This window comes from Pinus tabuliformis, chromosome 1_2 (genome assembly GCF_031772625.1).
Source record: "Pinus tabuliformis cultivar Carrire ecotype Pingquan chromosome 1_2, CPIR1, whole genome shotgun sequence".
NCBI lineage: Eukaryota > Viridiplantae > Streptophyta > Pinopsida > Pinales > Pinaceae > Pinus > Pinus tabuliformis.
The window spans coordinates 481,842,822-481,914,910 of record NC_142298.1 but is presented as its reverse complement, the minus strand read 5'-3'; positions in this window follow the sequence as shown (position 1 = coordinate 481,914,910).

The window sequence follows — 72,089 nt, the reverse complement described above, 5'->3', positions numbered from 1 at the left end:
GTTTCAATGGAGAAGGGCACTCCCTTTGGTTGTGGTTTAATTTTCAGCATTTGATTGATGGATTGAGCAATGATAGTAAATAGGATTTCTTGGGCCGGGTGACTATGGCTCTTTCATTTGGCAAATAGATGTTTTTGCATAGTCTAATGATTTTAGGGAACTGGTAGGTCTGTGGGAATATGTATTTAGGCAAGTTTGACTCCCACAGATGGATATCATCAGCGTGGTCAGTGTATTTGTCATGGATCTAGTAGTGGAGCTCCAAAAGTTTGGAATTTGTCATTGTAGCAAAAATGTTATAGTCTTTATCGGCCAAGGGTAGGTGTTCAACATCTGCTACTAGGGGTTGAAGAGGGTTTACAATTAGAATGCTCTGAGAAGCCATTAATTGGGTTCAATTTATCAATTTTTGAGTTCAATTGACGGAGAAGAGTACTAGAATTACCTGGAAAACAACAAATTTCAGTTGCAGAGGGGTCCAGGCAGCAGCAGGGGCTCTATTTCGAGTTGGTGATAACTTTTGGTATTTTCTCAAAAGTTCAACAGCAATGGTGAAATAACAAATTCTCGGGGTTTTTGTTATTTCACCTTCTTTGGGAATTGGTGGGTTTTTTTCATAGTGTGACAGTTAATTACATAGCATGGTGGTTTATCACATAGTTCTTCGAGTTAGTTTGGCAGTTTATCACCTCGCTGAAAGGTGGCACGGTGGTTTGGGGCTGGGGGATGCGATGCAATGTGGTGGTGCCATGTGGCAAGGGAGGGGATGGGTGAAACCATCCATTTCACAAACTTTCATTTGTTTTAAAGGTCGGACGTTGGGGGGTGCAAAAATTCTTATTGGGCATTAGATATGAAAAATAGAAATTAGACGAATGGAAGAGTTCGGGGGTTATGATAGGTGGGACCCTGGGATATTTTATGCGGAGGCGTATGATAGGTTTAATAATATATGTTAGGGTCGGGGAGTTATGAAGTGGGGGTTATATTTAATTAAAAGAAATATTTTAATTAAAATTTATCAAGCGGAGTAAGTAAAGGGGAAAGGGATTTTCAAAGGAACAAGGGTGTTTAGGAGGGGAAAAATATTAGGGAATGAAAAGTAATAAAGGGGTAATGAAGGGAATATGTCAATAAGGGTTAAGTTACGAAAAAAATAAATTATGGAATGAGTGTGAAGGGAAAAAATAAATGGGGGGGGAATTAATAAAATAGACATGTAATGGGTTTAGTGAATGAGGGGAAATTAGTGAATGAGCTTTAATATTTAGGACTAAGATTATATAGAACTTTAGGGTAAATACCCAAAGTAATATATAACTTTCGTGAATGTCCTCCTTCTTTGATAATTCCTCCTGCTCATGAAACATAGGATTAATCATGTTGAAGGTGCATTTGAGTTAGCAACCTTATGCATTCCAAAACCTATTTTACCTACCCTTTATTTTCCCTAGCATTTTTTATCTCCATTATTGGGTACATTTGAGCTTGCTGACCCTTTCTATTTTCTTTTGATAAGCAAACTAACTTATTTCTAACCTTGTATCTTCCAATGGCTCAGATTAAACTTATGAGCTCATTTTATTCTCTACCTAGTTAATGATCTGCCAAGATTAAATGGTTTGGTCAGATCTTTATTCACTAACTATTATGACATAAAATTTAAAGCATTAGTAATCAAGATTAAACTGTGTGATCATCATGACTTGTGGCATTTTGGACAAGTTGCACACAATTTTATTTGCAAAAAGTAAACTAATAGTAGTGGCATTTGAACGTGCAACACTTTCAGAATTTATTTTTGTTTCCTTTTATGGGGTTCATATTTCATAACTTTTTGATCTTCTTTCTTTTGGTCCTTTGATTATTTTTTTAGGGCATACCCTCTTTTCATTTTTTAATATTGAAAACATTTACAAAAAGCAAAAGTATGTACAATATTACAAGACTTAACATAGTTAATTCAAAATTATGATCCCTATTATTATAGGAACCTAACAATGGCTCCACTTGGGGATGGCATCTCCATGTGAGATGTCAAGAACTTTCTGATCAGTGGCCTTGGAACTTTGATTGTGCTTTACTTGGAACTTCTTTCTATGATCTCCTTTATTCAAACATATGATGTTATACCTTTTAAAGCTTAACATTTCCTTTTCAGGCTTCAACTTTAGAAGATAATCATCCACTCCAATCTAAACTTTGCTATGGTATTTAGAATGAATAGAGCTGATGAACTACTGATAACTATGGTGGAAAATAGTGCTTCAACATTCGACCATTCACTGGTCCACTTTGTAAGTCTATCCCATCTAATTCTTTTAAGAAAAATGAATTGTTGCCTCTATAACCATAAATAACATATGGGCCTTTCCAGAGAAAGTCAAATTTCCCATGTTTCCCTTTGTCCTCCCTTTTGGAATCCCATTTTAGTACTTGATCACCTGTGTAGAAATCCTTTGCTTTAGTTTTCTTATCAAATATCTTCTTGATTTTTTCTTGAATTACTTGGGATTTTGATATAAACTTCTTCCCTGGTTTGTTGCAAATGAATTGTTTGGTTTATCCTCCTTTGTATGTCATTTGGTTCTACTTGCAGCTCTTGAATTATTTTCATCATTGGTACTCCTAATGAATATGGAAACCAACATCCATCCCATATACCAATTTATAAGGAGACGTACCAATAGATTTCTTAATAGTAATATTGTCTGCACATAGGGCATTTACCAACTTTCTATTCCAGGTTTTCTTGTTATCTTCTAACAGCTTCTTGATGATGTTGACTAGGATTTTGTTTGAAGATTCTTCTAGTCCATTACCTTGAGGGTAATAGGCAGTGGAATGTCTCAGGCTGATATGGTATCGGTTACCAAAATCTACCATTTTCTTAGATTTGAAGGTAGTGGCATTATCAGCGATAAGCTTTTGTCATCACCTAAATCTAGAAAGGATGTCGTTCTCAAGCAATGAAATAATGACAGAATCTATGGCTTGTTTAGAAGGGATGGCTTCTATCAACTTGGTGAAGTAGTCAGTGGCTGTCAAAATCCATTTATGCTGGGTAGAGGAGGGTGGGTGAATTTCCCCAATGAAGTCTAAACCCCATTGTTGAAAAGGCATTTATGTTGAGATAGGTTTGAGGGGTAATGGTAAGAGTTTATTCTTGCCTTCAAATATTTGGCATTTGTGACAGGAGGTCACATATTTTCTGACATCTGCAAAAAGGGTGGGCCAGTAAAAACCTGCCCTTAAAATCTTATCAGCAATTGTTTTCCAGTATAGGTGTCCCCCACAATCCCCTGCATGAAATTCCTGCATGACTTTGTCAGCTTCATCTTTTAATAAACAATTTAACAAGATTCAACCATTATCTTTCCAAAATAAAACATTGTCTAAGATACAATATTTCATTGCTTTCATTTTTAGGAATCTACTTTTAGTTCTAGATAAACTAGGAGGAGCTTTTAGGTTGAGTAAAACGAAAACAATGTCTGCATACTAGGGTGAATCTATGAAAACTTCACTGGTTTGTGGATTAATCATCTCTTCCTGATCATCTAAGTCTCGACAGTTTGATTCAATGATGAGTTTGGCTAAACCTTGGCCTTTAATCAATTTTGTAGGCTTGATTTCAATGTCATATTCTAGTATGGTGGCAATCCATTTGCCTCTTTTTCCATCAGGCCTATTCTAAGTTAGAATGTCCTTTACAACTAAGTTTGGAACATATGTTATTATGTGAGAGTATAGAATATATACTCTGAAATCCTTTATGGCTTTCAGTAAAGCAAGGACTTGTTTTTCCATTATATTGTACTTTAGTGTAGCATTTCTCGAAGATTGACTTAATAAAGTGATGGGTTTCTCATAACCCTCATCATTCTTCTGCAACAAGACTGCTACAATGGTGTGCTCCAAAGAAAATGAAAAAATTATGAAGTCTTTGTTAAAATTAGGACTTATGAGGACAGGTGTTTTAGTAAGGGATTCTTTGATTTCTTCAAAAGACTGCTTAGCCTCTACTATCCACTTAAGTGTTGAATCCTTTTTTAACATGTTATTCAAATATCTAATTAGTTCTGCTAAGTTAGAAATGAATCTTCTAAGAAAATTTATTTTACCTAAGAATGATTGCAATTCTTTAATGTTCCTAGGATGATTGATGTTTAGGATTGCTTCTATTCTAGCTGGATCAATTCTAATGCCCTCTTTTGAAATTATGTTTCCTAAGATTTTTCCTTCTTCTAATCCAAAAAGTGATTTTTTAGGATTTAAGGATATGCCAAACTTTCTGCATTTTATGAATTGTCTTCTCAGATGATCTAGATGTTCATTATCTAACTTGGAAAACATTGTGATATCATCTAGGTAGATGATTGAAAAGTCATGGATTTCCTTTGCAAAGTCTATGTCCATGGCTCTTTGGAATGTTGCTCTAACATTCATTAATCCAAAGGGCATTTTCAAATACAAGAAAGTTCCGCAGGGAGTGGTGAACACAATCTTTGCTTGAACTTCAGGTTGGAATAGGATTTGATTGTATCCAGAGAACCCATCAAGTAATGAAATTCTTGATGACCCTACTACCCTCTGGAGAATGTGATCCATTTTAGGGATGGGATAGTTATCCTTTAGTGATACTTTGTTCAAGTTTCTGAAATCAACACAGTGTCTGATTTCTCCTATTTTCTTTATAGTGGGGACTAAATTAGAGACCCAATAAGAATATCTGATAGTTGCTATGATCTGAGCATTATACATCCTTTTTACTTCTTTCTTTATTAATGAAATAAGAATAGGGTTAATTCTCCTTAGATTTTGTTTAAAGGGTTTATGATCTTATTTAATTGGTATCTTATTGTAGATAATGCTGGTATCATAAGACTTGAGGTCTTCATAACTCCAGGCAAAGAAATCTTGGAATTATTTAAACAAGCTAATGTACTTCAACTTTTCAGCTGGGGGTAGTGTCTTGGATATCTTGATAAGCTTAGGATTTTCTTTTGTTCCTATGTTGCATCATTCTATATCTGACCTTAGAGGCTCCATTTTAGGTTTTCTAACAACATCATTGGAGCCAAAGAGGTCTTCCAATGGGGCTAATCCCTTAGGCAAAAAGTTGTCTTTGAGGTTCAAAACTTCTGATTCATCACTCATTAATTCCTCAATTTCAACTGTCTCCAATTGTTCTATTTCTAGTTTGGTGAATTTAGTTGGTTCTAGCTTATTTACATTATTTACATCTATTTCATTGTTTATTGTATAATCTGATGTACAGTTAGTCTCTATATTACCATTTCGAAATTCTCCGTTAGAAATCATAAATCATGAATTTAATTGTCGTGTGAAATTTTTTTCCAATAATTTAAATTATCATGTATGGTTGGTCTATGTCTTACCTCAGCTGTGTACTGATGATTTGGATGGAAGGGTAACCTACATGTGCTAGCAAAAGTGGCTAAGCTATGAGCTTGCATGTTTTGCTTTCTTGGAATGACAGCAAAGTCAGTTTCAAGGAAACAATTTATGAAGTCTAGGATGGTTTCTCTGTAATAGCTAAGTCTAGGGTGATTAGTAATGTACTCACCCTTGACTTGTTTTATAATGAGTTTTGAGTCTCCCATGATAGAAACTCTTTTATCTCCCAGTTTTATTACAATTTGAAGGCCTAACACTAATGCTTCGCATTTTGCCATGTTGTTAGTGCATTTGAAATTTATTCTGAAAGCATGTCCTTCTAAATGATCATTTTCTAAAATTTAGATCCATACACAAGCTCCTGCTCCTAATCTATTTACAGAGCCATCAAAATATAAATGCCACACAGATTCAAGTGTTATGTTTTCACTATCAATTTCTTTGTATTTTCCTTCTACATCTGTGATTTTATCCTTGCCATTGTTTGAATTATATAAGATAAATGAGTCCAGATCAGAATGCATGGAATAAATAGGGTAATTTTTTGGTCTTTCTAAACTACTTACCATATATTTCATCAAGGTCTCGCTATAAAGCTTTCTTTACTTACCAAAAACAGAAATGGTAGCATATGACATGTCTAATTGCAATAACCCTTGTAACTTTGCTCCACATGAGCAAGATAACAACATACCATACTTGGGTGGGATATCAGCAACTACTATATCCATAACAATACTCTTTGTTGGGCACTGGACTAGAGTTACACACAGATATTTTATCAGGCCAATACATTTGATTTGACTAGAATTAAAGGAAAATAGGTCCTTGTAGGGTCTACTGATGTCTAAGTTTAACCTTTCCATGACTGCTTTAAGCATTAATTTATGAGATGCTCCTGAATCTAACATAGCATTATGTAAGATTTTATCATGAATGTTTAAGATAATATAGAATGGAGGGATACCCCCTTGTTGATGTTTTCCCTTTACTTCTGGACCAAATAATAACTTAGGTTGATCATCATTAAGGTTTACAACATCTTCGCATGCACCTATATTTAGTGTTTCAGTGATTTGTGCTTTGTATGTTTCATTTTTTACCAGCTCTATTAAAGGAACTAGTATTTTCAATTTGGCTAACTCAATTTTGATATTGAATGGTATTTTAGTTTTGCCTAATTGAATGATTTCATTCTTAGCAATTGTGGTTTGTGTATTCTTGTCCTCTCTGTCAGCACTAGGTAATTCAGTTTGTATGCTAACTGTTTTGTTTTCAATTTTCTTGTTTGGAACAGTTTGAGTTGCATTTGAAGTTTGAGGTGTAGCTAAAGTTTGAGTTTCAGTTGATGTTATGTCCACAATCTTTGGGCTGGAAGCCTCCTGAGCTCCTCTAGGTAGAATTTGTAGGATCTTGGTCATAGGAGCTTCCACTATTTTCTTAGTTTGGGTTTGGGTTGATTTCTTAGGAGGAACTTCTATGTTCTTTTTGCTTCTAACACTATATTGTTTATGAACTTCATAGATAGTAGATTCATAGCCTTTTTTGTAGTCAAAAGACTCTCCAGACTCTAATTATAATTGTTGTAACATGTACAATTCTTGTTCTTCCTGAGTAGGAAATATGGAATCCTCATTGTTTACTCCCATCAAGTTTATCTAGGTGTCCTGGTCTTCTTCATGTTGTTGTGAACTTTCATCATAATTTTCCTGGAAAGGTGGTCTAACCTATTGATCGGGTACAACTTCTCTTGATTTTCTATTATTTGGATTTCTCCTAAAGTTAGGGTTCCTAATTTAGGGTCCTTGTTGATTTTCCCACTAAGGCTTTCTTTCCATATTCTCTAATATATCCACTAGCCTTTCTACACTTTTAGCTAAACTATCTATCTTAACATCTGAAGTGGATGGTTCTTCTTTAATGGTAACTCTCCTCTCATTCCTCATCCTGGCTCTTTTAGCCAATAAGTTAGCTTCTACACTAACTGCATCACTTTGCATTTGTTCTAAAGTTGCATGGTTTCTTTCTCTTAATTGATAAGATGTGTCAACATCAAAACCATTTGGAAATTTAATCAGGGCAAGGTCTGGTGGGGGTTTGATATTCACTGGAATTGCATTGTAAATGTTGTTAAACCTAGTACAGTAATCCTGGACAGATTCACTAGGAGATCTCCTTATGTTCTCATATTCAGATAATATCTAGAGAGGGTTTTTCTTTCTTTCCCACTTATTTATGAACAATTGGTGTAAAGTAGCTAGATCAGCAATATGGTTAGGAGGTAAAGATTTAAACCACTTTTTAACATCTATTGCTAGTGTTTGTGAAAATAATCTCATTTGTACATCAACCTCATCAACTTCATGTAACTCAAAATAATCTTTCATTTTATTTACATGTTGTTGAGAAGTATACTAACTAGTACCATCAAACTACAAACATTTACTTTGGTAATCCTATGGCATAGCATGTAAAGGAGCTTGTAAGGCCAAAGGTGCATATCTGTTTGCCATGGCTACAATTTTAGCTTGACTGGGAGGTAAAGTAGTGTTGCTTGAATATGAACTTGAGAAATTAGGTTGGAGAGGAATTTTAGGTATGAATTGTGGTGGATATTATAGGTGAGGTGGTACTAAATGAGGTTGTATTTAAAATTTCTAAAAATACTGTAGAGTGTTTAGGCGTAGCAGCAGTTAGGGCAGCTAATTCAACTGACTATTGAAAATAGGCTTCGTCTATATGCCTGATCAAAGTGGAGGTTAACTCATCAAGTTTGTCAAAAGTATCCAGAACATGTTGATCTAAATCAAGATGTATAGTATCCTTCTTTGATTCAATAAATTGAATAAAATTGGGATATACTACAGTATCATAGACTGAATTTCAGATTTTGTACGAAAGAAAGAATGCTCAAATGATAAGTCAAATTTAATATCCTCTAAGCTTGATAACTCTTTAGGAAGTGAATTTGATTTGTTTAACTGATTAACCCTTCCTTGACTTTCTAGATTTTTAGGTTTTCTTAAAATTCTGTCAGGATCATCAACAATTGTAGCAGGTTGTGGATCAGGATGAGCCCTGGTATAATATGTTCTTTTAGAAGCCATAATTTTGACTTATAATGTTGATTTCAAACAACCCTTTAAAACCTTAATGTGAAAAATGAGGAAAATTGTTTCCCTTTAAGATTGATTTTAACTAGGGATTGAGTTCCCCAGTATGGTTGCCACTATGTTATCACTCCAAAATTTCCAAGGGTTGTTCAATGTGTTAAAAAGAAATATCATAGGTAACTACAAACCTACTTTGGAGCTTAGGATCTAGCCTTCCTAAACTCAGAGAGGGCTCTCTGTATGATTTCACTTTGTTTACTTAAATGATTTTAGGCTAGTTATGTATTCTTGTTTTGGTTGGTTTTGGTTGAGTTGGTGGAATTATTGACTTACTGAAATAGGTGCTTTTCCATTTTCCATTGGGCTATGGAGTCAATATGGCTTTGAAAATAGAACAACAACAAACCATAAAGAAAATGTTACAAGGCAAGATAGGTGAGCATTATCAGCTCTCAAGGTTGGATGGTGAATTTTTTTTTTAATCTGGATCAAGGAGCAATTAAGAAATCCTGAAACCAGATACTGAAGAAGGGTGAAGAAGATCAATCAGGATCAAAGGGAAATTAAGAATTCTCTAAACTAGATATCAAAAGAAAACATAGAAATGTACCACAATAAAAGCATAGTGTAATATTTAAGAAAATTCTGCAGTGAAATTCTAATTATAACATTTATATTTTAGAACACATATGAGTTTATGGAATACTTTAGAAAAAGAACATGAACAAATGAAATTTGTACTTCACTAAGATAGCTCAACACATGAATCTTGTAAATAAGTCCCTTTATAACTTATTATGTCTGCCAACTGGAATTTGGTACAATAACCCTTAGGTAATAGATCAGTCAGCGACAGAAATATTCAGAAATCCACCCTTAATACTTCAAATGGAAGAAGTATTTATAAAATACTTTTACAAAAATATCGTGTCAACTGACTAGGATTTATTTTAGGAAAATAAATATCTTTATATAAAAATATAGAGACACCTATTTAACTGATTGAAATTTGTCCCTTTTTATTTGCTTGCTGTTACTAGATCTGATTCTCTTTCACAATGTCTGCTCTTTCACATTGTCTGCTCCTTTCACCTGCTTCTCATTCACCTTTCACCTGCTTTTCATTCACTTGATTCTTTTTTTTTATCCTTTCTAGTAAGTCACACCATTTTTCCCATGTTTCTTCATCTGGGAGTTTGATTTTCATCATCCTCCGATAAATCTCATTTTCTTCTATATATTTGGCAAATGTAGGCTTGTTCACAAACAAGTGATTTACCTCATGCTGGAGGTAAAATAACTTTTCCAAAGTCTGGAGGAGCACATTTCCTGTGGGCACCCATTTCATTAATGAACTGTTGGAAGTTTCTCTAGCTACTTCTCTCATGTTCTTATCATAGTCTTCATGTTTCATCAATTTATCATTGATTACCAAAGGATTAGGTAGACCCTTCTATCTCAATACTTAAAACTGTTAAAAAACATGTTTACTGCAAGTTTCATGTTTTGACATTTATCCTCAAGCCGTATCATCAGATTTCTCTTGGAAATAACTTTCTTCACTTCGAGAATGGTCTCTGTTCTATCAATTATCCCAAGCTCCTCTAATTCATACTTGTTTTTAGAATTTAGAAATTTGATTATTTTAGAGGCTTCCTCTGGTTTCTCCCCAATATCTTCTTTTAACTTTTGAATTGTCTCACTGGCTTCCTTCACTAAATCATTCTGTTCAAATATTACCTGTATAGAGGACCAAATATCTAATGATATTGGCCCATAAATGTTTCTTTGCTTGGGCCAAAGGCTCCTTTAGTGACAATTCTTTTTCTAGCTGGTGGATCTTGTCATTCAATCTATTAGCTTTTTGTTTCTCAACTTGATGCATTACTTCTGCTAATTTCTTTTCATCTTCCAAGCTCTTCACTTGCTCCTTAAGCTTATTAATATGTGTTGTTTGAATGGACATATCTTCCATAGCTTGAATCAATTTGTTGGCCTCATCAGTGGGATGGGTTGTTGATTTTGCTGATGTTGTTACTGTTGTAGATGATGTAGCTGCTGGAACTGATGTTGATGTTGTTGCTATTGTAGCTCCTATGGGAATAGTAGTAATGGGAACTACTTCTCTACTAGCCTATTTCTCCTGTACCAGTTTATCCATTTCTGTCTCCATTTCTCTTAGTTGAGTTGTCAACTGGATGATTAAGTTCATCATCTCATCCTTTTGATTAAGTGTCTCCAAAACCTCCTTGGTTTGTGGATGTTCACTAGTTGGTAGCTTTAGCTGTTTCTTGAGTGCAGCTATGTCTACATTTTTCTTTTTAATGATTTCTTCTGCTACCTTGATATCAGTTGGATTATAGCCAATTTCAATTAATAAATCTTCTAGTGACTTAATCCTATTGTCCTTTGCTTGTGATGAGGCCCTTTCCATATTTAATTGTGACTGTACATTTTCAAGAGAATTCTTCAATTTCTGGACACTTAGAGCTTTCTGTGTCATGGTTGAATATATCATTTCTCCTGCATGTTTATGAAATTCAATCTGATCAATTGGGTGCACATCCTCAACATGAATTTCAAAGGTTGTTTTCTTGTAATCTTTTGAAGTTTTTTGGGTCTTTACCTGTGGTTGTAACAAGGTCATCTTCATCTTCCTAGTTTTTAGGTCAAATGATGAAAGTAACCTACTCTGATCACTGGGAGTTTGATTCCAGTATTGTGTACATATTGTAGCTTTTAATGCCTCATTTCTTATTTCAATTTCTTTGTACCTTTCCATGATATTTTTCTCTTTGTCCACTGTTTTTCTAGAAGATGAAGCCTCTGCATTATTCTGACTTTGCATGATCTGCGCACTAGAAGATGAGGGCAGAGGTGTTTCTTCTACAAGTGTTGAGGGTGCATCACCCCTGATGATAGTCTCTGTTTTTGTTTCAACTGTCTTTTCATGCTCTATTAGTGGGTTTAGCTTGGTTTTATTTCTACTTACAAGCTTAAATTTAGTATCAGAGGTGGTTTCAGCTGAGTAGGATCCTTCTTCTCTAACCCTTTTTGAACTTTTTTCCTGTGGGTCTGGAGTATGTAGGATGGAACTAGTATCAACTTGCTTGTCCATTTCCTGAAGAGTGTTTTCCTACCACTTTGAGTAGTTGGAATACTTTTCAATTTTTGGTTTTGACTCATGGACAAAGGGGGTCAATTTGAATTTGACTCTTAATTTACTTATGACACCTAAAGGATTATAATTCCATTTGAAACTGTTGTTGAACTTAAACTCTTGTAAACATCTATCTTCTTCCTTTCCAGCATTTCTATTGTTACATATAAAAGGCCCTATACGGTTTTTAATCTTGAACTGGGTCTTCTTTTTGGCTAAAAGGAAATGGATTTCATCAAAATTCAAGATTTTTCTGATGTATGCCAAGGCAAATAGCCTCATTGGGAGGTATTTTGGAAGATTGTATGGAACTAGTTGGCTTCCATACACTCTGATCTCTGTATGATTTTGGTATAAATCTCAGTCTCCTATATTACTTTGATCTGATAAGTGTAATACCTTCTTTATCTCTTCATTGATTTTGGGCTAAATGCTACTGCTTAGCATATTAACAACTGGATAAATAAATAATTCAATGAAGTCTTTGTAACTAAATTTTGTGGAATCTTTTCTGATCAAGGATGTCCAAAAGACAACAGATTGGGGATTACCCTCTATGTCCAGTTTTTGGAGGTTGACTGCAAACCTTTCTGATTGAAAATATAAAAAAATGTGGAACAACACTGAGGAGTATTTGAAAGCTCCTTCTTCTGGCAGCTTGACTAGCTCATCATGCATTGTGTCTGCAAGGAATTAGGAAAATTTGAAGGTTATAGCTGGAGGCTGGTCTAGGCTAAATATAGAGAGGAAACCCAGGATGGATTCATCTACATGTTCATTAATAAAGTATCCTAATATACAAGATAACATGGTCACAATTTTCTTGGTTTTTTCTGGGAACATGGCAATAGAGTATGGTGGGTTCTTTTTAGGAATTTGAGCTATTTCAGGGAGGAAGGTTTGGAAGATTTGAGACCTCTTAGGAAAGACTAGATTTAGGTAAAGCTCAGTAAGGGTTTCAATGGAGAAGGGCACTCCCTTTGGTTGTGGTTGAATTTGCAGCGTTTGATTGATGGATTGAGTAGTGACAGTAAATAGGATTTCTTAGGCTAGGGTGACTATGGCTCTTTCATTTGGAAAATAGTTGTTTTGGCATAGTCTGATGATTTTAGGGAACTGGTAGGTCTATGGGAATATGTATTTAGGCAAGTTTGACTCCCACAGATGGATATCATTAGCCTGGTCAGTGTATTTTTCATGGCTCCAGCAGTGGAGCTCCAAAAGGTTGGAATTTGTCATTGTATCAATAATTTTATAGTGTTTATCGGCCAAGGGTAGGTGTTCAACATCTGCTACTAGGGGTTGAAGAGGGTTTACAATTAGAACACTCTGAGAAGCCATTAATTGGGTTTAATTTATCAATTTCTGAGTGCAATTAACGGAGTAGAGTACTAGAATTACCTGGAAAACGATGAATTTCAGTTGCAGAGGGGTCCAAGAAATAGCAGGGGCTCGGTTTCGGGTTCGTGATAGCTTTTGTTCTTTTCTCGCAAGTTCAACAACAATGGTGAAATAACAAATTCTCGTGGTTTTTGTTATTTCACCTTCTTTGGGAATTGCCGGGTTTTTTTCATAGCATGGTGGTTTATCGCACAATGCTTGGAGGCAGTTTGGAAGTTTATCACATTGCTAAAAGGTGGTATGGTGGTTTGGTGCTGGGGGATGCGATTAAATGTTGCGGCACTACGTGGCTGGGGAGGGGATGGGTGAAACCACCCATTTCGCAACCTCTCCTTTGTTTTAAAGGTCAAATGTTGGGGGGTGCAAAAATTATTTTTGGGCGTTAGACCTGACAAATAGCGATCGGATGGATGGAAGAGTTAGGGGGTTATGATAGGTGGGACCCGGGGATATTTTATACGGAGGGGTATGATAGGTTTAATAATATATGTTAGGGTTGGGGAGTTATGAAGTGGGGGTTAAATTTAATTAAAAGAAGTCTTTTAATTAAACTTTATCAAGTGGAGTAAGTAAAGGGGAAAGGGATTTTCAAAGGAACAAGGGTTTTTAGGAGGGGAAAAATATTAGGGAATGAAAAGTAATGAAGGGATAATGAAGGGAATATGTAAACAAGGGGTAAGTTATGAAACAAATAACTTAGGTAATGAGTGTGAAGGGAAAAAATGAATGGGGGGGAATTAATAAAATAGACATGTAAGGAGTTTAGTGATTGAGGGGAAATTAGTGAATGAGCTTTAATATTCAGGACTAAGATTATATATAACTTTAGGGTAAATACCCAAAGTAATATATAAATTTCATGAATGTCCTCTTTCTTTGATAATTACTCCTGCTCATGAAACATAGGATTAAGCATGTTGAAGGTGCACTTGAGTTAGCAACCTTATGCATTTCAAAACCTATTTTACCTACCGTTTATATACCCTAGCATTTTTTATCTCCTTTATTGGGTACATTTGAGTTTATTGACCCTTTTTATTTTCTTTTGATAATCAAACTAACTTATTTCTAACCTTATATCTTCCGATGGCTCAAATTAAACTTATGAGCTCATTTTATTCTCTACCTAACTAATGATCTGCCAAGATTAAATGGTTTGGTCAGATCTTTATTCACTAACTATTATGACATAAAATTTAAGGCATAAGTAATCAATATTGAACTTTGTGATCATCATGAATTGTGGCATTTTGGACAAGCTTCACACAATTCTATTTGCAAAAAGTAAACTAAGAGTAGTGGCATTTGAACGTGCAACACTTTCAGAGTTTATTTTTGTTTCTTTTTGTGGGTTTCATATTTCATATCTTTTTCATCTTGTTTCTTTTGGTCCTTTGATTATATTTTTAGGACATACCCTCTTTTCATTTTTTAATATGGAAAGCATTTACAAAAAGCAAAGGTATGTACAATATTACAAGACTTAACATAATCAATTCAAAATTATGATCCCTATTATTATAGGAACCTAACATCTTATACCATTGATATTAACTCTCTTGACTCATGACAATCATTCTTATGACATGAAAAACCCTAGAATCATTAAGAACATGCTTAACCTAGTTGAACAATCAAAATAAGCATGAAACCCATGCTAGAAAATAATAATTTTTCTTTCTTTTTTTGTTTTTTTACATAAGATATACATAATGACATGAGTACAATGACAATTATGAAGTCTAAAACTAGTCACATTTTCCAACACTCCCTCTTAACTAGGCAGGTATTCATAATTGTACAACTGGTACAAGGATTTTCTCAAACTGAAGAATTATCATAAGAAGAATGAGATTAATAAGCCATCTTTAAGCATCACCATCATAACTAGCATTTTCAACATAGTAAGGCCTTAACTAACATGCTCTAGTTATATTAGAGCATAATTCTGAGAGGCATTATGTGAGACACCACACTACCTCTTAAGGTACATACCCCATCCAAATGTTCACTAGGTATGTCCTTTTAGGACTATTCTTATCTTGGATTCCCTATCCTTAAAGAATATTGGCCCTCTTCAACCACTCTTATCTTGGATACCTTTCTAATCCTCAAAGAGTGTCTATTTACAATACTACTTCCTATCTTGGATTCTTTATCGTCAAGGAGTATAAATATTATATGCTTATACAATCCTCCATTTTCCCTCATTGTGACTTCACTAAGACCTACAACTGTTATTCCTAGTCTAGTGCATGACACACAGAGAATATGATGTCTAACATCACCCTCTATCAACCAGAGAGGAGATCATCATTCCCTGCTTATCATGGAATTGATCCTTGTTCTTTCTCAAATATTTCATGGAGATTTCTTACTCCCTCTCAGAGGTAGAGGAGATTCCTCTTAAGGTACATACCCCATCCAAATGTTCACTAGGTATGTCCTTTTAGGACTATTCTTATCTTGGATTCCCTATCCTTAAAGAATATTGGCCCTCTTCAACCACTCTTATCTTGGATACCTTTCTAATCCTCAAAGAGTGTCTATCTACAATACTACTTCCTATCTTGGATTCTTTATCGTCAAGGAGTATAAATATTATATGCTTATACAATCCTCCATTTTCCCTCATTGTGACTTCACTAAGACCTACAACTGTTATTCCTAGTCTAGTGCATGACACACAGAGAATATGATGTCTAACATCACCCTCTATCAACCAGAGAGGAGATCATCATTCCCTGCTTATCATGGAATTGATCCTTGTTCTTTCTCAAATATTTCATGGATATTTCTTACTCCCTCTCAGAGGTAGAGGAGATTCCTTACTTCCTTTTAATTTGGAAGTCATAACCACAAGCTCTTTAGCTTGTATTCAAAAGTAAATCACTGCTAGTTCTTCATGGAGATATGTAGCTAATAGTTGCATGGATCCTCCTTTCTTTTGCATCTCATTATATTGATCTTCTACCCTAGTGGATGTTATGGAGACATCCTCTTCCTTTAATCTTGTGATAGGGTTCAGGCCATCAAATTTTCATATCACTTTCCTCTAGTCATCATTAATAAAGGCTTCATATTAATCATAGCTCCCTCTAAACATGAAAGTGATCTTCATTGTTGTTGAAACATGGACATCATGTTATCTTCTTATACTACTACCCTAAAATCCCAATATGATTTAGAAATATTGACCATATAATCCTTCAAGGATCACCAAATCTATCCACTCAATCCATGAAGTCATTGTATTGAGTCCAAAGAAAACAATTGTAGATGTACCTGTCTCAACTACCATTATGCACTTATGCAACATTCTTCTAGGTAGCAAAACTATGTACCAACCAGATAACCAATATCAAAATATTAATATCATAATTATCTCATCATGATTGCCTTTCTTCAAAGTATTAGAATTTTCTTACGTGTATCCTTTGAGATCAACATCATTTCACATGGTTTATCTCCATATTGTACAAGGATCCTTTTCCATGCATTCGCTTTAATCAAGGTGCGCATGGAACAAATTAATCAACAAGTTGTAATGTCTTCCTTGGATTTATCATTATCAACTCTATTTCTTTCTTCAGGAGTCATACTTGATGTTGATTTATGCCATGCTATTTAGCTAGAGAGTCTTGATCTTTAGCTATTCCAAAGCATGTCAAGCTTCTTATTCTAAGCATTGAATAATGACATGTAAGACTTACTGAGCACATTCTTATAACCAACTCTTTCTGCAAGATTCTTATAGATATGAACTCTACTTTCCAGAGAAGAGTTACTTTAAAAAATGTGTACCTTTGCTTCCATGTAATAATATATCCATCCTTTCTTTGAATTACCTTACTTCCATTCTTATCAAAGATAAACTTTCCTTTCTTAAGAGTAGAAAGACTTCAATTCTACCTTTCAAATTATCATTTGACCATTTGGATGCCTCAATCCTTTAATCCTAATGTTTCCATATTAGCTAGAATACATACTTAGTCATCTCAAATGCTTCTTCCAAGAACCTTCCTAAATGATGTTTCTTATAGGAGGATCTTGGTGATCCCTCTTTGCAAGATGACTACCTCTAACATTATGTTAGCAAATGCTTGGATGAACTATGGTGTGTAATATGGTCCCACTTTTCTCATTATTTTAAGCTAGATGACTCCTTCCAAAGAAACCTGTTCATGTGTAATCTAATTCTTCTACTATCATATGCTTCTTTCTATGATTCCACGCTTTATAAAAACCAAGACTCTTCTAGAGAATGCAACGATGCATGCTACTATATTTTCTACTTTTTAAGAAAAGAAAGACAAATTGCAAATGAACCTGATAGAGATGGAGCTTCCTCTAATAGTAAAGATCCTTAGGATCTTCTCCTTTTGGCTTCTTCTCAGGTTCTCCCTTTTCTTCAGCTATGTGAGCTTCACTCCTTTCCTTCCTTTTTTGTTTTTCTTTTTTGGACAATCCCTCTTATAATGTTCATATTAATTTCATCCAAAGCATTTTATCTTGGACATATCTTGTTTACCTTTGGATTTTCCAAACTTCCCTTTCTTCTTCTTCTTATATTTTACAGAAAAATATTGAGACTTCTCATTTGATTCACTGTCATCCTTTTCCTTCAATATTGTTTCTTAAAAGATACATTGAGCCCATAGTTCATCAAAAGGAGTAGTATCCTTTATTGAGTAGACATTAGTTGCAAAACTTCTCCATTTAGGTGGAAAAACATTCAGTACACAAGTGGTCATCTCTAAATCAGAGATAACTTCCCCAAGCCCTTGTAGTTGGTCCCTTAATTGTCATATCTTTATAAGATATTGGTCATATATTCATTCTTCGATATCCATGTTCTATATAGTTGATTCCTCAAGGATATTTTCTGACCTAATGTACTTACAGAGTAAAATTTCACAAATTTATCATACATAGCCTTAGATGTACTCAAATAAAAAACAAATGGAATGGGATGATCCTTTATATATTCAATAATAATCCTTTGTGCCCACAACTCTCCATTCTTGTATTTTGCTAACTCTTGAGTCTTCTCTTTGTGTAGTACAATAACTTCACCAAGAACATATTACATGACTTCATTTTCTGTAAGCACCAAATCAATCCTCTTCTTCCATGCTAGGAAGTTTGCTAATCCAATGAGCTTATTTCTTTCCTTATAGAATGTAGCCATTGTATTTGTATATTGAGACATGAAGGACAATATGGCACTTACTTGTCAGCCAAGTGTCCTTCTTGATTATGCATTGAACTATCTTGATGCTTTCAAGAATATTCAAATATATTTCAAAGATGTATTTGAACAAAGAGACTTCAATAGAGATAGTATCCTTAATTTCTTCAATGAGAGCTTGATCTTTCTTAAGATGATGAGGTCTTTGTTACCACTCAAACTAGTAGGGGTCCTAGGAGGGGATCCTATAGAAAAACTACTAGTTTAAGGGAAACAAAGGAGTGATAGCCCATTGTAACCTCAACTAAGGCTCCCTACTCTTTACGAACTTTCAATGATGGTATGAGACCTGGTATAAGAGGAATCACAAGGAAGGATGAATCTATGAAAGGATAAGAAGAAATTCCCAAGGCCTATTCTTAAGAGAGACTCAATTATATATGGTTTCTTGCTTGAAATGTAAGGTGATGTGCTCTCTAGGAAGGGCTAAGAGGATTATTGAGGCTATGGTTTGGGAATATATCTTGTCAAGAGGTGCCCTAGACCCGATAATCCTTATGGATAATTGGCCTTTATGTGATATTTGTGAAATTAGAGCTGTAAAGTTATGGGACCACAAAATACTAAGTGGACCCAAAATTAGCTCAAGGGTATGGAGTTGATCAACCAAGGAGGGGCTTGACCTGATTATGGAAGAGAAAAGGACCAAAGGACAAAATTTATTTGAGGATTGAATACAATGATCAAAATGAGGACACTAGCTAAGGGAAACTTAGGGCAAGAAATGATCCTAGAGCTAGGGCTTGTTATATCCCAGGCTGTTATTGCCAGAATTGCTTCAAATTTGGAGTGCCTTTAGAGAAAACCCTAGCGCAGATATGAACCACAAATTGAGATATTTTGATGGCTATAATGGGATTTATGTGATGCCCTAGGTGACCTATTAAGGCTAGGCCTAGAAAGAGAAAGAGGAGGAGACAAAGATAAGCATTTAGGTGACCACCAATGGATGGATTAGTGTCTTGCCTTTGGGAGACATGGAGTCAAGTTGAATTTGTGATATGGAGAAACTATACCCAATCAAGGAGACCTCTAGACAAATTTGCATGGCAATTACGGCATGAGATTAGTTGTCAGAAGATTTTATACTTCGATACGAAATAATTGATGACTTATCAAGGTATTTTCAACAAATATAACCTCTAGGAACATTCACCCATTTATACATGAAACATGCAATGATGCAACACTTCATAAGATCAAAATTTCCATAATTTCGCATAGAATAAAAGTCAATTTTAGACCTAGATAGCGAAAATCCAAGCAACATTCATGTGACAAAGTAAATAACAAGAATAAACACGAAAAAATATCACTTACATGTACAAATGAGTATATCAAATCATCAAATTATGCTAATAATGAAGCTCCAATACCAAGATGATAGAATCCATACATCAAAATTCATCCATGAAACCAAACTCGTCTTCCAAAAGGGAATGCGAAATTCTAACAAGAGTTATTAACCTAATACAAGTGGTGATGATGAAAATAAATCACATCACTTCTATTTATACAATCACTAATGAGTTTGATTTTCCAAATTTGGTGCAATTGAGCCCCAAATAATAAAACAATGTGCAATAATAACATCCCTTAGTGACACGCCCACCAAGTTAGCTCAATAACAAAAAATAAGACTTTCAAGAGGACAAAACGAGCAATAAAATGAGTTGTTAGGCCTTTGAGGAGACCTAATGAAGTTTAGAATGTGACATGGTGAGAAAATGGACTCGAAACATAGTGGACAAGGGGTTAGCTCCTTGTTTTCCATGCAAATCCATGTGGTGCTCCCAAGTGGGTGGGGGGCCACAAGGACATCTTCATGGGTCTCTAGGATGATGACATAATCCCTCCCTTTGTTTCTTTTAGTGAGACACATCCTCATCTGGACCCTGGAACACATGCCAAGTGTATAGTGCAAGTGTGGATTCGACTGGGTATGGGGAACTAGATGAATCATCCTCATCCAAAAGGCGGAACACGAGAAATAAATGAGTAGTCTTGGGTATCCATGAAGTAATATCTGCAATGGCGGCGACCCATGGCTCTCAATGTTCACCATACAAGTGTCAATGTGTCCCTCTAGAGAGCTAAGACCCCGTATATGGAAACCACGCCCCAAATGGAGACCCACTTGCAATCCTGCATAAGATCCAATTCATCCCCTTTCCCTCCAATAAATCATTAGAAGAGTCAAGTAAAATATCTTACAAATCATGGAATCAGTGGGGCACTTCATGGTGGCATGCCCTTACATAGTGGGCTTTGGCATGTACAACTATCTCTAAGCTCAAAAAGGGGGTTAACAAAGGAACCTATTAGGTGGTTTCAACCTTTAAAGGGGGTCACATGTCCATGGTACATCCATCAAGTGGTAGGAGGCAAGTGATATAATGATGGAGAAAAATGGGGATCAAGGGAAGGATCCAGGCCACATGTCATGGGAAAAGAGGGTAGCTATAATGAGGGAAGTCCACACTTGGGTATATGAGTGTAGGAGAGAGAAAATAATGGTACATGAGTTACCCATACCTTTGTTTTTCCACCCTTATTCATATGAATTTTTTCATTTAATTGATTTTCCTTCATAACTACTCGAGGCTCCATGGGATGAGAGCATGATATGTAGGATGTAGCAGTAGGTACCCCTTTTTGAGGTGGGGCATTTCATTTACCACCAGGGGTTGGTAAAATCATGGGTTCCTTTATGTGGAGGGGGCTCATCTAGGACCCATAGGAACCAAGGTGATGGCCATAAATAAGGGGTAGAGCTCATGTTTGGTTTTTTCCCATGTGCTAAATTTGTATGTCCCGGTCATATTTTACATTTTATGGTAATGTTGTAGTGGCTACAACACCCTCCAAACTTGTGGCCTAAATTCAAATATTGGAGCCTACTGTGGATCCTATGATTGATTGTTCCTTAGTCACTTATTAGTAAGCTCATGATTTCAAGCACCCTTCCTAAATATTAAGAGTCATTCACACTTTCATTTTTATATAGCGTGTGTCATCTTTGGGCATGGGGATTATTGATTGTCACGCAAAGGGAAGATTATTTTTCTTCAATGGAAAATCTTTGTGAAAATGAGTTTTTCTCATCATATTGGCATGTTTCACACTCATTTCCAGAGCTTCACTTACTATTACATAAGTTCTACCATTATCCTCACAAAGTCTATCATCGAAGCTGCACTTTTCGTAAGCTACAAAAAAGGTTGTTGAATTAAGAGAAGTTTGTTTTCATACGTTTTGGATGGTCTATGTTGTATCACTAAGTGTTCAAGTGTGTGATCATAGTCAAGTTAAATCACTGTTCACATTGGTTCCATTGATCCCACACTTAGCCAAATTCTGGAGTTTTCCTAGAAAACTAGCCTCGTCCAGCTTTACTGAACAACACACTTCGAATTCTACAACCATCAAGATTTTCCCTTGCCTACTGGAACTACACAATACATAGAAAGCCTAGCCTCCCTCGGCATAAAAAACTACGCAGTGGCTTCCTCTAGTGTCCTTCCCTCATCCGGAACCCACCTTCTCCAGAAAATAAACAGTTTTGTCCCTAAAGCATCTCAGCTACCCAGTCCACCTTTCCTCCTGAAACTGCACAGATTTGTCCTCCAAGGGCCTTATCCTATCATAATCAGTGCCTTCTTAAACTACACAATTTTTTCTCTCAGTGGCCACTGCGCAATTCCTTCCCTCAATGAGGACTATCCAGAAATTTCCCTCAGTCTGGCCTGAGTTGTGTATTGTGCAGTATCAGTGATCAAGCTTGACCTTTGATTGCTTGAACTACAAAATTGTGTTGTCATTGGGTCTTCTTCTCTGGCCCGTCACTCAATCCAAACCCAATTTATGAAGGCAAGCGCAACATCTTAGACTAGGGGTTTATCATACTGATGTCATCTTGTCATTACAGATGCATGAATTCTACCAAGCTATGATAAGATGATGAAGAAGGAGATCGAGAAGGATGACATGCTAGATGACTCTCAAGGAGATAAGGAGAAAAGATAGTTATCAGATAAGAGGACCAAGGAACCCAAGGTATGATAGAATATTGGGACCGCACGAAGACTCCATTTGATGCATAACCCTTTGAGGGTAGGTATGGAAAACAAAGCACATATTGTTGAAATATACTTCTTAGTGTAGCATGAAGGATTGTTTATCATTGTTGTATCATTATGTCTTCAATTACATGTATGGTTGCAAGCATTAAAATTCATTCTATGTGTTTCCTTTATGTGTCTTGCTCCCTTTTGCTTGTTCAACAAACTGTCATCTTTTGGCATGTTTAACTATTATGTCATGTTTGTGAACCTTTCCTGGCGGTTTTGAAGGTTGATCTTTGTGTATACGAGTTATCCTAGCCATGTAAACACTTATCGCACTCATACATAATGTCTTGAGCACTCTTGTACAAGTGTCATCACGGTCATCCTAATTCCATCTGAAGTGTCGCACTTGTTGCTTTTTGTTTTAGGACAGTCTCACAGAGGGTAACTCTTTGCCTTGTATTCTAGCGGTCTATGTTTTCATGTCATAAAAGTATGCTATGTGTGTGATCACAATTTCAAGTTCCTCACAAGTTCAATTTCCTCCCACACTTAGTCATTTCTCTGAAAATCCTTCGGACCGAGAAACTCACTTTCACTGGACCCTGACTGAAATGCACACTACACAGTCTCAGCCCCTAGTGATGCAACCTTTCTCCCTGCAACTGCATAGTGCACAACCACTCCCCCCCATGGAAGTATCATTACGCAATTCCAAGTTGAGTAGCCTCCCTTCACCCCCATAATTGTGCAGTAACTCCTCCCATCTTGACCTAAACTATGCATTTGACAGTTTCAGTCCTTAATATTTTCCCTTGCATATTGGAATCCCATAGTGTGTAAAGGTCCCACCCTCCCTTGGCCTCCAGAAATGCGCAAAGGTGTCCCCTAGTGTCCTCGCTCAACCAGAGCTCACTATCCTCGAGAACTATGCAGTTTCGGCATCCAGACCTCTTTCCTGCCCAATCCTCCTTGCCTTTGAAAATTGCACAAAACTGATCTCCCTTGGCCTCACCTTGCACTAGACACTACTAACTTGAACTGCACAATCCTCTCTCCCAGTGGCCACTGTGCAATTTTTCTTCTTAGTGAGGACTATGCTCAAAAGTTCCTTAGTCAATTCTGAGTTGCACTCTGTACAGTCTCAGTGATCAAGCTCTCTCCCTACCAATTGGGATTGCACAATGCACAACCACTGAACCTTGTCTCCTAGCCTATGACTTGTCCTAAGCTCACTCTATGGATGATAATGCACCATCTTTGAGTAGGGAGCTTTCGGATTTATGTCTTCCCGTCATGAGTGAATTGTAGGAACATGTACACTCTCGAGTCATGGCGAGATGATAAAGAAAGAGAAGAAGGAGGCAAGCATGCTTGAAGACTCACTTGCAGCTAGACAGACAAAGGAACCTATCAAGAACAAGAAAAAGGAAAACATGTATGCAACCACCTCTCAAGACTGAAGATCATTGAATGCCCTGCATCATCAAGCTATGCAGAGGAGAAGAGAGAGCACACCCTAGAACACATATATCACTCAGTAGTAAAAGTGGCTTGACATTGCCACCTCAACAAGCTAGTCCATGTCAACAGTGTCATTTCAAGTCATGTCATGAGTTTTCAAAGGCCACATCACTATTATGAGCCATGTCTACTGTAAATCGAATGCAATGTAAAGTTGAAGTCCAATGGACACACATGAATATGAAGAGTCATGTTAGTTGAAAAATCATAGGAATTTGAACAATCATGAGGGTAGTCAAAGAGTCACAAGGGTCAATCATCACCCCTTGGTTTTATATACCCCCTCATTATATGAGAATGAATTTTCACCTTGGCCCCTCCCACAGAGCATAGAGAGTTTTAGTCTGTTCTTTGAGGAGCAAGGAGTGGCTCTAATGTCCCACAAATGGGGCTAGTGATGTATGATGTAAATATGTGTCTTCGAACTTTTGCTTAATTATAGAAGCCTTTTAAGGGAAACACATTTCATGCATGACTTATGGATGTTTGTAAGACTATTTTGTGAGCATTTTTATTTCATGTTCCTTTTCACATGTACTAATATATTTGAATTATTTTGGTTGTGTTAGTGCTTATCATGTTGGGAATGTGTTGTAATGGTCACTACTATTGTCTCATCCTTGTGGAATATTCCACAAGATACTAGATAAACCTTTCCATACTCATTGATTGTAACGACCATCACATTCGTTGTTGACTACTCCACTGGATGGTAGACGAACCTTTCAGAAAACTCCACTCTTCCACCAGGCACTAGGTTTCATGAATTTTTCAGACTGGATGCTCCTGGCACATATCAAGACATATGAAGACTCATCAATAACCCATAAAAAATTTAGAAACTCAAACTTCATCAACCAACATGCAGTTAATATGAAACAATTAGATCACTATCACCAGAACAATGTGCTGAACCCATAAACCTGCATCATCATTCAGATGCAACTGTAACCTCAAAAACCATGCATCATATTGTATATGCTACTTGGATGAACCCAAACTATGTGTATATGCTACTTCCATTAATCAAACTTGCATATACCACCAAAGCTATTACAAACATAAACTTTTGAATGAAGTCTGTACCAACTAGCAATATACTAAACATCCACTATCAACTTATAGAGATTTACACAGGCAACACCAGATATCACTTCTTCTAACTTATACAATCAATCTATCAAATAAAAAACTCCTTATTCATTCAATTTTACATTCAGATCTAAGAAGACTTCATTGACAAATAGCAGAAAATAGTAGCATTGATCTGATAGATCAGTCATCCTTGAACATCAAGCTTCTCTTTTGCATACGCTACTTGGAAGAGATGAACCAGTGTGTATATGCATCTTCACCAGAGTGAACTAGTGTACAGATCTGCAAATACTTACTTCATAACTTCACTGCACCTCTGGACTTTAGACATACCCAGATCAGACTATTTACAGTGTAAACCATGCGTTAGCATTCAGATATAGACTATCCATGATCAGACCATATAATAATAATTCATTTTAGGCCTCATGATCCTGATCCATCAGTAGATCTCATCCCCATCAACCGCTAAGGTTCATCCTTAGTTCAGATCAAGCAAAGCACCATAAACCCATAACATGCATATTTTCTTTTGATCTCACTCTTCATAAGATATTCATTACTTGCAACACTGGCCTAATGATCTTCTCCTCCTTATATAGTTTTAGGCCTTTCTCAATACCTTGGACCAATACCTTGGACCAAATGCCTTGGACCAATGCCTCAGACCAAATACCTTGGATCATATACTTCAGACCAAAACCTTTATTTTCCATCCCATATGCGCTTTTCCTTCTACGAAAGTGTGTGTATACGTATAGGGGATTTTTTTTTGTGGACCAGTGTGTATAGGTTGTTTTGACTAAGTGGACCTATGTATACTTCTTAAACTACTTTACTTCAACCTTTTCCTTTATCTTCTTTATTCTGATCAGTAGACCATAGTTTCATCTTCCTATTCTTCTGTACCAGTTCCCTGTTACCTCTGAATAGACCTGTTACACTGTATTTTTCCATATTACTTTTGAAATGATTCCTTTGAATTGCTCTGTATTTTTTCACATCTGTAAACACAACTGCCATGCATTCTGTTACATCTGATATCTCTCCTGTAGATTCATTTAGTTACATAGATTCATCTCGTTACCATATACAAGTGAGTTGTTCTGCTACAAGTGGGTTGCCATCAAGTACAACACATACATGATAATGCCAACAATCTCCCCCTTTGGACTTGATGGAAACCATGTTGGTGTTGATTACTGCAAGCTATAGAAACTGTTAGAGATAACAACCAACACAAAAATACCCTCCCCCTTTGACATCAAGGGCAAAGGGCAGACCAAGATATTATCCCCCTTTGATATCAAGGGAAAAGGGGTGACCAAAGTGAAGGCTTTCATATCTAAACAACTGAATATAAACATTGATCATGCTCCCCCTAGGCACATGTTGAATTCATTGATGTTGTGATGCACTAAACTGTCCATGCTCCCCTTGAGCACATGCAGAGTCTGCAAAAATATTTTCCAAAAGAATAACATGACTCTATAACTCACCTATGTGAGTTTGACCTTCCTATCACCAATGACTCATACATACATTAATATCCCAACCAAGTGGGGATATACCAAATTTGACTCATCCACCCAACCATGTGGGGATATACCAATTGTTAATACATGACATAAATACAATAAATATTACATCATCCATCCCATGAAAAGTGGGGATACAAATTACATCATTTGTCCAATAGGACTCATTCAAATGTATGAGAAGTCATATCGCACCCTAGACTTTTACATGACTTAAGTAACAAATGGTATAAATATCTGAAGCCATAGTTGTACTCGGCAACCATAACACCAACAATGCAGAATGCGTGTGAAGGCTAATGCTCCCCCTGAACCTGTGCTACCTGTGTATTGTTAACAAGTCATTAATCAAGGCATCTTTGTCAGTCTGATAAAAATTAATGAACAAAACATATCGTTAGACTATAATCATCAACATCAGACAGAGCACCCATATCAGAGTTTGACCCATTGTTTTTCCTGTTAGAAAAACACATACACTCCTTCATCCACAGAAACCCACGTGTAATAACCTTTCTCTAAAAAACTGGATGTAGCAACTACTCCCAGCTTTTGTCTGAGAGATCCAAATTTTACTCTGGGCAGTGGTTTAGTAAATATATCATCAACTTGTTCTTTGGAGGGGACATACTCCAATTTGACCTTCTGTTTAAGCACTTGTTCTCGTAGAAAATGGTACTTGATGGGTATGTGCTTGGTTTTGGAGTGTATGACTGGATTCTTTGAAATATTGATGGCACTTGTATTATCACATAGAATGGAGATGGGTGGAGTACATGTGATATGAATTTCTTGCAAAGTTTGCATAATCCAAAGTAGTTGTGTGCAACAACCACATATTTGCTTCAGCTGTAGATAAATTAATTGAACTTTATGTCTTGCTGATCCAAGACACTAACCTGGAACCCATATAGAATGCACCACCACTAGTGCTTTTTCTATCATCAACACTTACTACTCAATATACATCTGTATATGCATGAAGAGTAAGATTTGCATCTCTAAGATACCATAGTCCAAAGTCCTGAGTTCCTTGAAGATATTTGAAAATTATTTTGGTTGCTTGAAGGTGTGATTCCTTTGGATTTGCTTGGAATCTTCCAACTATTCCTACTTCATGCATGATGTCAGGTCAGGTACCTGTTAGATAAAGCAGACTGCCAATCATGGATCTGTAAGTTGGTTTTTGTACTGCTGTTGATTCATCATTTGAGCTCATACTACATCATGTTACCATTTGATTACATACATGTTTAGAATCTTCCATTCCTTACTTTTTCAAGATCTTCTTGAGGTATTTGGTTTGTGAAAGAAAAATACCATCTGTAGTTTTCTGAACTTGTAGACCAAGAAAATAGGTAAGTTCACCAAGCAAGGACATTTCAAATTCTTGTTGCATTACTGAAGCAAAATTCTGACTCATGGATTCTTCATTGCTACCAAAAATGATATCATCAACATAAACAATAATTAGCAATTTATCATTTTCAATCTTTGTATATAAATTGCTATCTGTAAAACCTTGTTGGTGTAGATATTTGTCTTTCTTTTTGAGCATACCCTTTACAAACAAGTACGACCTTGTTTCTAATGACTTCTCCATTTTCATTCATCTTGTTCTTGAATATCCATTTAGTTACTATAATATATTTTTCATGAGGTCTAGGAAATAATTCCCAAGTGTCATTTTTTTCAATTTGCTCAAGTTCTTCATCCATGACCTTGACCTAACATTCATCTTTGCATTCTTCATTTACATTTTGAGGTTCGGTGGATGATAGTAATGCTAGATAGCTTGAGGTCCCTTAATAGTTCTCTTTTCTGTACACCAGCCTCATTTTCTCCTAAAATTTGAGTTTCTAGATGGTTTTTCTGAACATACCTGGACAAAGTCTTTCCTTCTACCATTATATCTTCTTCTGGCGCTTCATTGGTTTCTTCTTCAATATAATTTTGATTTGATGTGGGAAAGTAATCCCCTTCTTCCTCATTGTCATAATCTTCTGTTTATTTTATCTGTTTTGGATTTTTTCATGCTTCATCAACTACAACATCAATGCTTTCAACAATTTTCCCAAGTCTTTTATTATAACATTTATATCCTTTACTTATGGAACAATAACCAAGAAGAATCCCTTCATCTGCTCTGGGTTCAAACTTACCAAGTTTTCCATCAGTCCTTTTGATAAAACATTTGCTTCCAAAAACTTTAAAATATTTTACAATAGGAGTCTTACCATACCAAAGTTCATCTGGAGTTTGAGTGCTATTTACTCGAACATTTGGTTTGTTGAGAATAGTCATGGCAACAAATGTAGCTTCACCCCAGAAGGTTGTAGGAGTTCCAGATTCATCTAGCATAGCTCGAGCCATTTGTTGAACTGTTATGTTCGTCCTTTCTACCAAACCATTTTGTTGAGGAGTTATTACAGTGGAGAATTGCCTTATTATTCCATGTTTCTCACAAAAGTCAAATAATTCATCTGATATAAATTCCCTCCTTGATCAGATCTGAGGCATTTGATTTTTCGATATGATTCATTTTCAACCAAAGCTTTGAAGGCTTGGAATTTTTCAAATGCTTCATCTTTATGCTTTAGAGGACCTATCCAACACACTCTAGAAAAATCATCAATGAACAAAATAAAGTATTCTTTTCTATGAGGTGGCTTTTTCCTTGTTGGTCCACATAAATCAGTATGGATAAGTTCAAGAGGCTTACTAGCTGACCCTTCTTTTTCCATGAAGTGAAATATGGTTTGCTTACTGATTTGACATGGTCTGTATATTGTATTTTCTGGGATGTTGATATCTAGAAGATCACGAACAGCCTTGAGTCTGCATGCTTTTCTTATTTGAGAAAAGCTTAGATGTCCCAATCTTCTATGCCATAGCCAGTTTTCATCATTTTTGCTTTAGATATCACTGTTGTTGTCCTCCCTTGAGTATGTATAAGTTGTTTGGAGTTCTTGTACCTTTGATCATGGTCTCTCCTGTATCAAGCTCATGAACAACACATCCGTTTGGTCGAAACACCACTTCATTTCCTTGATCACACATTTGACTGACACTCAATAGGTTATGCTTTAAACCATCTACATACATAACATTTCCAGCTTTAACCTTTTCTTTCAATAAAAAGGAACCTTTAATTTTTATGGAAGCTGGAGTGTCATTTCCAAATCAGACATTATTTTCTTTTTCTAAGGAATTATATGAGTGAAGTTTCTCTTTGTCACCTTTCATATGTTTGGAGCATCCATTTTTAATGTACCACTGATTTTCTTGTCCTTTTGCATACAAGGCTATACCACATCTTTCTATATGAGATTCTTTCCTTCTCCATATCTTGGGATTTAATGGTGTTTGCTCCTTTTGAGGTGTTTGCTGAAATTTGATCCTGCATTCAGATTCTTCATGACAAAAGTTGTTACAAATTGAGCATTCTATTTCATTTCAAGAGGAGAAAAGTTATTATAGGAACTTCTCTTGATCCCTGTTACATTCCTTTGATTTTGTGCTTCTCTAGTCATGATGGTTTTGTAAGCAACACATTAAGTAGCTTTGTGCCCAAAATTATAACATGAAAAACATTGCCCATTAAAGAAGTTTCTGCGACTATCGAATCTATTTACCTGTTGATTGTAGTTTCTATTGATATTCATCTTTGGAGCAAATTGAGTATGATTTGCCTAAGGTTGGTTGTGGCTTCTATTGATATTCTTCTTAGATCAAATTGAGTATGACTTACCTGGTGATTAGCTTTATGCCTTTGCTGACGATTGTCATATTGTTTACTGGAATTTACTGCATCAAGATAGCTTTTGGTGGAGGTTGTCGGCTTCTGTGATTGAGATGATTCTTCAGTATATCCAAGACCTGTCTTTATCAGAGCAGAACATTGAACTTTCATAATTTCATTTAAATTTTTTGATCCTTTAGCAAATCTAAGATTGAGAGATTTTGTTTTCTCAAGATCTTTTCTTAGACCCATAATTTCACATTCTAGTTTTTCATTGTGATTTTATTTTTTAGCTGTTGGACACCTAATCCTCAATGGGTTATTGTGGAAGCCGAATAGACAAAAGGAGTCCAAGAGACCTTAGGATGTGAAACCCAAAGGTCAAACAATGTACTATAAATGTATATCAGTTGACTTAGTTACTGGAAAATCACAGTAAAAACCATTTTCCACCAACGTTTCAAGAAGTACTCTCATGTTTTATCCTTCAGATTCTCTCGCTACCCATGTGTATTAAACATGGTATCAGAGCAAGCATACTCCTGCCTTGCATAATTACTTTGACCCATTTGTTTTATGGCCTTTCTGTGTAGGTCATTTCTGCCATTAGTTCTGGATTTCATGAATATTTTCTTAGCTAAATTCTAGCTGCAACCTCTGTCATTTCTCCAACAACATTTTGGCTTCCACCTGCTTTGTAACTCCCTATTCTACCTATGTTCTGCCTTTCATAAATATGCTACTCCTGTCGCTGCTCCACCTGATATTTACTATTATTACCCCTGTCACTGATCCACCTGCTATTCACTATTATTATTCTCTGCTACACAGGTGTCAGAGCATACAAAACGCTCATGGTGAATTGCGCGCATTTCATTTATGTCATTGATATTCGACATTATTGTTACCATTAGCAATGACATTGGCTTTTCCAACCAGCCCAGAATAAATGAATTTCGAGGAACTTTGTTGTCACATTGGTCGTGTTGAAAGATTTAACAACACCTATATTTGAGCCCCCTACCTCCTTTCGGATGTCAAAATCTGTGAATACTTTCTGCCCCTGAACATAAACATAAAAAAAAACACGTCTTCCAACACTCTTCCAACTATTTGTATTTCCAATTTGTATCTTTGAAAAATGTAGTTTTGCTATATGTGGTCTGTTCTCGAGCCCTAAAACCATAGTATCAAGTGAGCTGGGAGATAAGCATTCTATCTGATACAGTTCTGAGTTTAATGTCTTTGTAAATTGAGACTGATTTCTTGTTGTATAAGTTACATGACTGCTGCGAGTTTTATAGTGTCAAATCGGTGCAGTTGTACGAGACAAACAACTCATTTTTTCTCTTCAGCAGATTTCCTGCAGTGTCCCTCAGCTCAAGGTCCAATTCTGAGGTGAAAATCCCATTCACTAACCCCTGGAAAGTTTTGTTCAACCACTGGCCATATGTTGAACACTGCCCATATGTTGAACGCTGCCCATATAAGTCTATTGAACGCTGGTCCATTGAGCTATGATCCAACAGCCTGAGTGTTTGTAAAGCCTACTGTTGAAGCCCACAAAATCTAGTTGCATTACTCCTCTGCATTGAATTGGAGTCGTATGGTATGCTACGTTCGGTGCATGGATACTGTGTAATGGTGTATGGTGAGCCCGTGGTGTGTTGAACCTTATCTTTGGGTGTTCTATTGTGTAGTAGTCCTACAAAACGATTTGTTGGTTATGATACGTTGAAATTAAGAGTGTCGAATTGATATGCCAAATCCATGTGTTGACTGGTATGTATGTTGCATTGGAATTATTCTATCCTGCGTTAATTTAAAATCAATGTTGTACATGAGGGTCATGTGTTGAATTTTATATGCCTTGGGTCATTTATACGTGTTGGAGCTATGGTGTATGGTATGAATATACTTTGAATTCATTTCTTGAAGACCGTGCTAGTGTATTCACAATTCATTGAAGTTTTTTATGGTTATATTATATGTAATGGCATATATTATGTTGAGTCATATATCCATAAAGGTGTTAGTATGTGAAAGTGCATAAATGAATGGAGCCATAACATATATGTGAGATGGGCATAATATTGAAATCCTTATATAAGTTGGAGCCATGATATATGATATATGAGTGGTGGTATAGATATATATTATGTGACAATGTATGTGCATAGAATATATGCCCATATTAAAAGTTTTGACATAGTGTAGTGAAGAGTGAAGTTTTTCCATCTACATATTAAATAAGTTTCTTACCTAAATAGAAGGGTATCAAACAAAAAAAAGGGCAGAGAGCAAGGCTATGATTATTTTTGAAATCAAAAGCAGAAAATATTTTATGATGATGCATTCACTCATCTCCATAGTTTGATTAACTCTCTTTAGCAAAGAGAACTACCATGAATGGCCAAGGAAGATAAAGCATACTTTGATTTTTAATGAATTATGGAAAGGAGTTAGTAAAGGAGAAGGATGCAATCCTCTTAAGAAGCCCATTTCAGAAAAATAACTCATCATATGGGAAAACAAGAACAACAAGGCCTATGCCTTGATTTCAGCATCAGTCAATGAAGAGTTAAATTATGTTTTCTGGATATCACCATTATTTGTGTGTTGAATCTATTGCAAGCTGTCAACATTAGTTTGAAGTTGTTGCCATAAGTTTATATAAAAGAGCAATTGGTGTCCATCTTTTCCTCATTGTTTTACTATTTTTTTTTAGGTTGAAAAATGACTCTAATTGGTGCAATATTAGAGTCACTGGACAATCTAACACTCTCTACTATGGATAATACAATCAAAATCAGCAAGGATTTTCTGACCGATATTCATAGTTGTTTACAAGATTTACATGAAAGATTGAATTTTTGCAGCTCGAATCTCAGCTACAACAAGAAGAATTAAAATAGATGATTCATTCTGAACCTGTTTCTATTCAGAAGATTGAAATAGAATCCCATAAAGAAGCAAGGTTACATGTAGATGCAGAAACTCAGTTTGTACTTCCCAAGCCCATCATCAGACCTTGGGAACAACTTATCCACAACAAGCACAGAACTGATCTTGGATATGAGAAGGACTTGTCTTTTCATATTCCAGACTACTCAAAGCCCATTCAATTTCAGAGTGCTGGATTCCTTCATAACTGTTCACATCCAATTGTTCAAGATTCTGCCCCTCTTCCACAACAGCAACAACAATAGATTGTGAAATGCCAACACTGTGACCGAGTTGGCCATTTGAAAGATCACTATTTTGATCTTCATCCATGTAAGCACTGTCATAAACAACCCATTCTTCACACAGATGCTTCAGAAACAAATGTCCTGCAAGAACAAAGATTCATCTTGGATGGATCACTTCTTGGCAATGGGCATCAACAACCAAGAAGATATTCCAATCACATGTCAGAACTTGTTCCAGAGTATTGAACCATCTTGCAGTTGAGTTTTCTCCATCAACTCACCTTGTATCTGACAGGGGGGGAAATGATGGTCATCTACAAGCTTTAAAGCCACATCAAGCGAGCCTGAGCCACAACCTGCCATACCAGATTCAAATTTCTAGCCAGAAACAAAGATGCCCCTGAGCATGCCTTCAGTTGTTAATCTAGGACACTTCCTCTAGTAGAAGACTTCATCTTCTCGCCAGTTTTGGAAGAATTCCAGGAACAAAATTGAGAACTCTTCCTCTAGTAGAAGACTTCATATTCTCGCCAGTTTTGGAAGAGTTCCAGGAATTGCATTAAGCATTCCAGAGTTGTTGGTCATCCTTAAACCATCACAGGTTGAGACTTCCCTTTTCAGGTTGAAGTTCTCCCTTTTATGCGGGGTGAGACCTCCCTTTCATGGTTGAAGGTTTCCCTCTTCAAAACAATAGGAGCACTTCCTCTAGCAGAATACCTCAACTTCTTGCCAGTTTTGGAAGAGTTTCGAGAACTGCACTAAGCGTTCCAGCGTTGGTGGTCATCCTTAAACCACTGCCCTTTATACCAACATTTCAGAGAGCACATTTAGCCTAGTGTTGCCATGCATTTTCGCACATTTTGTATTATAGCTCTCTTCTTGGACTCATACATAACCCTTCGGATTAATGGGGGAATGTTGGACACCTAGACCTCAAGATGTGAAACCCAATGGTCAAACAATGTACTATAAATGTATATCAGTTGACTTAGTTACTAGAGAATCCACGGTAAAAACCATTTTCCATCAACGTTTCAAGAAGTACTCTCATGTTTTATCCTCCAGATTCTCTCACTGCCCATGTGTGTTTAACAAGTTGGTATGTCAAGGTACCTATGATCATATTCTTTTCTTCTAAATAGATTTTGAGTTTAGAGATTCCTTCATGAAACTTTTCCTCTTCTAAAGCATCCCAAAAATTGTCATTGTCATAAGCCATGAGAAGTCTATAATCATCACTATTAGATAAACCATCACTATCCTTTTCTAAACTATTAGAAAAATCATCACTATCATAAGCCATGAGAAGGTATGTAATCTTGACCAGTTTTGTCTTCATCACTATTAGATAAACCATTGCTATCTTCATGAGTATAATAACTCCTTCTGTTCACAACTTGTTTCCTATTCCCTTTTGCATATTCCTTTCCTTTTTCATATTTATCTTTATGAGGACATCTGGCAGCATAATGACCGAATCTATCACAAGAAAATCATTTGAAAGGTAGCTTACCTCTGAACCTTCCATAACCCTGTTGAAACTTCTTGACAAAATTTACCTCATATTCTTCATCTGAAATATGTCCTTATTCATTGTGTTCTTCTTTTTCTTTTCCTTTTTTTGAAGCTTTAAATGCGGCTTCTCTCATATTTGATGGACCTCCTTTTCTCATCTCAAATGCAGTTAGGATTCCGTGAAGCTGTGTCATAGTGATATTCTGTAGATCCTATTTTTCTTTTATGGCAGACACTTTTGATTCAAATTTAGTAGACAAGGCTCTGAAAATTTTCTCAACTAAGGTAACTTCCTTTATTTCTTCACCCAAATTCTTCATACAATTAGAAACCTCATCTATACATAAGAAGTAACTAGCTATACTCTCATCACTATGCATCTTAAGAGTTTCATACTAAATTTTGAGAGTTTGAAGCTTAGCACATTTTACCTGAGAGTCTCCTTCGTAGCTCTGACCAATTTTGTCCCATATCTCTTTGGCTGATTTGAGCTGCATGACTATGACAAACTTTGATTGTGACAAACTTCCCAATAAAGTATTGACAGCTTTGGCATTGGTTTCATATTGCTCTTTACCTTCCGTGTTTGTAGGAATTTCTATTGGAAATGTATATCCTCATTCCACAATTTCCCAGACATTTGTTCCAAGAGATTGGAGATAGGTTGTGGTTCTTATTTTCCAATAAACAACGTTTCTCCCATTGAAGATTGGTGGTCTGATGGATCCCATGCTTTCATGGTTATTCATCTTGATGGTTCTTCCTTCAAGCGATCAAGCTTCTTCTGAAGGACATGCTTTGATACCAATTGTTGGAAATAATACTGAGAGGGGGGTGAATCAGTATTATCAGATCAATAATTTTATTTCTCAAATAGATTTATATACGCTACTTCAATGAAGTGAACTAGCATGTACACGCAACTATGATTAGAGAAACCAATGCATATCCAGAGAACTTGTGATTTAGACAATTTATCATGTGTTGATCTTAAACCAGTACACCAGTAACTTATTAGACAGTGCAGTAAAATCAGAATAAAGCATCACACATAAGCAACACACATGAACACCAATATTTAAGGTGGAAACCCAATGTGGGTGAAAACCACCTGTTGTTGTTGTCTTTGTCTTCTTTTAATAATAAGAAAATATTTTTACAATCTTGTATTGGTGTAGACTCATAACAGTACGCAGGCTTCTACTTGCAGAAGGTTACAACCTTATCTCATTCTCCAGCTTCTACTGGAAGGGAGCTACAACCCCCTAGCTCTTGTACTAGCCAATATGTTTACTAGTACGTAGGTGTCAACCTACAGAAAACTCCACTCTTCCACTAGGGACCACGTTTCATGAATTTTTCAGACTGGATGCTCCTGGCACATATCAAGACATATGAAGACCTTGACTCATCAATAACCCATCAGAAATTTAGAAGCTCAAACTTCATCAACCAACATGCAGTTAATCTGAAATAATCAGATCACTGTGACCAGATAACTGTGTTGAACCCAGAAACCTGCATCATTATTCAGAACCAGCTATAACCTCAAAAACCATGCATTAGACTATATACGCTACTTGGATGAACCCAAACTGCATGTATACACTACTTCCATTAATCAAAGTTGCGTATACCTCCAAAGCTACAACAAGCATAAACTTTTGAATCAAGTTTGTACCAAATAGTAATAGACTAAACATCCACTATCAACTTACAGAGATTTAGACAGGAAACAATAGAGATCACTTCTTCTTACTTATACAATCAATCTATCAAATATCAAACTCCTTATTCATTCAATTTTACATTCAGATCTAATAAGACTTCATTGACAGACAATAGTAAACAGCAACACTGATCTGATAGATCATTCATTCTTGAACATCAAGATTTTATTTTGCATATGCTACTTGGAAGAGCCGAACCAGCATGTATACGCACCTTCACCAGAGCGAACCAGCATACAGATCTACAAATACTTACTTCATAACTTCGTTGCACCTTCGGACTTCAGACATACCCAGATCAGAATATTTACAGTGTAAATCATGCATTAGGATTTAGATCTAGACTATCCCTGATCAAACCATATAATAATAATTCATTTTAGGTCTGATGATCCTAATCCATCATTAGATCTCATCCCCACCAACCGCTAAGGTTCATCCTTAGTTCAGATCGAGAAAAGCACCATAAACCCATAACATGCATATTTTCTTTTGATCTCAATTTCATAAGATATGCATTACTTGCACCACTAGCCTAGTTACATTCTCCTCCTTATATAGTTTTAGGCCTTTCTCAATACCTTAGACCAAAACTACTTAGGACCAATACCTTGGACCAATACCTCGGACCAAATACCTTGGGCCATATACTTTGGACCAAAACCTTGATTTTCTATCCCATACACTCTTTTCCTTATGTGAAAGTGTGTGTATACGTATACGCGCTTTTTGTTCTGTGAACCAGCGTGTATACGCTATTTTGACTAAGTGGACCTGCATATACTTCTTAAATTGCTTTACATCAACCTTTTCCTTTACCTTTTTATTCTGATCAGTAGACCTTAGTTCCATCTTCTTGTTCTTCTGTACCAATGCCCTATTACCTCTGAATAGACCTGTTACACTGTAATTTTCCATATTACATTTGAAATGGTTCCTTTGAACTACCCTGTATTTTTTCACAACTATAAACACAATTTCCATGCATTATGTTACATCTGATATCTCTCCTATAGATTCATCTAGTTACGTAGATTCATCTTGTTACCATATACAAGTGAGTTGTTTTCTACAAGTGGGTTTCCATCAAGTACAACACATACATCATATGGATGTTTGTAAGACTATTCTGTGAGCATTTGTATTTCATGTTCCTTTTCACATGTACTAAGATAGTTGAATTATTTCGGTTGTCTTAGTGCTTATCTTGTTGGGAATGTGTTGTAATGGTCACTGCTATTGTCTCATCCTTGTGTACTATTCCAAAAGATACTAGATAAACCTTTCCATACTCATCAGTTGTAACGACCATCACATTCGTTGTTGACTACTCCGCTGGATGGTAGATGAACCTTTCCCTGTTCATCGGTTGTAACGACTATCGTATCCGGTGTGGAATATTCCGCTGGATGTTGGACAAACCTTTATATTTCATGTATGTCTCTTCCTAGGTGGTACTATTACCTCTCACGAAGAGGCTCACTTTTCTCCCTCTTTGCAGTAAGAGAACCTTGACACAGTTGCATTGCACACTCACCTTGTTGTTCGAAGATACTGTTGCATCACTCTGCTATGCTAATAGCTAGAGCCAAGGCATATCTTTGAGGATTCGGCAACTAGACCTTTTAATCGGATGGGACTCCTACACCAAATGGTGTGAGATCTGATTGGGACTTCATATTAGGGATATCCCCTTGGTTTATTAATTTATAGCACAGTCAGGGAGATCCCCTTGGGAGATATGGTGCTTGAAAGGTGCTGCTAGCTTTCGGCGAAGGACTATCTAGGAGAAACATTTTCTCCTATACACACAACCCACATGTGGTGGGTAACAGTCTTCAATGATAGCTTGATGTAGTAACCTTCCTTCTAGGTCAATAGGCCTTCTTCTTCTTTCACTGTGTCCTTTTGCAAATGATTTCATTTGATAAGTATTCTCCTCTTAAATCAACAAGATGATATTCAAGTTACATTCCTTCACCTTTGGTTTTATACCATGTTGGAGAATCAAGTAAGGAAGGTATTAAACAAATTCTACTTATTCTTAATAATTTCTTGTGAACTTTCGTTTGCTTCTTCTTATTCTTTATCAGATTCTTTCATAAAAAAATTATCAAGAGCATGACTTAATAAATATAGTAGACACAAGAAGTAGGCTCCAAGCCAAGCAAAAAGCCCTCCAAGGGGAATACCTAGAAAACATCTCTTCTCTTCTTATAGAATTCGATCAAATGAGAAAACCAAGACCCAAAGACAAAATTCAAACCTCCTCCAAGCACCAAGTCAGCCCTCTAATTGATCTCCTTCAAGACAATACAAGGTCTATCAAAGTCAACGAAAGTAAACTCCTTCAAAGTCTACTCCAAACAAGGTTTCGACCCTTCAAATATGCAACTTTTTCCTGTAATTATATACCCTACAACAACTGCAGAAACTCTAGAATCTTCGCACATGTGGATATAAATAGGTAGAATTCATATCTCTTTCCTTCGCTTGGTCTTCCTTCTTGTCTTATAGCCTTTCGCTCTTCTTGTCTTGTTTTTCTCGCTTGATATTGAACTTGGAAAGTGTGTGTGAATGGATAAAACTCTCTTCCTTTATATAGCCTTCTTATGAGGTCAAATAGGCCTCTCTTAGGTTGACTTCTCAAAGTTAGGGCCGACTTCGTCTTGGTGGTCTTTTTGACTTTCTAGAATCAAAAATAAATTCTTTTTCATGTTACAACTTGCACAAATGGGTTTTATACAATTGATATTGACTCTCTTGACTCATGACAATTATTCTTATGACATAAAAAGCCCTATAATCATGAAGAACATGCTTAACCTAGTTGAATGATTCAAAGAAGCATGAAACCCATGCCTAAAAATAATAATTTTTCTTTCTTCTTTTGTTTGCTACATAAGATATACATAATGACATTAGTACAATTGCACTTATGAAAGTTGAAATTAGTTACATTTCCAACATAAAGAAAATGGGAAGTATTCTCTATTTTGAGTCATTGATTTTGATGTAGTATCAACCCTGAAGGAGAGTATTGGAAATAGATTGGGAATTCCTTTAAATTCCCAATGCCTTCTTTCTAAAGGCAAGTTGCTTCAAGATTCTTTTCCAATGAAGGATTACTGCATATCTAGAAACTCCACTATAATCTTGGATTTGAGACTATGTAGTGGTGCTTCCAGACCTAGGAACCCTAGAGGTCTTGTCTCATACAAGGATGCAATGCAAAGGAAAGGTTGCAATCCAGTGGATCAACCTCAATTCACCCCAAAACCCTACATCGTTGAACAAATGAAACAAGTTCCTTCTATGGAGGTTAATCTATTAGAGGTAAACCATATTTTCTCTGTAGTCGAATATAAAGTAGATATTTGTAGATTTAATGTTTTTTTGCCTCAATCTAATGTGCTAAACCAGTGGATCTTTACACTTTGGACACCCAACTGTGATATTTTTCTATGTTCCAAGGGTTTGTTTATTGTTCAATTTGATACTTAGAAAGATTTGGAAAGAGTAATGAATGATGGGCCTTGGTTTTGGGGAAGAGCTGGGATTTTCCTCACCCCTTGGTTCTCAAATTTTAATGCCACAAAAATGGTGGTCTCAACAATGTTAGTCTAAGTGAGACTATCAAGCCTCCCCCTTCTTTCTAGAACCACAAGGTTCTAGAGGAAATCGGGAATACCCTAGAAACATTTACAAAGATGGACCTTGAAAGATCAGAAAAAGGCATTTTCATATTTTCTAAAATATGTGTTGAAATAGACCTTAGTAAAGGTCTACTAGATCGGATTTAGCTGAAACACAAAAATGTATAGTGGACCCAATTTCTAAATTACAAACATATGACATTCAAATGTCGTATATTTACCAAATATGAAACTTGCAAAACACATGCCGACATGAAGAAAGGACACCAAAAGGAAAAGGGGCAGGCTTGGAAAAAAAAAGGATGGCAATCTTATGATCCCTATCTCTCAGAGGAGGAAGAAGAGGAAGCCATGGACGATCCTACAAATTAAGAAGAAAGGGGTAAAACAGCTCTGAATGGTAATGCAGACTAAAGGCAGGAGGGAACCACAAGAAACCCAAGTATTAGAAGAACGAGAGGGAGAGGCACAAAATGAAAATGGGATGGGGGTATAAAGCTCTATGGAAAACCTCCTAATAAAATCTAGATAACATTTGGAAATTGTGAGTTTTTCAACTCGTCAGTGTTATTGGCTGAGTTTTTCAAACTTGAAAAACTCACCATCTAATCGATAAACTCCTGATAAAATTGTGATTTAAATGAAAATATTGTGACTCGGGACCAGGCCCCATATAAGTTGGGGAAGTCTAATTTTTTTACTCATTTTGTACTTTTTAAATTTTGCCGAGTTTTTGCCAATTTTTTCAATTTTCTCCCGACTTTAACAACTATTTCAATTTTTAGACCCTTGTTGATTTATTCCCAAGTTCAAATTTTTCCACATTGGTATCAAGAGAGCTCATGTTTCTGAGAGCTTAGACTCAGATAAACAATCCCCATGACAAACATCAGGAAATGAATTGGCAATGGTTCTAGTTGACACCAACCCAAGGGATTGGAAAAAAGTTCAGAAAGGAGAAGTAAAGTGATTATTATCATACTTAACTTCAAATTTTTTTATGTAATTTTTATTGTTTTCCCTTTTATTGCTCATAAGCAAAGAAGCTTATCTTACTGAATGCTTTCAGCACTTACAAAATGTAAATTTGTCACTTGTTTCTTTTTTCCGAGAAGGAAAAATCATTAATTCCATTAATATAAAAATTACATTTACATGTTGTAGTGTCTCAAAAATACAAATCTTCCCATCTGCTACATTTTGGCCCAAAAGCTAATGTCAAAACATAACATTACATCTACTGTATAGCTATCCTAATCTATGGTAATGTTGGGCATGGAATCCCCCCAAGGCATATTTTTGGGCTCAAAGCCCAAGTTTTGACCAAATCTTGTTGTAAAGCTCTGCGAATTGTGGGCGTGGGGCGCGAAAGTATGATAGAGTCACAAGGTTGTCCACCCTAGTTTTGTAATGTAATGTTGGTTGGATAGACCTACACATGGTCCACAGACCATGGGATTGTATAAATAGAGCGACGCTCTAAGTGTAAAAGCAGACTAACTAATAAAGAATAGAAGCATGAGAAGTATGAGTGATTGAGTCGCAGTGTAAAGTGTGTCTTTGGGTCATAGAGTAGGAGAAGGCTCTGTAGCTGAGTGCGCATAGGCATAGTAGTCCGCAGCTAAGTGCGCGGACCCCTGCAGCAGAGTGCCCAGGGCGAGTCGAGTTTGTAACCATAGAAAGAATATATAAAGAGAAGTTTAGTTATAATTTTGTGTATCTGTTCTTGGGCTAATGAATGATTGATATCATTTGCAAATATATTATTTATTTACTGCGCTCACCTATATGAATGTTTTATGTTGTTAAGTGTAACTTAAATCACTCTAGTAGGCAAAGATAATTAACTAACATTGGAATATAAGCAAGGTCTTGGGTAATAACATAGAGTGCGGTGCTCAGCGCCTGGGTAGGGTTGCACGAAGGCAGTCTATCAGGCCACGAAGAATGGGAAAGTGCATGAAGCAACCAGCATGCAGGGATAAATCAGGGACCAGTGGAACTCATCAGACATCTCCAAGGTGCGGAAACTTGGTTCTAGCACCCTCCCATACTACTTCGAGTGAGACCTCAGTCCGCGCTCCGTGGACTGTTACCGAAAGGGCTAGTAGTATCGGGATTTGTTTGTGGTGCACGATTTTTCAGATAGGAGGGAATCATGCTATAGATAACTACCATCTATTACAGAAGTATACGCAAAATTCCCAGTAGTTTTTCTGTAATTTTTGCAGGTTAGTAGGCCATGATGAGTGCACCTGTAGAAGTTATGAACTGATGATGGATCAAACTCCTACCTACAGAGTTCAGGCCGAAACACAACCCCTCAATCAAAATGTAGGAATGGCGCACAATGGATTGCAAGGGCACAAATGAGGTCGAAGTGGAATGGGACCAGGAAGAGGTTGAGGATAGTTGATATGTTATAATTGTAGAGGACCGGGGCATTATGCCTGTGATTGTACAAATCCAACGAGACCATCATGTTTATATTGTACACAGTTTGATCATGAGACGGAGGACTATCCCACACTGAGGATAGTTGATATGTTATAATTGTAGAGGACCGGGGCATTATGCCTGTGATTGTACAAATCCAACGAGACCATCATGTTTATATTGTACACAGTTTGATCATGAGATGGAGGACTATCCCACACTGACAGTGAGGTTGCGCGATAAAGGAGCACTCCAGCCTCCCCTGACTCAGAACCTACAAATGATGAGGTCTGAGCCGCATGAGGAAGACCTGAATGTAAATATCGTGCTCCGGAATGGTACCATGATAGGGGATGACAAAGGTAAGTAGCTTGAAGAAAGTACTTGGGTTCGCAAGGCTCCAACAAAGGAATCAGAATTTGATTTGGAGCATGGTAAGGAGACATTCATGGAAGCTAAGAAGAGCTTCGCGGATGCCTCCACTTCAGGAAGTAAAGATAGAGTAGAGCTGGAAATGGACCCATCGATGCTCACTACATTCTTGGAGACATGCATGAAGCTGTTGCGTGACATCAAAGCTATGAAGGGGTTGCAAGAAATCATCACTAGATGTGCTAGGACCATGCTAGGAGAACCACGCATAGTCCAGAAGCTCGGGAAGCACACGACGCGAATAGGAAGGGAGATGAGATTGACCGCGCAGATTGGGGAATATGCAATGGATCAAGTGATTTTGTATCTAGGATCAGATGTGAATTTCCAACCAAAGTAGACATGGGAGCACATGGGCAGGCCTACACTGCAATGGTCTCCTATCTAACTATGAATGGCGAACCAGCAAAAGATCCTACCTATAGGAAGATTGTAGGGAATCACCGTAGATATCGAAGGTGCGAGCGTGCTAGCATATTTCGAAGTAATAGAGATTGTTGATGACAACAATCCCTATCCCACACTACTGGGAATAGTTTTGGCCACTAACATGAATGGGGTGATAAATATAAACAAGTGTAAGATGATTTTTGAGAAAAAGTCACTATGCATAGTGGTACCTTTAGACCCTGTGAAAGGATTGCGCTACACAGCTAGTGCATGACTACGACAATGACGACGATATAGACTGCATCTACAAGATAATCATGCGGGAGCAAGATTGGGTAAATCCAACCGTGGATGGCCAAATATCTTGGGAGTGTGAAAGCTCTTGCACATTAGATTATGACGAAGAGATAAAACGATGGCAGAACTAGTTAAACGAGATCACCATGCTCAACTGTAACATGATGACAAGGTTGTTGCACTGCGTAGCAATAGAGGTAAGGGATCTGCCTACGTACGATGGGTTAGGTGAAGTGGAAGAGTTCCTAATCAAATTTGAAAAAGAAGTGCTGGAACAACAACGTTTTGATGCTCTGAAATGGGTACTGTGCACTACGCCCACAAGGTGGTGGGGTATGCACTAGCAGGGTTTTGAGGACTGGCGGGAATGCAGAAGGATGATGCACCTACAATTTGGGAAGCCTTAGATGCGATAAAATCCAAGTATGATGGATGAAATGGCCCGCACAACCACCTTTCCAGAAGGATACAGGCATATGGTGCGCAACCTGCAAGAAGGCACACCATCCTCGCGGTAGGAAACACAATCGGTAAGTAGGGGCAGGAAAGAAAATGGCACGAACAACCCCTCTGTTTGGGACCGGAAAGTATGTAATACCAAGCACACAAAAGCTTTTGACAAAGTACATGAAGCACAGAACACGGTCCACCAGGTGAAGTGGGCTAACTGGGACTTGCACCTACCAACAGTTCTCTGGGCATATAGGACAGTGTGAAAAACCCTGACCGTGCGGACACCTCCGAAGCTGAAGTATGAAGCAAATGTAGTAATCCCCATGGAGCATGAAAAGCCTAGTCCACGCATAGTAGCACCAGTAGATACGATGGTTTTCGGAGCCTGGAAAGAAGGGATCACACAGCCGCAAGAAGTAGAATGCATGGGACTTGAGGAAGAAATCCAACAGGGAAATTTTAGGCTCCAAGAACTTGAAAAAGAAAGGGTGCAATTAAGGAGGAAAATCACTTTGGTAGAATCAGAATTCAAGAAGCTGGAAGGCGAGATAAGGGGAGAGTTTCTCGATAAGAAGACCATGGTGATAAAACAAGGTGCGCATGATCATGTTGACAAACCTGAGGACTATCCCCGCGAATTGACCAGTCTGATGCCTTGGCTTGGACCACATATTACTAAAAGAATTAATGAGGGTGATGCACTACAAAGGATAAGGTGTGCGACGCTGCCAATAATGGTAAAAGGTAGGTATTTCCTAGGAAGAATGTTGGATGACTAGAGGAAACCACACATAGGTGGTGCGGCCACCTGACTAGCTAAGGGAGAAATAGTCTTAGCGCTCCAGGTAGTTGAAAGGGAGCACAGGACTATAAACTATTCCGCTTGAGAGCTGTGCAATGTTGGAGCTGCGCGCAGAAGAAGAGATTCACAAGGTTCGCGACTGTGCGCGGGGGGCTATGCTGCCACATGGGTTGACCAGAAAGTGACCGTTGAAGCCACTATTGACGATGGGATGCTCAACTTGAGGCCAAATGGAGTGGGTGGCAGGAATTTAAGACGTGATTTATGGGCAAGATTTGGGAAAATCTGCAGCCAAGGGAGCATTAACGAATCGGATTTGGGGGGAATGATCGAATTCAAATTCAAAAAGTGCTATAAATTACAAAGGGCTGCCCAGCAAACAACACTTAGTCATTTGCAAATTGAGCTATTGAGCAGAGCCCTGATTGTTGAGTGTCGAGTGTTGATTGAGCCTCTGAGATTGCGAGTGCTGGATTCCGAGACGAATATGATGGCAAATGCTTAGGATGTTACGGAGATAACTGAAATGACCACTGGAGAGGCCGCACAAGCCCTGGTTGTAGGAGATACCCCGGAAGGAACCGAAACTATGGCAGAAATCCTGAAATCACCACGCACGCCAAGACCTAAGAAGGACAAACAAGCAATGGTTCCCGTACGTGTGTCCCCGCGGAACCTGTTGCGCAGCAAACTGTCAATGGAGGAGAAGGGGAAAGTCATCACCATAGAGACAGATGAAGAAGAAGAAGATTAGGAGGATCTTATCATCGCAGAGGACAAGGATGAAGGCATGGAGGAGGACACTCAGCCTGCACACCACACAACAAAATTTCTCGCCTATGTTCCCCCATGAAAAGGAAAGGCAAAAGTGCCCAAGGACCTGGATGATACTAAGATCTCGCTCCAGACCCTGCTCCTCCTAGACAACATTATGTTTGAAGGCACGCACCTAGGACGCATGCCGAGCCTGAAATTCAAATATTGGGACCTCACTAACCACAAGAAGTTCCCTCACCTTGAGACTGTGAACCTTATGAAGCCCAAATAGAACACCGCGACAGGGTTGATAGAATTGGAGCCGCGGAAGTGGTTGCGTGGAGTGGAAAAGTCTGGGCTACTGAATCTGCTCTAGGTGCCACACTTCCACCATGCACCAATGTCATCAGGAAATTTCTCTACCTGGTGCATGATGGGTGTTTGTGGCTGGAGGAGCCCATCCCCATCATGACATACCTGATTCACTGCATCTCCCGGATTCCATGTAAAGGAGAGGACTCTGCGGACATATCGGAAGGGAAGGCTAGTGACTTGGCCATCGTGGAGGCCATGAAGAAAAAGTATAAGTGAGAAAAAAAGAAGAGGGGCTACGCCATCTCCAGCATCAAGGAGAAATTAGTGCATGTGGCAACCCAAATCCTGGCCCAAATCCTGGAAGGAAAGGTCATGCACAAGTGCCGCGCAACGAATTACTCACACTGGTGGTAGCACTGGCTAAGTAGTGCATGGAGGGGGTCCAATTTAATTGGTCTGAGTTCCTTTGCAAGGAGTTTTTAGAAAATTGTCGCGAAGCCCAAGAACAAGGAAAAGCGTTCCACTATGCATGGCTGTTGCTGTCCATACTGCTCGTGGCTGGGGAATTGCTGGAGGATAGTCAATTCCCCATAATTGATAGGGATTTACTGGAGGCTGCGAAGTACGCTTCAATCTGGGCCACGAAGGATGCTAAGAGGATATGCGGCAGCAAAATCTTATGGGTGTTCATGGAAATGAACCTCATAATCGGGATCAACCGTAAGCCAGGGTTGTCACCTACTGTTTATAACAATATGTAGAGTTTTGCTGAATTCAAAGCGGACATGCATAACATTTATATCAGGGCACGCAAGGACCTGCCCAAGTAGTGGGTAAAGCTACCCTTCATAGCCACTGACGATGTCAATTTTAATGTATTGGAGGCATGGATGCTAAAGTGGTGTGCCCCAAACATCGTAGAGATCAAGAAGTCGGAGGTGCAAAGAAAGAAAGACGAGGCCAAGCTGCGCATCACACAGCTGGCCGAAAAACAAAGGAAGGAAGCAGCGGTAATAGAAGTATGGGCAGCATGAGACGTGGCACAGAAAGCAGCTAAGCAGGAAAAGGCCATAGCAGCAATAGCAACACAGGAAGCAGTCGTGAAGGTGGGCAAGGGACAAACAATGCCTTCGCAGGGGCAGGAAGCAGAGGAAGGAGAAATAGAAGGAGGCGTGGACCCATAAACTGTGTCAACGTAGCTGAAGCACTAGCACCCAGCAGAGTGGACAGGATCGCAAAAGAAGGTCAAGGCCTCAAAATTGTCCATTGACCCAATCACCCTAACCGAGGGTGATCTACATGACATTGGAAAAAATGTGCGCGATGTCACCTCTGAGTCTCTCTAAGATTTCATGTAGGAGAACCAGATTGTGTTGGGGGCCCTCAAAGCACAGCTACAGGAATTACAGGTGCGCCCCCCCAGGATGGTACCCTTTCGGCCAACCTCGCAGTCGGCTCAATAGTAGCAGAGTAGATGTTGCGTGCACAGATGACGAACACCATAGTGCTGCCGGAAGGAGCACTAGTTCCATCAAATGAGGTCGATAGGCCTTCAGTTAGTGCACCAAAAGGTCTCGGTATCAATCTAACTACACTCTTGCGCGAGACCTTATGGATATTGTAGGATGGGATAACTACAGAGCTGAAGCTAGGGAGAGCCACACACTCCAATTCCTCAGTGAGCAAAAAATAAACATGGAACAACTAAGCTTATAGCGTGACGAATTGGTGTCGTAGAATCAACAACTGGTATAGGTGATAGACGACGCTTTCCAAAGCATCCCAGAGCTAGCCATCCCAACAGATCTACCAGCAGATGCGTGGATCCACAAGTTAGCATTAGGGGTCCACGAGGCGAGGGAAGAAATAACAAAGGTTCAGCTGGAGTTGAACCTTTAGATCGCCGAGCTATGGTTAAAGTCGTAGCCATCCACTCCCCCTAAAGTCAGAGAACAACTCGCTAGTGCTATCATAGAGGGATTGGAGGAAATTGGAGGTGTAGTGCGAGACTGCACTAGTATGTTGGAGGAATCACTTGAGGTCCTCTCAAATCTACAGGAGGACCCTAACATCTAACACTTAGAGATAGGCGAGAACTCCAACAGCAGTATGGTAGAGTCTGAGGAATGCAGACGGTGGTCCTCATTCAAAGGCTTGCATGAATGCAGCAGGCTAAAGAATTGAAGGAGTAGGTGGACACATCACAACATAAGGAAGCAATCCTGAAGGCATGCGTTTAGCCTTAGATCGATGAGGCCTTCACCATCACAGTAGAAATCGAAGGCAAGCTCTCACACATGCAGGGGATGCACACATTGATGCAGAGAAGCACTCCCGACATAGAGGTCTCGGAATAGTGTATACAACAGATCCAGCAAGCAGCAGCTCAGTGTGCTACTAACCTCTGCATAGTTCGAGAACAATTGGAGGGACTCCATGCAAATATCATCGTGCTAATAGAGTGACTCAAGGGTGAGTCACGATGTTTTTGTTGGGGACTTGTTGGGCATGGAATCCCCCCAAGGCATGTTTTGGGGCTCAAAGCCCAAGTTTTGACCGAATCTTGTTGTAAAGCTCCGCGAATTGCAAGCGCGGGGTGTGAAAATATGATAGAGTCACGGGGTTGTCCGCCCTAGTTTTGTAATGTAAAGTTGGTTGGATAGACCCACCCATGGTCCGCGGACCATGGGATTGTATAAATGGAGCGAGGCTCTAAGTGTAAAAGCAGACTCACTAATAAAGAATAGAAGCATGAGAAGTCTGAGTGATTGAGTCACAGTGTAAAGTGTGTCTTTGGGTTGTAGTGTAGGAGAAGGCTTTGCAGCTGAGTCTATAGAGGCCTAGTAGTCCACAAATGAGTTTGCGGACCCCTATAGCTAAGTGTGCAAGGTGAGTCGAGTCTGTAATTGTGGAAAGAATAAATAAAGAGAAGTTTGGCTACAATTCTGTGTATTTGTCCTTGGGCTAATGCATGATTGATATATTTGCAAATATATTGTTTATTTACTACGTGCACATGTATGAATGTTTTATGTTGTTATGTTGTTGTTAAGATAATTAACTAACATTGGAATATAAGAAAGGTCTTGGGTAATAACGCAGAGCGCGGAGCTTAGCCCCTGGGAAGGGTTGCACGAAGGCAGTCTATCAAGCCGCGAGGAATAGGAAAGTGCATGAAGCAACCTGCACATAGGGACAAATCGCAGACACGTCGAACTCATCAGACATCTCCAAAGCGTGGAAACCTAGTTCTAGCACCCTCCCATACTACTTCGGGTGAGACCTCAGTCCGTGCTCCGCGGACTGTTGTCGAAAGGGCCAGTGGTACTGTGATTTGTTTGGCTAATTAACTCAGAACTTGGGTCAGGCCCCAACAAGCCAACAAGCAACCATATTTTCATCCAAACTATTTGTTACATTCATAACAAAAAACAAAAACATTGTTGATGCTAATCCTCGAAAGAAAAAATAAGTCATGTTGGCCCTAGCTCTATTGGTTCTGCATGCTTCTCTATGAATGGTCGATGGTAGTACTCATAATGCGGGCTATCCTTCTCCTCCAATATCTGCCATGATTCCTAGTCATGCTGATTTTTTTCACTTGTTTCAAGTTGAATAAAATTATATGTTTTTCCTTGAAAAAAAAACATCTGCTTTTCAACTACCAATAGTTACTTTTTTTTGGTCGAGCTTGTTAGCACCTAAATCTGCCCTAGGTTGAAGGAAGGAAAAATTCAGGGTAACCACAAACCACGCTCAGTCTGGTAGCTAGCCATACCAAAACAAGAGAGGGCTCTCTCCGAGTCTCGCTCAGTGAATAGATAAGCAAAAACGGTCTAAGATGACTTACAGTGAAATATTGATCTTAGGCTAGTAAGTGAATATGGATACAAGAAACATTTTTTATGAATGACCGAGCTTCTGGGATGGTATGAGACCAACGGTTAGCAAAGAACAGAGAATTTAACACAAAGGCACATATTACTTCGTGAGGCAAGACAGGTGGAAAGTGTAGCAATTTAGTTCGAAATAACACGGAATGGAGAGATTTCTTAGGAGAGTGAAAAGGGCATAAGAACATGAATCCTTTTCAACAGAAGAAGAACATTGAACATGAAATTTTCCCACAGGCAGAGAAATAAAATTGAATTCTACCTTATCTAACTCAGAAAATTTCACTAGAAATGAACATGAATTGAACTATGAAACATACCGAAATACATATGAAACATGAGAGACACATTTTCTACACTCACAACCACATGAATCTCATGAAACAGAGCCGCTGCCTTTCCTTAATTATCTGTCAAAAATATACAGTGAAGAAACAAAGTTTCTTTCCCACAATCTCCTAGAAGTTACAAGCCAACCAACCCTTTGCAAATAGCTTGCATACAATATATAGAATGTGCTATGAAGAGATAGAACGCCCAAGGGTTGGGGAGTTACTCAAATCATTACAAAATGGAGGTGAAGAGCCAACCATCAGCTACAGGTGCAACATTACAAACATGACAAATTGCTTGGGTGACCATTTGCCTTCCTTCGCCACTTGGATAGAAGCCAATCTGGAGAGAAAATGCTTTAAATGCTGCCTTAGGTGCCAAAAAACTGAAATGTAGATGAGCGGGCCCACTTGGAGAAGTCGTGAATCGAAATTTCGCGAAACAGAGGTAAAATTGGCCTTTTTCCCTGTGTGTCGCGCCAATTTGGAGCCTGTTTTGGGGCACTTGCAGGAGTCCAAAATGTGCCCAAGTGTGCTTGCTGGAAATCTTGTCCTACCTAATTTCTAACCCAATTGGAATTTCTGAATTTGGTGCTCATTTTCCCCTCCAAATCTTCATTCTCCCAAGACTGCTTCCTGTGTGTCAAAATAGAGGCAGAGAGGTCATTTTTTGGGTGTTTTTGACCTCTTGGAGACTCAGATCTTGCCGAAATTTCTTGTCCAAGCACCAGTAGTCGTGATTTTTCATTTTGAATCCAAAAATGCAAACCATTCTTTATTTGGAGTTCCCAATTGTTAGCGCCGCGCCACAGGAGAAAAAACCTGTGTTTTGCCCAAAAATTTGTCATGTGACCAAAATTTCCCCAAATTTCTTGAAATTTGGGCAGGAGGTTCTCTATGAAGTGCTATGTTGTGCCAAGGAAGCTTCAGCCAAGATTCGAAGCTGATCTTGCTATTTTGCCTCTTTTGCCTTTTTTGTTGCTTTGCTCAATTTTGCTTTCAAGCTCTTTATCCGGGCTTTTGCACTCATGTTTTGTGCCCTGTAATGGAAAGCCATGTGTCTCAGTAAAGCAAGGTCCTTGTTGTCCTTGTCCAGCAGCCTCTCCAAGTGCATGTTGACTCTCTCACGATTGGCCTCCCGATCCTCATTGATTTCTTGCTCCAACGATGTGAGCTCAACTCTTCTCCTTTGTGCAGCTTGGCGATGCTCATGAATGTTTTGTAGCTCCATAATCACCTGTTGATCCTCTAGCTATTTGTTTCTCTACTCCAGGTACTTCATGTTCCACTTGGCCCTCTCCAAGTCAAGGGATAAGGCCTCAATATCTGATTGCTGCTCCTGGATGATCTCTCTAAGCTTTGCATTTGTTGGTTCTGTATCTGTCTCATCATCATGAAGGAGAATGAATTCGGTCTCTCGTTCACCTGATGGCCCTTCATCCTACATTGGCTCCTTACCTCTGCCCTGTTCCTGTGTCATCGATGTTGGAAGCGAGGCCCTTTCCACCCCAGGTGGAGATAACACTCGCTTTACCGCTGCAAACAAATGTCTACTGCCTCTCTGATAGGTGATGAATACTAGCATAGTAGCGGCCTCATGGCGCTCATACTGATGAGAAGGACCACCTATCTCATGTTCTACCTCTGATACTACCTGTGGAGTGCTGAAGAAGTCACGGGAGATGAAGTCCTCCCAAGCAATGCCCTGCAATCCCAACTGATGATCCACCAAAATACAGATAAGAACAAAGTGATAAACATTATTTAGCTGCTGCATGAAATTGTTCATCCTCTCTATGTTTCTGCAAATGAAAAATGGAAGGTTCATCATCCACACCCTGGTAAAGTGCATGAGCAACCTGATGTGATAGGAATATAGGCGAGAGAACCTTCCTTCACAACTGAATTATTTCATGATCAATTTTATGAGCGGAGCATACTCATCTTTCAAATATCTGAATGGGAAGACTCTTGTGAGGTGCCTCAAACAAATCGCCTTAATGTAAGGCTCATAATGCTGCCTATCCACCTTCTTCTTCTTATGCCACTGTTCTCCAACATTTGGTATGCCTGTTACCACTGAGATAGTTTCGGGTGTCAATGTGAAGGTGACCCTAGCCAAGATAGACTGACCTCCATGTAGGTGAAGCACAAAAAGATGGGCCAACTCATGATGAACTCTAAAATTTTCCACCCTTTGACAAAATTCAAAACATGCTAGGTGCTGGAAACATGACATAGCAAGAGGGCATGCCTGCAATTCAGTGAGGGTGTTTGGCTCATCCCTAACATGTTTGCCACTCTTGTGATGTCTCCTGGGAGCCTGTTCTCCTGAAGCTGTATCACTGTGAGTTTCCACCTCATACTCTGATGAACCCTCAGATGCCATGACTACTATTTATGTACTGTACTTTAGGTTGCCCTTTGATGATGGTGAAACTAGGTGTTGTTGTGATATATGCCAGCAAGGGGAGCAATGAAACAAAAGGAGTATTAGGAGGGGAGTAATGTGATGGGAATAGGGATTATGGGGAGAAGTTTGTTTAGGGATATGTAGGGGTTTTGACAAGGTAGGGTTTGGGGTTTTAATAAGGTAGGGTTTGGGGTTTGTATTGACCAATAGGGGGAGGGGAAAGGGAATAGGGTTTGGTAGTGTTTTAGCGTAGTGATAATAGGAAAAATATCATAGGGTGATAAGGAAAAATGGTGAGGAAGGGAAAATAAAGTCTTGGGATCAACATACACTTATACAACCCTAGAAACAAGGGTTTTTTGGTGCCTTCTTGTGGTTGACTTTATGAAATTTGTTGCATTCAATCATAGGCATAAAACCACCATATCACTCATAAAATTTGATGAACAAGTGATGTTTCAGAGCCTACCTTGCAAATTGATGGACTTCACAAAAATTTGAGGAAGTTTGGCAAGTTTCTGGTGCTTTGTCTGTGTGTGTCGCGCGCAAAACCCACTGCGCCACACTTTGGGTGTGCACCGCACCAGTTAGAAAATTGCACTGCGGGCGGGCTGTGTGTGCACTGCGCCCTGTGTGCACGTCGCGCCCCAGTCTATATGCGCCGCGTGCTGAAACTACCTCCAATTCTTGCTCCAAAACGCACGATGCACATTCCACAACTTTGCAATGTTTTCCCTATGCCTTTGATTGCACAATGACTTTGATTTTTGATGGAAACTTGTGCATAAAGACTTGGAAGTCATGCTTTAAGTTTTGTTGTTTCAAAAAACCCATTTTTCTAATGTCATGTTTGACACTTTTTCACTGACTTTAAAACAACCCTGATTTTCACTTTTCCTTTGAAATTTTGGCTCAAATGATGAAATTTTTGACACTCTTTGCAGGGATTGCATGACAGGGCATTTGGCCATGGAAACCATAACTGCACTTGAAGAAATCGACTGTCGACCCTTTTCAAAAAAATTGTCATCAATGACACTGTTTGACTTTTCTTCAAAATAGAGTTTTGAAGAAGAGTCGAAGTTTATCAATATGACGATGAAACTCTCTGAATCATTGCTTTGCAAGGGCATCACTCTGGCCTGCATGGCTTTACTGGACATATTTAAGGACCAAACTGATTAATCCCTAGACCTAATGATAAAAAATGACCTTTGTCCGTTAAAGGACCAGACCTTGACTGTCATGGACTTTAGTGATTATTGACAAAAGACCTAAGCCAGCAGGGGCTAGACATGATGGGAAATGACTAGCATGACCTTCTTTGTCAGATTATGGCATGGCCCTAGTGGAATGCAGTTGAGTGAATGGAGTGGGACACCTAAAAATGAAATGCATAAAGAGTTTTGATCTCTAATGGAGGACTGACCAGACCGACTCTAAAATTGGCTCCAATGGGGGATGGTAGCTGCTTGTAGGTGCCGAGAATAGCAGATCTCTGGAAGAGCTAGACAGTGCCTTTTGTCCATTGGGCTATGGAGTCATCATTTCGACAAACAACACAGGACTCTGACTCGTTTATGGAACTAAAATGACTAAAAAAAAAAAATAACTCAAACTTGACATTGAAATGACTTGAAGACTAACATGACAGATTAAAACCAATCTGAAATAAAAATGGTATTTACAATGATAGTGGAAGCAGCATTAATAAACTCAGAAATGGTACTGCTTGAGCAGCCAACCCTTGATCGGCCCTCCTGGACAATCTTCCCCGTTCATTTCCTTCAGAAGAAAGGCATTCTGACCCCTAAATGCTGCAATCTTGAAAGGACCTTTCCAAATATTCTCGAACTTACCGTGCTTACCCTTTTCCTCATTCCTTACATCCCACTTCAGCACCACATCATCCAACTGAAATTTATCCGCCTTTGCTTTTCTGTCATAAATTTTCTTGATCTTCTCCTGCAATTTGGATGTGTTCTTGAAAACGTCTTCTCTTGTCTGCTGCAAGTGGACCATTTGATTCAACCTTCTCCGCATGGGATCTTCTTCACTGTCGGCCTCCTGAAGAAGTTTGAATACTGGGATAGTGAGAGAGGTAGGAAATACTGTATCAACTCCATAAACAAGCTCAAACGGTGACATACTAATGGATTTTTTCTGACTGATCCGATCTGCCCAAAGTGCATGGACCAACCTCTTATGCCAGCTCTTCTTATTTATTTCCAGCAGCTTCTTGATGATGTTGACCAATGATTTGTTCGAAGATTCCGCCAATCCATTACCTTGCGGATGATAGGCAATTGAGTGACCCAAAATGATGTGATATTTATGACAAAACTCTGCCATCCTTTTTTATTTGAAAGTTGTTGCGTTATCAGTGATTAACTTATTCGGGCAACCAAAACGAGAAAAAATGTTCTTTTCAAGAAGTGAAATGATTATAGCATCTGTAGCTTGTCTGGTGGGAGTTGCCTCAATCCATTTCATGAAATAATCTCTCGCTGTGAGGATCCAACTATGTTGACTGGAAGAAGGGAGATTAATTTCACCAATGAAATCCAACCCCCATTGCTGGAAAGGAGCGCTCACCTCAATAGGCTTAAGTAGCAAAGGTTGTAACTTCTACTTTCCTTCGAAAATCTGACACTTATGACAGCGCTTGACCATCTTATATACATCAGCAAACAATGTCAGCCAATAGTACCCTGCTCTCAGTATTTTATTTGTTGTTGACTTCCAAAAAAGGTGACCACCACATTCTCCTCTGTGGAAATCCTCCATAACTTTCTTTGCTTCCCTTTTAACCAAAAATTTAGCAAAACACCACCAAGATCTTTCTAATACAGCACAGAATTTAGAATGCAAAACTTGGTAGCTTTCAACTTGAGTGTTCTCGCTTTGTTTCTAGGCATGCCGGGCAGTCGTGACAAATTTTTAAGCACATATATGATATCTGAATACCATGGAGAAAGAGCAAACATTTCAGATACCTGAATGGATGATATTTCCTCATTCTCATCGGACATAGCAGCGATCAGGTTTATGTCCAGGGCATGCAAGTTTGATTCAGCCATTAACTTCGCCAATCCTTGTCCTTTAACCAGCTTTGTGGGTTTTATTTCCACATCATATTCCAGCAAAGCTACAATCCATTTGCCTCATCTTCCTTCCGGATCGGTCTGCACTAAAACATCTTTTACAGCAGCGTTAGGAACATAGGCCAGAATATGAGAATGTAGAATATATACCCGGAAATCTTTCAATGCCTTCACAAGTGCCAGGGCTTGTTTCTCAATGATGTTGTACTTTAAGGCTGCATCCCTTATAGCTCTGCTGAAGAATGCAATGGGTCTTTCATGATCATCTCTTTTCTGCAATAATATTGTTGCCATAGTGTGCTATGAAGCAAATGAAAACAATATGAAATCCTGAGTGTAGTCCGGGCTGACTAGAACTGGAACTGAAGAAAGAGCCAATTTGACCAAATTGAAAGATTTTACAGCCTCCTCTGTCCATTTCACTTGGCTGTCTTTCTTAAGCATGTTTGTCATTTCTCTTAAGTGTTCAGCAAGATTAGGCAGAAAGCGACGTAGAAAATTCATCTTACCATTGAACGATTGTATCTCTTTTTTATTCTGGGGCAGATCGATTTGCTGAATTGCTTGCACACGTGTTGGGTCAATACGAATGCCATCTTTTGAGATAATGTGCCCGAGTAATTTTACTTCCTCCATGGTGAACAAGCTCTTCTTCGGATTCAGCGACAAACCATATTTTCTGCACTTTTCAAAGACATTTTTTAGATGGTGCATGTGCTCTTCATCAGATTTGGAAAACAATGTCAAATCATCCTGGTACACCACCAAAAAGACATCCTTCTCATTTGTAAAATACAAGCACATTGCACACTGAAACGTGGCACCTGCATTCTTTAAATCGAAAGGCATTTTAGCGTAATGAAACGTTCCCCATGGAGTGGTGAATGCTCTCTTGTCTCGGTCGTCTTCATGGATAGAAATTTGGTTATATCCGGAATAACCATCAAGTAGTGACATACGAGATGCTCCCACTACTCGCTGAAGTATATGGTTCATTTTGGGCAGTGGATAATTGTCCTTCAATGAAACTTTATTGAGATTTCTAAAATCAATGCATAAGCGGATCTCACCTGTCTTCTTTCGTATGGGCAACAATTTAGAGATCCAATCTGAAAATATGATAGGCACAATGATCCCTGATTTGTACAACATGTTTACCTCCTTTTCAATAGATGGCAGCGACTTTGGATTTATCCTTCTCAACTTCTGTCTAAATTGTTTTTGATTAGGCTTGATGGGTATAGTGTGCTGAATTATATTGGTATCATATGTCTTTAAATCATAATAGTCCCAATCAAACACATCTGCAAATGAAGCCAGCAAACTAATGTATTTGTCCTTGATCTTTGACAACAATGCTTTGGACAATTTTACCAGCTTAGGATTAGCAGTTGTTCCAATGTTGACCTCTTCTACACCCTTCTCTGTTGGCTGCAATGTTGGCTTGCAGGCTACATCATCTTGATCAAAAAGTTCTTCTAAAGGTATCAAGCCTTTAGGAATAACGTTATTCTTTAGCTATAACACATCCATTTCATTGATCTGCACCTCATCTGTACCATTCCTTTTACCATCATCATCTTCTACATCAATTGAGCTTTCTTTGAACTTGCTTTGTTTTGCAGAAAATCATTAATCTCCTCATCGTCTTGGAACACTTGCCAATATCTCTAATTGTCTGGAATGGTTGGACGATGCTTGACATGGATTTCGAATTTATTGCTAGAATTCATTGGGATCTTCAAACTACTTGCTGCCTTGGCAAGAGTGTCAGCAATGTTATTTTGTATACGAGGTACACATGTCAAGGTGTATTCTGAAAATAATTTTAGGATGTCTAGAACCGCATTACGGTAGGCCCGCATCCTAGGATGCTTTTCTTGATACTCGCCTCTGACTTGCTTAATTGCCAATTCAGAGACGCCATATACATAAATCCTCTTAGCATTCAGCTTTCTTAGAATCTTTAGGCCAACAATCATAGCTTCATACTCAGCTTCATTGTTTGAACACTCAAAAGCCAACTTGTAAGAGCATACCCGCATGTTGCTAGGCACTTTGTTCGGGGCAGAGAAAGGACTGCGTACCCAAATTCCCATCCTAGCGCCATCATTTCCCACTGCTCCATCAAAATCCATGGTCCACAAACCTTCTTCCTCCTCTTGTAAGTGCTGGAAATATATTTTTTGTGCCTTGTCTGCATGTTGTCCATTACTTTCAGCTGATTGCCCAACATTGTTCTGCTTTTCTTGTCCTTCTTTCTTTAAAATTTCTTTGAAATTTTCTGTTATTTCCGGAATATCATTTGCTTCAACTAACTGACTATCTATATCATTTAAACTATCTGAATACAAAACAAAAGACTCTAAATATGTATTTACATAGTTAATTGGATGATTTATTTGTTTCTCCTTGCTTGTGATCATGTATTTCATTTTTTATTCCCGATATAATTTCCTCATTTGTCCAAACAATGGAATTGTCGCATAGGAGAAATCTAGTTGTAGTGTCCCTTTCAATTTTGCTACCCAGTACCTGGAAAGAAGCATGCCAAAGCTTGGAGGAATATCTGCTACAACCACATCCATCAAAACATTTTTCATTGGGAGTTGATCCAGACTCACCACCAAGTCTTTGATGAGTCCTATACATCTTACTCTGCTGGAATCTAATGAATAGAGATCGTGGTATTGTCGGGTGATGTCTAGACCAAGCTTATCCATGATAGCCTTGGGCATGAGATTGTGAGAGGCTCCAGAATCGAACATGGCATTATGTAACACAAAATCATGCAATCTTAAACTGATATAAAAGGGTGGCACATCACTATCAGGAGACTCGCCATTCGATGTTGGTCCAAAATTCATTTCAGGTTGATCGTCTTCAACATTCACCATGTCTAACATTGGGTCCAAATTCAACATCTTAGATACTTGTCCTCTATAATTGTTGTTCTTCATTATTTCAGTCAAGGGAGTGGATACTTTTAATTTGGAAATTTCATTCTCTAAATTAAAAGCGGGGATCTTTTCTACCTCTTTGACTGGGATCTCTTTCTTTTATTTTTCTTTCGATGCAACTTGCTGATGTGATTGTTTTGTTGATGTTGATTTGCTGCTCTCTCGAAAACCACCTTTGTTCTGCTGATGTTCATTTGCTGCTCTCCGGACCAACCGCCTCTTTTCCTTTCCTTCGTGTAGCTGATGAATCATTCTTTAGTGCCTCAACATCCTTCTTTTCTGAATTGGTTTGGCCGACACATCTCTGTTTCTAAGTGAATATCGATGCTGCTGTGCGGACAGAGCATTCATATATCCCCTTTGATACTCCTCTGATTCTTCTTGTAAAACAGTGTCACTTGATAGAATGAAATCTGCATCTTTTTGTGCAGTTGAACTCACCGCACACTCTTCCTCTTCAGTAATGTAAGTAGGCAGCTCATCTGGAGTAAAGAGGTGGTTTTCCTCACCTATTACATTCCCGTCCTCATCTGAGTCCGATCCATGCACAAAATTTAGCTGCAAAGGTGTCTGTACTAGCTATTGTGCTGTCTGCTCTTGGGCTCGCTGATCTCTCTATCTTATTCCATATTGTAGCTGCTGCTGGCCACGAAAGTTAGGATTTCTAACTTGTGGCTCAGGTTTGTCAAGCTTCACCCTTTCAAGCATCTGCTCTACCTTCTTGAGTAATTGATCCATTGAAGAAGACTCTTCCCTAACTATGACTTTCTTTTCTGCTTTCTCTCTAGCTCTCTTAGACAACAGATTTGCTTCAACGCTGACCGCAATCTTCTGCATGTCTTCCATTGTGGCCGGTTCTCTCTCTCTTAGTTGGTAAGCCATGTCAGCATCAAAAGCATCCAGAAATTTCATCATAGCTAGTCCCACAGGTGGCTTTAGATGATCTGGAATTTCGTTATAAACTGAATTGAATCTAACATAATAGTCTTGGACTGACTCACCAGCATTTCGTTTGATTTGCTCATATTCAGCCAGAATTTGAAGAGGGTTCTTTTTCACTTCCCATCGGTTTAAAAATTTTCTTTGTAGTTCGGCCAAGGTAGCGATACGTGCAGCCGGCAAACCTCTGAACCATTTCCTCACTTCACCTGCAAATGTTTGTACAAAAAGGCTCATTGCCACATTCTCTGCATCGATCTCATGAAGTTCATAGAAGTCTGACATTTTGCCTACATGTTGCTGAGCAGTAATGCTGTTAGGAGTGCCATCAAAAAACGGGATTTTGCTTTGATAATCTGGAGGCATATCATATAGAACTTGGGGCAGAACAAGGGGTGCAAAACGGGCAGCTATCACTCTTGGTGGATTTGGCCTTGGAGGTGTTGGAGGAGTGTGCACAGTTTGTAAGGGGCTAGAAATTGGAGTTTGAGGCTGTGCTGCAATATAATTATCAATTAACCGGTTAGCTCTTTCGATTTCTAGGTCTACAAGAAATTGAGGATTGGGGATAGTATAGTCAACAACCCTTTCGGATTTAGACTTGAACAATGATATTTCAAACCACTCGTCAAACTCAAGCTCTTCAAGATACTCAAAAATGTCAGGACATGAATGGGATTTGAACACGGGAGTTATAGTGCTCTCTTGACAAAGGAGCCTTAGAATCAAATTGGGGTTTTTGTAGATATGAGGAGGATCCGGGTCTAGATTGGCTCTGGTATATCGTCTCGAAGACAACATGCTATTGAGAAAAATCAAAGAACACAACCAACTTACTCAGCCTATTCAATCCTAAACTTATCATCCAGAAGCTTAGAATTATTAAGGAATAAGGGGATTTTATTTTAGTCCCCAGTGGAGTCGCCACTATGTTAGCACCTAAATCTACCCTAGGCTGAAGGAAGGCAAAATTCAGGGTAACCACAAACCACGCTTAGTCTGGTAGCTAGCCCTATCAGAATAAGAGAGGGCTCTCTCGAACTCATGCTTAGTGAATAGATAAGAAAAAACGGTCTAAGATGACTTACAATGAAATATTGATCTTAGGCTAGTAAGTGAATATGGATACAAGAAACAATTTTTATGAATGACTGAGCTTCTGGGATGGTATGGGACCAACGGTCAACAAAGAACAGAGAATTTAATACAAAGGCACAGATTACTTCATGAGGCAAGACAGGTGGAAAGTGTAGCAATTTAGTTCAAAATAACGCGGAATGGAGAGATTGCTTAGGAGAGTGAAAAGGGCATAAGAACATGAATCCTTTTCAACAGAAGAAGAACATTGAACATGAAATTTTCCCACAGGCAGAGCAATAAAATTGAATTCTACCTTATCTAACTCAGTAAATTTCACTGGAAATGAACATGAATTGAACTATGAAACATAACAAAATACATATGAAACATAAGATACACATTTGCTACACTCACAACCACATGAATCTCATGAAATAGAGCCGCTGCCTTTCATTAATTCTCTGTCAAAAATATACAGTGAAGAAACAGAGTTTCTTTCCCACAGTCTCCCAGAAGTTACAAGCCAACCAACCCTTTGCAAATAGCTTTCATACAATATATAGAATGTGCTATGAAGAGATAGAACGCCCAAGGGTTGGGGAGTTACTCGAATCATTACAAAATGGAGGTGAAGAGCCAACCATCAGCTACAGGTGCAGCATTACAAACATGACAAATGGCTTGGGTGACCGTTTGCCTTCCTTCGCCACTTGGATAGAATCCAATATGGAGAGAAAATAATTTAAATACTGCCTTAGGTGCCAAAAAAATGAAATGTAGATGAGCGGGCCCACTTGGAGAAGTCACGAATCGAAATTTCGCAAAATAGAGGTAAAATTGGGCTTTTTCCCTATATGCGACGCACCATTTTCTGTGTGCACCGTGCCAATTTGGAGCCTGTTTTGGGACACTTACAGGAGTCAAAAAATTTCCCAAGTGTGCTCGTTAGAAAGCTTGTCCTGTCCAATTTCTAACCCAAGTAGAATTTCTGAATTTGGTGCTCATTTTCCTCTCCAAATCTTCATTCTCCCAAGATTGCTTCTTGTGTGTCAAGATAGGGGCAGAGAGGTCATTTTTTGGGTGTTTTTGACCTCCTGGAGACCCAGATCTTGTCCAAATTTCTTGTCTAAGCACCAGTAGTCGTTATTTTTCATTCTAAATCCAAAAATACAAATCATTCTTTATTTGGAGCTCCCAATTTTTAGCGTCGCGCCACTGGGAGAAAAAACCTGTGTTTTGCCCAAAAATTTGTCATGTGACCAAAATTTCCACAAATTTCTTGAAATTTGGGCTGGGGGTTCTCTATGAAGTGCTATGCTGTGCCAAGGAAGATATAGCCAAGATTTGAAGCTGATCTTTCTCTTTTGCCTCTTTTTCCTTTTTTGTTGCTTTTCTCAATTTTGCTTTCAAGCTCTTTATCCGGGCCTTTGCACTCATGTTTCATGCCCTGTAATGGAAAGCCATGTGTCTCAATAAAGCAAGGTCCCTGTCAGCCTTGTCCAGCAGCCTCTCCAAGTGCATGTTGACTCTCTCAAGATTGGCCTCCCGATCCTCATTGATTTCTTGCTCCAACAATGTGAACTCAACTCTTCTCCTTTGTGCAGCTTGGCAATGCTCACGAATGTTTTGTAGCTCCATAATCGCCTGCTGATCCTCTAGCTATTTGTTTCTCTACTCCAGGTACTTCATGTTCCACTTGGTCCTCTCCAATTCAAGGGATAAGGCCTCAATCTCTGATTGTTGCTCCTGGATTATCTCTCTAAGCTCTGCATTTTTTGGTTCTGTATCTGTCTCATCATCATGAAGGAGAATGAATTTGGTCTCTCGTTCACCTGATGACCCTTCATCCTACATTGGCTCCTTACCTCTACCCTATTCCTGTGTTTTTGATGCCGGAAGCGAGGCCCCTTCCACCCCAGGTGGAGATAACACTCGCTTTGCCGCTGCAAACAAATCTCTACTACCTCTCTGATAGGTGATGAATACTAGCATAGTAGCGGCCTCATGGCGCTCATACTAATGAGAAGGACCACCTATCTCATGCTCTACTTTTGATACTACCTATGGAGTGCTGAAGAAGTCACGGGAGAAGAAATTCTCTCAAGCAATGCCCTGCAATCCCAACTGATGATCCACCAAAATCCAAATAAGAGCAAAGTGATAAACATTTTTTAGCTACTGCTGAGGGGTCTTATGGTGCATGTAATTGTTCATTCTCTCTATGTTTCTGCAAATGAAAAATAGGAGGTTCATCATCCACACCCTGGTAAAGTGCATGAGCAACCTGATGTGATAGGCATATAGGCGAGAGAACCTTCCTTCACAACTGAAGTATTTCATGATCAATTTTATGGGCGGAGCATACTCATCTTTCAAATATCTGAATGGGAAGACTCTTGTGAGGTGCCTCAAACAAATAGCCTTAATGTAAGGCTCTTAATGCTGCCTATCCACCTTCTTTTTCTTATGCCATTGTTCTCCAACATTTGGTATGCCCGCTGCCACTGAGATAGTTTCGGGTGTCAATGTGAAGGTGACCCTGGCCAAGATAGACTGACCTCCATATAGGTGAAGCACAAAAAGACGGGCCAACTCATGATGAACTCTAAAATTTGCCACCCTTTGACAAAATTTGAAACATGCTAGGTGCTGGAAACATGACATATCAATAGGGCATGCCTGCAATTCAGTGAGGTTGTTTGGCTCATCCCTAGCATGTTTGCCACTCCTGTGATGTCTCTTGGGAGCCTGTTCTCCTAAATCTGTATCACAGTGAGTTTCCACCTCATACTCTGATGAACCCTCAGATGCCATGACTGTTGTTTATGTACTGTACTTTAGGTTGCCCTTTGATGATGGTGAAACTAGGTGTTGTTGTGATATCTGCCACCAAGGGGAACAATGAAACAAAAGGAATATTAGGAGGGGAGTAATGTGATGGGAATAGGGATTATGGGGAGAAGTTTGTTTAGGGACATGTAGGGGTTTTGACAAGGTAGGGTTTGGTAGTGTTTTAGGGTAGTGAAAATAGGAAAAATGTCATAGGGGGATAAGGAAAAATGGTAAGGAGGGGAAAATAGAGCCTTCGCATCAACATACACTTATACAACCCTAGCAACAATGGCTTTTTGGTTCCTTCTTGTGGTTGACTTTATGAAATTTGTTGCATTCAATCATAGGCATAAAACCACCATATCACTCATAAAATTTGATGAACAAGTGATGTTTCAGAGCCTACCTTGCAAATTGATGGGCTTCACAAAAATTTGAGGAAGTTTGGCAAGTTTCTGGTGCTTTATCTGTGTGCGCTACACGCAAAACCCAGTGCGCTGCGCTCTGGGTGTGCACTACGCCAGTTAGAAAATTGCACTGCGGGTGAGCTTTGTGTGCGTCGCGCGCTGAAACCGCCTCCAATTCTTGCTCCAAAACACACGATGCACTCTCCACAACTTTGCAATGTTTTCCCTATGCCTTTGATTGCACAATGACTTTGATTTTTGTTGGAAACTTGTGTGTAAAGACTTGGAGGTCATGATTTAAATTTTTCTTTTTCAAAAAACCCATTTTTCTAATGTCATGTTTGGCACTTTTTCACTAACTTTAAAACAACCTTGATTTTCACTTTTCCTTTGAAATTTTGGCTCAAATGATGGAATTTTCGACACTCTTTGCAGGGATTGGATGACAGGGCATTTGGACACGGAAACCATAACTGCACCTAAAGAAATCAACTGTTGATCCTTTTTGAAAATTTTGTCATCAATGACACTGTTTGACTTTTCTTCAAAACAGTGTTTTGAAGAAGAGTCAAAGTTTATCAATATGACGATGAAACTCTCTGAATCATTGCTTTGCAAGGGCATCACTCTGGCCTGCATGGATTTACTGGACATATTTAAGGACCAAACTGATTAATCCCTAGACCTAATGATCGAAAATGACCTTTGTCCGTTAAAGGACCAGACCTTGACTGTCATGGACTTTAGTGATTATTGACAAAAGACCTAAGCCAGCAGGGGCTAGACATGAGGGGAAATGACTAGCATGACCTTCTCCATCAGATTATGGCATGCCCCTAGCGGAATGTAGCTGAGTGAATGGAGCAGGACACCTAAAAATGAAATGCATAAAGAGTTTTGATCTCTGACGAAGGACTGACCAAACCGACTCTAACATTGGCTCCAATGGGGAATGGTAGCTGCTTGGAGGTGCCAAGAACAGCAGATCTCTGGAAGAGCTAGACATTTCCTTTCATCCATTGGGCTATGGAGTCATCATTTCGACAAACAACACAGGACTCTCACTCGTTTATGAAACTAAAATGACTAAAAAAAAAAATTAACTCAAACTTTACATTGAAATGACTTGAAGACTAACATGATAGGCTGAAACCAATCTGAAATAAAAACGGTATTTACAATGATAGTGGAAGTAGCGTTAATAAACACGGAAATGGTACCGCTTGAGCAGTCGACCATTGATCGGGCCTCCTGGACAATCTTCCCCGTTCATTTCCTTTAGAAGAAAGGCATTCTGACCCCTAAATGCTGCAATCTGGAAAGGACCTTTCCAAAGATTCTTGAACTTATCGTGCTTACCCATTTCCTCATTCCTTGCATCCCACTTTAGCACCACATCATCCAACCAAAATTTATCCACCTTTGCTTTTCTATCATAAATTTTCTTGATCTTCTCCTGCAATTTGGATGTGTTCTTAAAAACTTCTTCTCTTGTCTGTTGCAAGTGGACCATTTGATTCAACCTTCTCTACATGGGATCTTCTTCACTTTCGGCCTCCTGAAGAAGTTTGACTACTGGGACAGTGAGAGAGGTAGGAAATACTGTATCAACTCCATAAACAAGCTGAAATGGTGACATACCAATGTATTTTTTCAGACCGATCCAATCTACCCAAAGTGCATGGACCAACCTCTTATGCCAGCTCTTCTTATTTATTTCCAGCAACTTCTTGATGATGTTGACCAATGATTTGTTCAAAGATTCTGCCAATCCATTGCCTTGCAGATGATAGGCAGTTGAGTGACCCAAAATGATGTGATATTTATGACAAAACTATACCATCCTTTTTTATTTGAAAGTTGTTGCGTTATCAATGATTAACTTATTCGGGCAACCAAAAGGAGACAAAATGTTATTTTCAAGATGTGAAATGATTACCGCATATGTAGCTTGTCTGGTGGGAGTTGCCTCAATCCATTTCGTGAAATAATTTGTCGCTGTGAGGATCCATCTATGCTGACGGGAAGAAGCGGGATGAATTTCACCAATGAAATCCAAACCAATGTTGGAAATGAGCACTCACCTCAATAGGCTTAAATGGCAAAGGCTGTAACTTCTGCTTTCCTTTGAAAATCTAACACTTATGACAGTGCTTGACCATCTTATATACATCATAAAACAATGTCAGCCAATAGTACCCTGCTCTCAGTATTTTATTTGTTGTTGACTTCCAAAAAAGGTGACCACCACATTCTCCTTCGTGGAAATCCTCCATAACTTTCTTTGCTTCCTTTTCGACCAAATAATTTAACAGAACACCATCAGGATCTTTTCAATGCAGCGCAGAATTTAGAATGAAAAACTTGGCAGATTTCAGCTTGAGTGTTCTCGCTTTGTTTCTAGGCATGCCAGGCGGTGGTGACAAATTTTAAGCACATATATGATATTTGAATACCATGGAGAAAGAGCAAACATTCCAGATGCCTGAATGGATGATATTTCCTCATTCTCATCGGACATAGCAGCGATCAGGTTTATGTCCAAGGCATGCAAGTTTGATTCGGCCATTAACTTCGTCAATCCCCTTCCTTTAACCAGCTTTGTTGGCTTTATTTCCACATCATATTCCAGCAAGGCTGCAATCCATTTGCCTCATCTTCCTTCCGGATCGGTCTACACTAAAACATCTTTTACAACAACGTTAAGAACATGAGCCAGAATATGAGAATGTAGAATATATACCCGGAAATCTTTCAATGCCTTCACAAGTGCCAAGGCTTGTTTCTCAATGATGTTGTACTTTAAGGCTACATCCCTTATAGCTCTACTAAAGGATGCAATGGGTCTTTCATGATCATCTCTTTTCTACAATAATACTGCTGCCATAGTGTGCTCCGACGCAAATGAAAACAATATGAAATCCTAAGTGTAGTCAGGGATGACTAGAACTGGAGCCGAAGAAAGAGCCAATTTGAACAATTGAAAGATTTTACAGCCTCCTCTGTCCATTTCACTTGGCTGTCTTTCTTAAGCATGTTTGTCATTTCTCTTAAGTGTTTAGCAAGATTAGGCACAAAGCGACGTAGAAAATTCATCTTACCATTGAACGATTGTATCTCTTTTTTATTCTGGGGCAGATCGATTTGCTGAATTGCTTACACACGTGCTGGGTCAATATGAATGCCACATGTTGAGATAATGTGCCCGAGTAATTTTACTTCCTTCATGGCAAACAAGCTCTTCTTTGGATTCAGCGATAAACCATATTTTCTACACTTTTGAAAGACAGTTTTTAGATGGTGCATGTGCTCTTCATCAGATTTGGAAAACACTGTCAAATCATCCAGGTACACCACCAAAAATACATCCTTCTCATTTGAAAAAGCCAAGTCCATTGCACGCTGAAATGTGGCACCTGCATTCTTTAAACGGAAAGGCATTTTAGCATAATGAAATGTTCCCCATGGAGTGGTGAATGTTGTCTTGTCTTGGTCATCTTCATGGATAGAAATTTGGTTATATCCAGAATAACCATCAAGTAGCGACATACGAGATGCTCCCACTACTCGTTGAAGTATATGGTCACTTTTGGGCAGTGGATAATTGTCCTTCAATGAAACTTTATTGAGATTTCTGAAATCAATGTATAAGCGGATCTCACCTATCTTCTTTCGTACGAGCACCAAGTTAGAGATCCAATCCGAAAATCTGATAGGCACAATGATCCCTAATTTGTACAACCTGTTTACCTCCTTTTCAATAGATGGTAGAAACTTTGGATTTATCCTTCTCAACTTCTGTCTGAATGGTTTTTGATTGGACTTGATGGGTATAGTGTGCTGAATTATATTGGTATCATATGTCTTTAAATCAGAATAGTCCCAAGCAAACACATCTGCAAATGAAGCCAACAAACTGATGTATTTGTCCTTGATCTTTGGCGGCAATGCTTTGGACAATTTTACCAACTTAGGATTAGCAGTTGTTCCGACGTTGACCTCTTCTACAGCCTTCTCTGTTGGCTGCAATGTTAGCTTGCAGGCTACATCATCTTGATCAAAACGTTCTTCTAAAGATATCAAGCCTTTAGGAATAATGTCATTCTTCAGCTGCAACACGTCCATTTCATTGATCTGCACCTCATCTGTACCATTCCTTTTACCATCATCATCTTCTACATCAATTGAGCTTTCTTTGAACATGCCTTTGTTTTGCAGAAAATCATTAATCTCCCCATCATCTTGGAACACTTGACAATATCTCTAATTGTCTGGAATGGTTGGATGATGCTTGACATGGATTTTGAATTTATTTCTAGAATTCATTGGGATCTTCAAACTACTTGCTGCCTTGGCAAGAGCGTCAACAATACTATTTTGTATACGAGGCACACATGTCAAGGTGTATTCTGAAAATAATTTTAGGATGTCTAGAACTGCATTACGATAGGCCCACATCCTAGGATGCTTTTCTTGATACTCGCCTCTGACCTGCTTAATTACAATTTTGGAGTTGCCATATACTGAAATCCTCTTAGCATTAAGCTTTCTTAGAATCTTTAGGCCAGCAATCATAGCTTCATACTCAGCTTCATTGTTTGAACACTCAAAAGCCAACTTGTAAGAGCATACCCGCACGTTCTAAGCACTTTGTTCGGGGCGGAGAAAGGACTGCGTACCCAAATTTGAATCCCAACGCCATCATTTCCCACTACTCCATCAAAATCCATTGTCCACAAACCTTCTTCCTCCTCTTCTAAGTGCTGGAAATCTGTTTGTTGTGCATTGTTTGCTTGTTGTCCATTACTTTCAACTGATTGCCCAACATTGTTCTGCTGTTCTTGTCCTTCTTTCTTTAAAATTTCTCTAAAATTTTCTGTTATTTCTGGAATATCATCTGCTTCAACTAACTGACTATCTATATCATTTAAACTATCTGAATACAAAACAAAAGACTCTAAATCTGTATGTACATAGTTTATTGGATGATTTATTGGTCTCTCCTTGCTTGTGATAATGTATTTGCTTTCTTGTTCCCGATATAATTTCCTCATTTGTCCAAACACCGGAATCGTCACATAGGAGAAATCTAGTTGTAGTGTCCCTTTCAATTTCGCTACCCAAGACCTGGAAAAAAGCATGCCAAAGCTTGGAGGAATATCTGCTACAACCACATCCATCAAAACATTTTTCATTAGGAGCTGATCCAGACTCACCACCAAGTCTTTGATGAGTCCTATACATCTTACTCTGCTGGAATCAAATGAATAGAGATCGTGGTATTGCCGGGTGATGTCCAGACCAAGCTTATCCATGATAGCCTTGGGCATGAGATTGTGAGAGGCTCCGGAATCAAACATGGCATTATGTAACACAAAATCATGCAATCTTAAACTGATATAAAAGGGTGGCACAGAACTATCAGGAGACTCACCATTCAATGCTGGTCCAAAAATCGTTTCAGGCTGATCGTCTTCAACATTCACCATGTCTGACATTGGGTGCAAATTCAACATCTTAGATACTTGTCCTCTATACCTGTTGTTCTTCATTATTTCAGTCAAGGGGATGGATACTTTTAATTTGGAAATCTCATTCTCTAAATTAAAAGCGGGGATATTTTCTACCTCTTTGATTGGGATCTCTTTCTTTTCTTTTTCTTTCGATGCAACTTGCTGATGTGATTGTTCTGCTGATGTTGATTTGCTGCTCTCCGGACCAAATGCCTCTTTTCGTTTCCTTTGTGTCGCTAATGAATCATTCTTTGATGCCTCAACATCCTTCCTTTTCTGAATTGGTTTGGCCAGCACATCTCTGTTTCTAAGTGAATATCGACGCTGCTATGTGAACAAAGCATTCATATATCCCTTTTAATACTCCTCTGATTCTTCTTGTAAAACAGTGTCACTTGATAGAATGAAATCTGCATCTTTGTGTGTAGCTAAACTCACCGCACACTCTTCCTCTTCAGTAATGTAAGTAGGCAGCTCATCTGGAGTAAAGAGGTTGTTTTCTTCACCTACTACATTCCCGTCCTTATCTCACTCCGGTCCATGCACAAAATTTTGCTACAAAGGTGTATGTACTGGTTGTTGTGCTCTCTGCTCATGGGCTTGTTGATTTCTCTGTCTTATTCTATATTGTGGCTGCTGCTGGCCACGGAATTTAGGATTTCTAACTTGTGGCTCAGGTTTGTCAAGCTTCACCCTTTCAAGCATCTCCTCTACCTTCTTGAGTAATTGATCCATTGAAGAAGACTCTTCCTTAACTGTGACTTTCTTTTCTGCTTTCGCTCTAGTTCTCTTGGACATCAAATTTGCTTCAACGCTGACCACAATCTTCTGCATGTCTTCCATTGTATCTGGTTCTCTCTCTCTTAGTTTGTAAGCCATGTTAGCATCAAAACCATCTGGAAATTTCATCATAGCTAGTCCCACAGGTGGCTTTAGATGATCTGGAATTTCGTTAGAAACTAAATTGAATCTAGCACAATAGTCTTGGACCGACTCACCAGCGTTTCGTTTGATTTTCTCATATTCAGCCAGAATTTGAAGAGGATTCTTTCTCACTTCCCATCGGTTTAAAAATTGTCTTTGTAGTTCGACCAAGGTAGCAATACGTGCAGCCGACAAACCTCTGAACCATTTCCTCACTTCACCTGCAAATGTTTGTACAAAGAGTCTCATTGCCACATTCTCCGCATCGATATCATGAAGTTCATAGAAGTCTGCCATTTTGTCTACATGTTGCTAAGTAGTAATGGTGTTAGGAGTGCCATCAAAAAATGGGAGTTTTCTTTGATAATCTGCAGGCATACCATCTAGAACTTGGGGCAAAACAAGGGGTGCAAAATGGGAAGCCATCACTCTTGGTGGATTTGGCCTTGGAGGTGTTGGAGGAGTTTGCACAGTTTATAAGGGGCTAGCAATTAGATTTTAAGGTTGTGTCGTAATATAATTATCAATTAACGGTTAGCTCTTTCAGTTTCTAGGTCTACAAGAAATTGAGGATTGTGGACAGTATAGTCAACAGCCCTTTCGAATCTAGACTTGAACAATGATATTTCAAACCGCTCATCAAACTCAAGCTCTTCAAGATACTCAAAGATGTCAGAACATGAATGGGATTTGAACACGGGAGTTATAGTGCTCTCTTGAAAAAGGAGTCTTAGAATCAAATTGGGGTTTTTGTAGATATGAGGAGGATCCGGGTCTAGATTGGCTCTAGTATATCGTCTCGAAGACAGCATGCTATTGAGAAAAATCAAAGAACACAACCAACTTACTCAGCCTATTCAATCCTAAACTTATCATCCAGAAGCTTAGAATTATTAAGGAATAAGGGGATTTTATTTCAGTCTTCAGTGGAGTCGCCACTATGTTAGCACCTAAATCTGCCCTAGGCTGAAGGAAGGCAAAATTCAGGGTAACCACAAACCACACTTAGTCTGGTAGCTAGCCCTATCAGAATAGGAGAGGGCTCTCTCGGACTCATGCTTAGTGAATAGATAAGAAAAAACGGTCTGAAATGACTTACAATGAAATATTGATCTTAGGCTAGTAAGTGAATATGGATACAAGAAACAATTTTTATGAATGACTGAGCTTCTGGGATGGTATGGGACCAACGGTCAACAAAGAACAGAGAATTTAATACAAAGGCACAGATTACTTCATGAGGCAAGGCAGGTGGAAAGTGTAGCAATTTAGTTCGAAATAACGCGGAATGGAAAGATTGCTTAGGAGAGTGAAAAGGGCATAAGAACATGAATCCTTTTCAACAGAAGAAGAACATTGAACATGAAATTTTCCCACAGGCAGAGCAATAAAATTGAATTCTACCTT